Below are 72,089 nucleotides of genomic sequence, written 5' to 3'. Positions count from 1 at the left end.
AACTATTTTTTCTTCGAAGATGTCTGCGCCTTGCACCCACATCGACAAAGCTTCTCGCATATACTACTTTCGTTCGACCAGTTTTAGAATACGCTAACACAGTTTGGTTCCCCCATTCAGTGTCTAATGTAACAAAACTAGAAAAAGTACAGCGTAAAGCATTGCGGTTTATACACAACAAATATAAGCGCACAGATTCACCAACTAACCTCGCGGCTATTTCGGGTTTAGAGACGCTATCATCAAGAGCGCAACAAGCACGACTAAAATTTTTATTTCACCTGATGCACAACTACTACAAGATAGACGTATCAAAATACATATCTTTCTCGCAATCACGCCCGTCGAGGCATAAACACGCAGCCGCGATAACAGAATACTCATGCCATAACGACACGTTCATGTATTCGTACTTTCCCCTCGTGATCAGAGAATGGAATCGCCTTGATCCCTCAATCATAACTGCAACCACATTATCTCAGTTCACGTCACGGATAGAATCATTATCAATTAACCAATAAAGCAGTTTCACTGACATACTCAACCGCCTCTCATCACTTCATTAGATTGTTAATTAATTGTGAAGAAAGTCTTATTTTTTCCGCTGCTGTGTTCCCATGTGCTCTAATTGAATTCCTTATGGCAATGCTCTACCCGACTCCTAGACATGTATTTTTCTTTTTCCTTGCTAATGTTTACCTTTTCTTGTATTTTTCTTGTTCCTTTCTGTTCACGTGTGTTTGATTTGTATTCCAAAGTGCACGGCTCAAATTTTTATCATGTTTGTCATTTTTTTTCGCTCACCTGCTATGGTCCCTGATGGGACTGGCAGTATTGTAAATAAATAAATAAATAAATAAATAAATAAATAAATAAATAAATTTCTGCGAGCTCGAGAAGCCATTCAAAGTTTCTGCAAAGAAACGCCAGTCGACATTTGAGCTGTCAGCTGCCAGAGCGCTTTTCCGCACTGCAAATGTGCAAGGGGATGAAGCATCTAAGGATGACCGGAAAGATTTTGGCTGCTTTTACTATCGACAGACCGGATGTCGTCAAATATTCGCCTGGATAATGTGGATAACCACCCGCAGACATGACAAATGTCTGCGTCGTCACAGCATATTACAACTGTTCACACCATGCAAGTGGCACAAGCACTAGCAGCACCTCTCGCATCACATCATGGCATTCATGCCACACAAGAGCAACTTGAGCACAAGTGGCGCCAGCACTGGGGGCACCTCTCTTTGGTGTACCACCCAGGCCAGTTAGTGCCACTGCTTACATAATATCACAGGCCAGCACACTCACTCACGAGTGCACTCGTATCACATGCATGTGACACAAGTGTGATAACGTGAGTGTGAGTGGGTGTACGCGTGTGTGAGCGAGTGGCTGTCAGTACGAGTGGTTATGAGTGTGAGTGCGATTGAGTGGATGTGAGTGAGAGTATGACAGCTGCCATCCATAACGATGAGGTGTGCATAATATAAGGACGGTTACACGCCTAACTTTTTAAAAGGCCCCAGACCAGGCCTGCACACATAATGAACAGCAACATTTTCAATATGTGGCAGTTTCATGTACTGAGAGTTGAAATGTAAACCTGCACTGAGTTTTCAAATTCCAGAAAGCATACTGAACCTTAACTGTGTCTAATTATCTGCCATTTTCTGAACGTAGCATGCTCATATTAATGAAAAAACAATTCCATGCCTCCAATTACACAAAGCAAATTTAATTTTCAACTGCTGCCTGACCTGACAGCTGTCAAACATATTCCCAGCCTAAGTTTAAATGACAGCTTTGTTTACTGTATTTTTTCCTTTCATATATCAGTGCTGGCCACCAAAAGATGAGCTACCAAACAAATGCCACACTCCACAAGTGTGTATTTTATAGTGTCCTCCCTCCAATAACGCTTTCCTTATCATGCCCACAGCGTGAAGGTCTCTGGTGATCCCCCATAGCTGCTGTACCCTTCTTTTAGATTTCTATGCATTTGCATACTTGTTACACGAAAACAAATAGTCTAAAATTTAGGGGGTGTGCACATAATAGAAAGGTTGAATAGTTAGCGAAGCTGCTGCGGTTTCTCATTGTAATTGTATTCAGGAGAGCTTTACGTAGTCGTGCTCTCTCAGAATGTAGATACTTGGATAATAATTCGCGATGCTGATAGGTGGACCCTGTTGACATTCAAGCTGTTGTCTCACAGGCTCCCCTTGAGAACATGTTCCAGCTAATGTAGAAGCGGTGGCATTGCTGCGTTTGGGCCAATACCTTGACTGCTTTTCTTGACGCTTATTGGCAGGAGGTGGCCTAGGCTGAGGTGGTTCTTCCTCTTTGTTGGCACACCCCCTGACAGCCTGCGCAAGTTTGCCAATGTATTCACGCACCAATGCTCCCACTTTTGGGTCAGTTGATGTTTTTTTACTGAATTTGCGTGTAAGAGCAGCAAGCTCAATGTCAACACCTGCAAGCACATTTGAGTTTTGTGACTGAATCATGTCACCTTGAATGCTCTCAAATAGTGCTGCAGGATCATCCACTGGGAATTAATCATTTGCAGGTGTGTCCTCACTGACTGACTCGTGAACAGGAGGCTCATTCAGTGAGAATGAATGACTACCTGCAGATGCCAAAACAGAAGATGGATTCTCAATGATCGGATCGTGAACAGTTGCATCCCTTCTCCGCAGCTCCCACTGCACAACTCCATGGATATGGTGGCATATTTTCATGCACAGATAAAGATACCTACAGCTGCACTGGAACCTGTGGAAACAAGTGTTACATTCAGGGCAGCTAAGCATGCACCCTTGGCACTGTGTGTCCTTCCTGACAACAGTTGTGAGGACGTTCTTCAGATCGCGACTGCACAGACCACTTTCCATCAGAAAGTCTGGTCACGCCAGACTTGAAGACTTCCACTCCTGCAGCATGCTTCTTGAAGCAGTCTGTTGTGCGATGGTCTGCCCTGCGCTTCACTTGACAGATCAGCTGTTTCATTACTCGGTCAGTGGACAATTTCATCAAAGACACCAGCAGCCTGTCGAACCGCCAGTTCTGAAACCCTCCCAAATAACTTTTCTTGAGCTCGTTATGCATTGACTCAAGATGGCTGTTAGTAGTCAATTCAGTGTCCTGCCTGTAGAAAAGAGCCCACTGTTCTGGGCGCTTAGCATATACTCTCTGAAAGTACTCAACAAATTTAACGCACTCATCAAACTCCTTTAAAGTACGTAACTCTGACAGCTCCTAGTCAAAGTCCTCTTCGCTTCTGCTGGTCCACAATGCATTTAACTTCTCCTGCACCGCTTCTCGGCTTTGGCTGTCAGTTACCTTGGTCATGTTGCACTTCCAGTTCCGTCTGACGTGCCACACACACAACAGGCGTTTCACAGGGTTCCCCATGACCCTCGCCCATGCATTTGCATATACTGGTGCAACATCTGACATGAATGCACCACAGCTAACTCGTTTGCCAAGCCTGTCCCTGATAGCAGCAAAAAATCTTACCATGACATCCTCAGTCACACTACAAGAGAGGAGGAAGGCACACGGAATGCCTGACCCATCATTTCCTCTCACCACCACAGTTGTAAGTTGGTGCTTATAGCGATTTGTGCCATGAGTTGAATCAACACACACTGCTCTTTGACTATGCTTTTGCAGCATGTCACCCTGGGTAGTGTTCATCATTGCCATCACAAACTCACCAATGCCTTCTGTCAGTTTGTCTGCCTCTGCATACAGCAAAGCACCATGATCCTCTAGCTCGACGATCCACTTCTGTGTACTGACATAGTCATCACGATCTTTCTCCACTTCACTGCCAATATTAAACTTCATCTTTATGTTTTGAAGCTCTGATGAGGTCAAAAGGTGAAGCCTGTCCAGTGGAGTTCTGGCAGGCAAACGTGCATCTGAAAGAATAATCGTACGAGGGACCTGCAGCTTCAGCTTGCACGCAATGTCTTTTGGGTCAGCAATTGACAAGGGCTGGCACCGTAGCTCTTTCTCATGGCCGCAGTGTTCAGCTTGATAGTCTACTACCATATTTCCATTTTTTTCAATGACATCCATTGTCGCCAAGCAGTTCCTCTCACATTTCACACTACCAGAACCTTTGATTGGTCTAACATATAACCCTGAGCGATGACAAACCAGATACTTCTTTGTCCCTCCAGCTGCCAGATGCTTTGTGCCCCCTGACAGAACAAAGTGCACAAGCTCAGTCTTTTCCTCATGATCCTTCCAGCTTTCAAAATCTGCAAAAAAAGGAACAGGCATCAATATGAGTTAAGCTACAGCAAGCAATGCCCAGAACTGCAAGTAAATTACTGCAAATTCATTGCAGCAATGTTACCTCCTGGCACTGAATGATGCTTCATTTTTTTCATATGTATGCATTCCTTATTCTGGAAGGCTTAATCTCAACTGACACATATCGCGAATAATGCAGACAGGTTTTTCTTGTTGCCATATTTATTTCCAGCCACCTCAATGTGCTCCCATACCTATCTCGATTCATTTCGCAACTGTTTAATGATATAAGCCATGTATATGCACACCTGATAACATGCCACAGCGTAAAACAAAGTGCGCGTAATCTGGCCCGAACTGCTACACAAAAAGGGTGAAGTGGTTCAAAAGGCTGTTGTGCCACGATCCAACATTAATTCCATTGAGGCGAAATTCTAGAGGCTCGTGTGCTGTGTAATGTCAATGCACATGAAAGAATCCCTGGTGGTCGAAATTTCCAGAGCCTTTCACTACGGCGTATCTGATAGCCTGAGTCGCTTTGGGACGTTAAACAACATAAACTTAACTAAACTTATAAGCAGGCTATTTCATTACGGTAATGTTTCGATTCTGGTTTATTGCAGACAGAAGGCTTTCATGCACTGGCATCAAAAAACGAAATAAGGTGCCTGAAGTTACGGAACACGGAATGAGATGACTGCTGCTACAGTTCTGTTAAAACTCAGAAATTCAGCATTGCAGTTTCATCCATTACAGACCCTGCATTCCTTTATGAAGCTACCCCTGGCATAAAATTTTTCCATCATGTTTTAATCGCAATAACACCTGTAAAAACTAGTGTAATTTGAAAGTTATCGCACCTGTTCCACCTTACACGAACCAATAAATTTTTCCGGTCATGATGGGCACTTGATGCGCAACAAAAGTGATTACAGTATATAGAAAAATTGCAGTGCACACTTAGGCTCCGCCTTAACATTGTGACGCAATAGCTGTAATGTGTACCATTTGTGCGGAATTCATCATTCTTGACTTCACATTCAACCGTGGACTTCATACCACACCTGGCACAGTGGTGCAGCAGTTAAGCGATGTGCCACTGACCTGCGATGGCAGGTGCTGTCACAGGTGAGGTGGCGGGCCTTGTGCACCGGTGGGGGCTGCCCTTCCTGAGCAACTTCTCACAACAATAATTTACTCGCCACAGAAGCGAGATTTTCTGCTGAACGGGAGCCTTAACAGTGTTGCACTAAATGCTTTGGGTATCTACGTTCGTATCGTGGTTGCAACCTTCTTTCGAATAAAAATATCGTATTAGGTCGGTTAATCCAAGCTGATAAAGCCTAAACAGATCAGCTTCAAATCGCAGTAGGCTGTACATATAATATCACAGCACGTACTGTCGGGGCCAAAATTGCCCAGGAGACGCGATTGTTATCAAAAGCATATAGCTTTGTCATCAGCCAGTGATTGGAAATCACGCTTGTGGAGATGAAACTAGGCCTTGGAATGTATAATGTGTGTTAGTGAAATAAGGCAAACAATAGCACACTTCACACCTATAAGCCGAAATCATCAGTCGCGCGTCCTGAAAAATTTTGTCCACAACAGTACAACAGTATATTGGTGAGTAGTTTGTTTTGAAGCACTTTGCATGTAAAGCAGTTAGGCTTGTTTTAATTAGTTTACGTGAGCGTGAGCAACACCCTTGTGGCGGCGGAGAGCGGCAATTATGGAAGGAGGGTTCAGACTGCCGGGAGCGGAGCGAAAAGTGGCACGAACAGCCAGCTCAGTAGCGGGAGAACCCACCGCGGTGAGCCGAAGACCAACGGCTGCGGCAATGTCGCGAGATATGTCCAACGCAAGTGTAGTAAAAGCAGATGGGTCCATCGTACGGCTGTACTTCATACCGCCGGATTACGGTAACGCGACGTGGACTAGTAAGTGCGGCGGAAAGCGAGAGGGCGGGGGGGGGGGAGGGGGCGATGGTGGACGCCTGGGCGGCCAATGGAACACATCGGCTGATAAAGATTCAAGTTGGCCAGTTCCTGCCTCACGACGGCCTGAATAAGCGACACGACGGTCAGCGTCAAATCAGGGGCGTGTGGTGGGGATATCACAAGTGCAAGAGCCTCCAGTTCACGTCGGACGATCCGCGTGACCGAATCGGTGACGGGAGGAGCATCCGAGGGTGCGCGGGATGGAGATCACTGGTCCTCACAGGAAGATGTCGTGGCTGTGTAATGATTGGACAAAAAATATGAAAAGTTGCTTAGCCTTGGGCTGAAGTTCTCAGTTGATCCAGGACTGAGCGTGCCAGAAAAATAGCTCTTACGAGAACTGTCTCTCGGCAAGTGAATGAAGAAGATCGGTTCCGGAGCGCCGGCGACTGTGTCGATGCAATAGACACTTCGAAGAAATATAAAAGGCATTGACCTATTTCAAAGGTCGTGGAACACTTGCTAGCCAATAACCTTCGAGCAATACTGGCTGACAAAGAAGGCAAGTTTATTATTTTACCTGATAGCTTATTTGGTGAAAACGCAGAGGCAGCAGTTAGCCTAACAAACACTTCAAGCGTGTGCAAATTAGCCCGAAGATTTGCAAAAGACAAGCAGTCGCCTTGCCCGAAGAGCTAAACTTAGAGGGTATTCAAAAACTATACATAGTGCAAAAGGCTTTCAGCTCTAAATGTTTGTCTCTGCCAAAAGCAAAAAAGTGAATGTCCCATTGAGAGCGAACACTGAACATGGCAGTACTTGGTACCAGGATTCCTGAAAAGGCACATATCTTCTTTGAACGTAAAGGACCCGTTCCTGGTAGAAAATTCTGTCATAGTTGCCAAGACGTTATTGAATACAGAACTGGCTATTGTATCCGCGTTCAGCTGCGACATAGATCTTTATTACTCGCTTCCACATCCGATTCTCATGAAACATGTCAAGGAATGTTTCATTGGAGACAACAACCAGAGTTTTTTGTGATGGAATGCGGAATTTCAGTAAAATTATTCCTAGAGCTAATACGCGTGTATCTGCAGAGAACGTTGGTGGCTAGGGGAAGTGGCACATACGTCCAGAGGTCCGGCATATGCATCGGCTCAAGCGTAGCACCTGTTCTGAGCAGTATAGATTTAAGCGCAGTAGACAGGGCATTAGAAAAGGAAGTCAAGGATTGTACTTCGAGCATCCTTAGATATTTGGGTGACTACCTTGTGGCACTACTGACGGAAGCCAGCGCTAAAGTAGTGAATGACATCATGATAGTATTTTCAAGCACGGCACCTGAACTGAGGTTCACTCATGAGATGCCTTCTGAAGACCGCCTGCAGTTTTTGGATTTGAACTTCAAATTTTAAATGAACTATGTTTGTTGGCGCTACTCACCGAAAACGCAAATGCCACTTCTTGATTTTGACTGCAATCATTCCAAGCTGGTAAAAACGGGACCGCCATGGCGTGCCTGGCAGCGGCTATAAGAAGTCATGCTTGCATGAAGCTGGTTCAAGTTTGACGTACAATGGTCTCGTTGCAGAGCGGCAGGTTTTTCCAAAAAAATGTACTAGTGTCTACGTGCAACAGGCTACTCCTGAAAAGAAAAACAAAGAAGGAAAAAATAGTAGCTGAAGATGGCACTGGTAGTAGGAAGAACCAAGGGGCGTAATTCCCATGTGTTCATCGGCTATCAAACAGATGGAAGAAGATAGCGGAGAAGTTTGGTGTCAAGGTCCTGTTTTCTACACCAAATAAATTGAGCAAGGTGCCGGCGTCAGTGAAACGCAAGAAAGAAACTGGTAACGCCACAGAAGCGTGTAGAGTTCGTCACGGCACTCAATTTTTGCAGTGCAGAGTTGGAGTGGTGCAGAGGATTCCGTTCTCGTGTGGTCGTTTCTACGTGGGCCAAACAGGCAGGTGCCTCAATGAAAGCCTGTGGGAACACGCTAATTTTTTGGAAGACAATTGTTCGTCAAAGTTCGTTGCACATTGCAAATCCTGCTTGTGCACTCCGTACTTTAAAAATATTGTTGTGCTGTATCGTCATAAAGAGCAACTAGTCCGAGAAGTAGTAGAGGTTTTTCATATCTTGACAGAAGTTGACTCGTGTGTGAGCAGCACTTCGATGGCCTTGTCTAAGCGCGAGATATGGCTGTTGGAACAACGTGGGAGCCTTTAGGTGCTTACTATTCAGCTATTATTATTTTCCTTGCTTTTTAGGCTAGAACGTTTGCGATGATGACGTGAGGCTGTGAGGCAGCGATTAGAGATGATTTATATGTGGCTTTTCGATTAAAATAATCAGTTGTAAGTCAGCGCGTGTCCGTGTATCTCTTTTTGTGGTCCTTCGTTTTAGTTGCGCTGTTTTGTTCTTATAAGTTGCAATACTAACTCCCCCACTATGGTATGTTGCTACAAGTTGTGTAATTAAGGTGGGTAAACGGCTGGGGAATGCGGCGTTATCTATAAAAGTGCGCTGCTGCTTCGAATAAAGGGATTTTTTGCGTTGCTTCCACAGAAGCGTCTGTCTGTTACTTAGAAAAGAACATGAGGCAACGAGGATGGGATCAGGCGCGCAGTAACACGCCACCAGCCAGCAAGAGTCACGAGGCTGAACCGCCTACTGTGCAAGGCGACATGTAGCCCCTGCAGCCACGATTTCATCGACGGCTGGGAGCAGCGGAAGAACGTAGCGAGGATGCAAGGCGTCACGGAACCTTTGCATGGACTTCAGCGGCTGGCTGGATTAAGCGAACAAGAACCGGCAATACGGACAAATCAAATTGAGGAAATAAACTGGGCAGATAAAAAGCAAAATATAGATGAAGCTAAGAGGCGCTATATTGAAAAACTCGGCTGTAAAATAAAACGGAATGCTAGGGCGTTCTGGCAACATATTAAATGGTGCAGAGCAGAGCCAGCTGGCATCACCGAAGTTGTCTTTGATAATAAGTCGTTTATTAGACGACACTGAGAAGGCTGCCAGTGTAAATAACTACTTTCGTTGAATATATTTACCAAAACAAAGCTATAGTTCATTATCATTCGTGAGTTCATAACAATAATAATAATAATTGGTTTTTAGGGGAAGGAAATGACGCAGTATCTGTCTCATATATCGTTGGACACCTGAACCGCGCCGTGAGGAAAGGGATAAAGGAGGGAGTGAAAGAAGAAAGGAAGAAAGAGGTGTCGTAGTGAAGGGTTCCGGAATAATTTCGACCACTTGCCACTTGCCACCGCTGACATCGAAAAGCACACAGGCGCCTTAGCGTTTTCCCCCATAAAAAAACTGGTGATGGTAAGGCAGTTGGACCTGACGGAATTTCCCCTAGAATTCTTGAGAGATATGCTGAACCGATTCCCCATTATCTCTATGTAATCTTCACCAGGTATCTCTCTTTCGGTACCCTTCCAGACGACTGGAAATGTGCACACATTGTTCCCATTCATAAAGGCGAATCAAAAAAGGTATAGTTAACTCTATAGACCAATTTCGCTTACGTCCATACCGTGTAAAATAACCGTGTGTTTGGCGCATCATACCCTCAGTTGCTTCTGCGCCACTAAAATCAATATATCTAACTAACATACCGCGTAAAATCTTGGAACACATTCTATAAAAAGAGATAATGACACACTTAGTAACAAACAACTTGTTGGCTTCTCAACAGCATAGTTTCCGTGAGGGTTTATCTTGCACAACACAACTGATTGAATTTTATCATGACCTCGCATCTGGTATGGACAACGGCGGACAAATTGATTGCCTTTTCCTGGACTTTCACAAAGCGTTTGATACTGTTTTCCACTCTTTGCTTTTCAGTAAAATTGTCGCACTATATACTGACCCTACAGTTCTTGCCTGGATCGAAACCTATCTATCGTTTCGCCGACAGTGCGTGTTATTGAATGGTAAGCAATCCTATTTTTTAGACGTTACATCGGGTGTCCCACAGGGCTTAGCTCTGGGGCCACTTCTGTTTCTAGTTTACATTAATGACATCTGTTCAGGGATCGGTTCTAAGATACGGTTGTTTGCCGATTATTGTGTTTTATACAGAAGAATTAGAAATGAATGTGATGTCGCTCAGTTACAAAGTGATTTATCATGTGTTCTTGATGGTGCTCCAGATGGAGAAAGAAGCTAAACGGCAAGAAGGGTGTTCATGTTACCTTCACACGTAAAAAGCTTAGTTAACATCTGAGTACACCATCAACAACAATACAGTGGCGCAAAAATCAGAGTATAAATATTTCGGTGTGACTTCTCGGCCGATTGTTCTTAGAATACTCATATTGAAACGGTGATTAAGAAGGCTGCAAAGACTCTAAACAGTTTAGAACGAAATCTGTGTTACGCGCCGCCTTACCAAAAATCAACTGCTTTTGTAACATACGTTCGACCCATACTCGAATACGCATGTGCGGTGTGCGACCCATGGCAAACAACACCGAGCAAATAGCTTGAAAAACTCCAAACCAGGGCTGCAAGGTTCCTCCTACGTCGATACTCAAAAGTTGGTAGCTGTACTGACATGAAAAACGAATTAGGGTGGGAAAGTGTTTCTGCTCGAAGAAGATAATTATGCCTTAAACTGCTGTATCAAATATTTCATGATCAAACTGGCATTCAAAAGGAAAAATATTTAAACAGGCCTCATTATGTTTCTTCTGGTATTGATCACTGGTTTAAGATTTTGGAATACCCTACCAGGACTAATATGTATGCAAATTCATTATATGTACGCTCTATCAGTGCATGACATCGCCTTTAAGGTCAGCAAGAGTGCTGTATGAATGAAGATTTGTTTTTTTCATCATTGTAACCCCCCCCCCCCTTGCTGTTGCGCCTTCTTTCTAAGCAGGGTAAAAATTGAATAACGAATTAAGAATAAAACGAAATTTTCTCAATATCGCAGTCCCCGGACATAGTCCTTAGCTCGGCATAATGACGGAATGCAACCCGGAAATCGACAACATACGCTCGTTTTTTGAACGCTACGAGAACTACGTTGACATAAATGATGTCACTAGAGCCAGAAAACTGAAGTTGTTTCTAAATGTACACGGCGCGCAAGAATATGAAGAGCTAAAGAAGATAACTGTGCCTCATTTTCCTAATCAGAAGACCTTCGAAGAAATTAAACGGCTTCTAGAGGCTCATTTCAGCCAAGCTCACTCAAATTTAGCAGAGCGTTGTAAATTTAATCGCCGAATGCAGCACGAAAGTGAAACTTTCAGGTTTTGTCACTGCACTGAAGAATCTTGCAAGAGATTGCAATTTCGACAGGTTTTTAAATAATACTTTAAGTGACAGACTGGTAGCTGGTTTGCGTGATGATGAAACGCAACGGACTCTTTTTGCACAGTCTCACATGACGTTCAAGCTGGTGTGCGAAACAGCGCTAGAAAAACAGCTAGCTGCACAACAGGCGAAGCAAATGCATCAGTTTGGCGCAAAACCGTGCAGCACCAAAGCCATTCAGGGTGAACGTCACCGTGATTAGGATAAAAAAATCGACGATGGTTTGCATGGTCAATAGATAAGCGAGAGGAAGTGTGGTGAAGTGCTGGCTGGCACTGCGGAAAGCATCGTGCGGGAGAAAAATGTCGGAACTACACCTGCAGAAATTGTAACAAAAAAAGGGCATTTGCAAGCCGTCTGCAAAAGAGGAGCCAAAGCAAAAGCTGTCAGATACGTCGACATCACGGACGAAGAGTCCGACGACTTAAGTTGTTAAACTGTGTTCTACTCAGACAAGAATTGAAGGGGCTACAGCGTCGACCTGATCGTTGAAGGGAAGTCTGTTTCGCTGATAATTGTCACAGGTGAAGCGGTCAAAATCGTAGCAGAGTAGTTGTATAGGCAGTATTTCCTGCATGTCAAATGTGTGGAATAAAATGTGTCGTTGCGCATACAGACAGGAGAAAAACTGAAAGTGCTTGGAAAAGCAAATGTCTTAGTCGAGCAGGAAGGAAGCGAGATTTCTTTGACCGTAGCGGTAGTGCAGGGAAACGAAAATCCAGTGCCCGCTCTCATGTGCAGAGCCTGGCTCGAAAAACTGCAAATAAACCGGAAAGCAATACACAGTTTTTCTACAGATAGGCCACTGGTGCAGAGGGTAGAAGCTTCAAGGAAGAAGTATAACGAGGTTTTCAAGGGCACTCCGGGATTAGCATATTGCGTAGTTGGGCAAGTTGGTTGATTGCAATAAGAAACATTGGCTGCGCTTTCTAGACAATCACATGTAAGAAGACAGGACAGGCGGAAACTAACTATATAAGTGTTTTTTCTGGAATAAACCTCAGTTGTTAGTTCGCGCCTGTCCTGTCTTCTTACATGTGATTGTCTAGAAAGCGGAACCAATGTTTCCTATGGCACACCTGGTGGCGTAAAAACTTCGAAGCTATAATATTTGTAAAGAAAGGGGCTCTACCAGTCCTCTTAAAAGCACTGCCAATACCCTTTGCTATCGAAGGGGAAGTAGCAAAGGAGTTGGAAAACAGAGCAGAAAGTTGGGCTAGTTGGTTGAAATCCATACTGAAGAAGTTGGCGCGGAAAAACGAGGACAAGCAAGACAAACAAAGACGAGCGCTTGGAAAAGCTCGAGCAAGCCGGAATACTAAAAAGGGTGACGAAAAGTGACTGGACAACGACTCCGGTGGTGGTCGCGAAGAAAGGTGGTGCAGCATTAAGGTTATGCTGCCACTACAAAGTCACAGTTAATCCTGTTCTAAAATCGACCGTTACCCTTTGCCATTGCCGGACGATTTGTATTCTATGCTCACGGGAGGTAAAATTTTTTGCATCCTGTATCTATCACAAGCATATCAGCAAGTGCCGCTTGATGAGGAAAGCAAAGCGTTGCTAACGGTGAACACTCATCTCGGAATATTTCATTTTCAGCACCTTCCATTCGGCATCTCTAGCGCACCCGCTATCTTTCAGTCGTTAATGGACGAAGTCTTAAAAGGGATTCCCAAAGTGGGTTGCTATATCGACGACGTCATCGTCGTAGCCGATAACATAAATTACTGTCAAGACACAGTGGAAAAGGTGATTAAATGACTGACAAAGCACCATATCACCATAAAAGAACAAAAGTGTGAATTTTTCAAGCAGTCCGTCTTTTATATAGGACACAAAGCAGATGGCTTTTTTCCAACCGCAACAAAAATAAAAGCCATCACGGAAGCACCTCAGCCAAGCAACGTAGCTGAACTGCGAGCCTTCTTGGGCCTGGTGAATTTCTACACAAATATCACCAGATTTAGCTGCAGTAGCTGCACCAATGTACGACCTGCTCAAAAAGGACATGAGTTGGGTGTGGATGGACGCATGTTCAAGAACATTCGCGGAAGCCAGGCAGCGCCTCATGGATAGATAAGTTCTGCCCTTTTACGACGTCCGATCCTAAGCCAATTGGTTTAAGCTGCTGCGCGTCAGCCTACGGGTCTTGGGGCCGTAATTTTTCACGTCATGTCCGATGGTTCAGAAAGACCCATCGCATTTGCCTTCAGAACATTAAACGCAGCGGAGTGGCTATGCGCAATGCGAGAAGGATGCCCTGGCCCTAATTTTTGGTCTAAGCAGGTTTCATACATAACTACATGGGCGCACATTGACGCTATATAGAGACCACCAACCGTTCTTGGGGATCTTGGCATCTGATAAACCAATTCTTCCATTGGCTGCACCCAAGATTCACCGTTAGGCTATCATCTTAGCAGCTTATCAGTACACACTGCGCTCCAGAAACGGCAAAACATGGTAGTTGCGGACGCACTTTCAAGGCTTATTTTTCTGGTCAAGCATAAAGACGGCACTGAAGAATGTCTTGCGGTGTTTGACTCAACGCCTTTAAGAGCGAGCCAGGTTGCTGCAGCGTCTAAAAGGGCCCGCTTTCTTTCCAAAGTCATGCAGTTAACCTTATCTGGCTGGCCCGTGCACCGTGATGAAAAATTTCAGCTCTTTTACGTTCGTCGAAAGAAACTATCGTGCGTGCAAGGCGGCATCACGTGGGGCAGCGAGAGATTATTCCGCACGAACTTAGAGAAGTAGCAACAACATTGCTGCATGAAGAGCAACAACATTGCTGCATGAAGAACACTCTGGAATGCAAATAATGAAAATGCTTGCAGAGTCGTTTGTTTGGTGTCCGTTTATTGACAAGACCATTGAAGACACTGTCCATCAATGCACAGTGTGCCAAATGACCATGGCTGCGAAGGCACCAGGTCCATTGCATTCATGGACTTATCCAACTCGTGTTTGGCAGAGAGTCCACATCGATTTCGCCATGAAGGATGGCTCCACCTTCTTCCTTCTAGTAGACACTTACTCAGAGTGGATAGAAGCAAAATGCTTCCGCACTAGAACAACGTCAAAAACAATCGGCTGTCTCAAGGAGATATTTGCAGCGTATTGCTACCCGAATGAACTTATCAACGATAACGGGCATCAGTTTACTGCCCAGGAGTTCCTGAATTTCACCTCTTCTAACGGATTTCACATACGCGTTCGCCAACATACCATGCATCATCGAACGGGGCAGAATAAAGGCGTGTTCAAACGACAAAAGCCATTCTACTCAAGCAAGTGCTTCACGATAACCTAAGAGGCCAAAACAACTCTGCATCCATGACTTATCGAGTTCTTGCTTGTTTACAGGAACACCCCGAATTCTGTAACAGAAGAACGCTTACTGAGCGGTTCCTGAAACGACCAATTCGAGTGAAGCTTTCACTCTTGAAGGCAGGTTTTGTGCAGGACATGCGCAACCGTCAAGACAAAGACACCACCCATCACAACGAGGGCCGAGAAAGAGACCCGCAGATGGAAGCCGGTGATACAGTTCAAGTAAGGACTACGAGAAGAGAAACCTTGTCATGGAAGGAAGCTGTCGTAGCACGCGTGACTCTACGTTTGTAGTCAAAGTCGGTGACCATTCTCGTTTTGTGCGTTCAACCACTTGAGACGAAGCTGGATTTTGGACCCAAAGAGATCATTTCATCCGGACTTCGCAAAATAAGCGCATCCTGGGTACACCCTAAGTGCCCGTATCCAGCCAGACTTTCCATCAACACCCTCGGAAAAATATCCCCCTGCTGACTCCATGATTAGTGGTCCTACTACGGACCAGCTTGAGGATGCTCACTAATACGACACCACTTCAACTGAGGAACTGGCACCGCAACCTTAGGCAAGACACTCAGCAGCGCAGCCTTCAAGAATCGCAGCAGCTTCAACAATGGCATCACCCGAAGAGGCCTATTTGCGAAGACGTAATCGCACAAGGCGTCCTCCTGATCCCTATCAAGCCTCCAATTATGAGCGCGGAAAGAAAGGCGTGTAGTTTTAAGGAGAAAGGAATGTTCAGTGTCGGCCGGTGGGTCTGATAAGAGTGTACCATCGATGACGTATGCCTGACCGGCATGAGCGTTATCTATATAAGTACGCTGCTGCCTTGAATAAAGGGCTTTATTGCGTTGCTGCCACAGAAGCGTCTGTGTGCTGCTTAGAACAAAACACTCTGGAATGCCTTTGAGGACGTGGCCGACCTTGTCTGTGTCACTCATGGCACCTTCGACTTTTTGGCAAAGAGCCAAGATGTCCTGGATGTAGACCACGTAGCTTTCTGTCGAAGATTGGGCTCGAGATGCAAGCTGTTGTTTGGTGGCGACATGCCGGTCGTCAGGCCGACCGAACAGTGTCCTCAGCTTCTTTTTCTAGGTGTCCCAGCTTGTTAGGTCGCCTTCGGAGGTTTCATACACACTTGTGCCGTGCCGTTGATATAAAGTGGCATTTGCAATCATTAACGCAGGCTCCCACCACTTATAGGTGCTGACGCGTTCGTAGGAGCTAAGTCAGTGTTCTACATCTCTCACATCAGTGACGGGATTTCGAGTAAGATCCATGACCGCGAAACGTGCTCTAGGGGGTTCATGACTCGCCGGGTCATGCCACGGTAGTGGGCCCGGCCTGATGATCATTTCAAAGCTCCGTGGTGTGCTGAGCGTAAACTCCGCGCCTCCACCAAAGATGTTACGGGGCCCATGGCGAGGCCGACGCAATAACGACCCGGGCACAGCGCACAAACCGAGAGTACAGGGCCCGTACAGAGCCCAGGGCACCATAGCCCAGAAGGAAGGCCTCAGCCGTTGCGCAGAACACGCGCACTACCTAGACACTTCGTTCACCTCTTCTTCATTAACAATATGCTTTGCAATATGCTAGCAGTAGGATGATGGTTATGGGGGGGGGGGCAGAACGAACGAACGAACGAACGAAGAACAAGCTCGAGGCCGTAAGATTGGTTCAACCAAGCAAAACTGTGGTCCGAAATGGATGCAGCCTTTTCTAGTTTGCTGCAGATTAGCGTTTTGTATTAGAGGAGATTAAGTAAGCTGGTGGCAGAAGAAAAATTGCGAAGATGACCAATCATGCGAATAGCGTTTTTGATTTTGACGTTAATATGAATAGACCGAGTAAAATCAGAAGAGATTTAGATACCAAAATAACGGTAGAAAGTGACGGATTCGAGAGCAATTTTATTGAGGTAACAGAGGCTAGAACTAGAAGAAATTCTAGAGACACGTAAGGCTTTACATTGAAAGGTATTAAGATTAAGGTATCAAGATTAAGTGGGCATGTCAGCTGGCGCGCCGTGAACGCCATGTCAAATCCCTTCCTTCTCTACACGCAGATCCTACTATTCGGCTGGACTCACGCGGCCAATGCACATCAAGATGCAGCTCGCCCCGTCAGCACCGCGTGTCCCTTCTACAGAGACTGCGCGCATGAATCATCACGCCATCTATTCTACTTGACCCCACCTGGAGCGACATCATCCGAGTGTAAAAGGAGCCTACCTGTCCCGAGCATCTTCAGTGGGCATGTCAGCTGGCGCGCCGTGAACGCCATGTCAAATACCTTCCTTCTGTTCATTCAGGTCAGTAACAAACATTCCACTATCAAAAGTAGCAACCGCTGTTTTATCCAGCTGACGTGCCCACGTTGCCTGTCCACTTTTTGTTCATGCGTTTTTGACATTGCCAAGTAATTGCTGTTACTATGCGGGGATAGTGATATGAATCCAGAGCGCACCCACGAAGAAAAAAAAAAGAAGAAACTGCATTTATATATAGGGAGCGTGGATCTACGGTTACTAAATTGGAAAGAACTGTCCTGCAACTCGAATAAAAGCTTGTCGACCTTAAGGACCGAAGTCAGTGGAACGATCTTATCGTCTTCGGTGTGAGGGAAAACAAGGAAGAAACACTGGAATCACTTGCCAGAGATGTCATTGAGAGCGTGTTCCAAAAAACGTTGGGCGTCACAGAGACTTCTGCCGAAAGAATACATAGGATGGTTCGCAAGCAGAGAGACAAACCTCGTCGTGTCATACTGAAGCTAATTGATCATCGCGAAAAAAGTAATGTGCAAAAAACTGCCACAAGTTGAAGGGGGGAAACATTTCAGTATCCGAAGATTTTTCCGTACTCACAAGGCAGATAAGAAAACACCTTTGGGATAGCACGAGTGATGTTAGAAGAACAGGCAGCAAAGTAAGGCTTGTCTATGATAAGATTAAAATTAGCAGCGACCTATTCGAATTGGACAGTACAAAAAAAAGAGTGCCCGTCACGCGCGTGAGGCATGATTCTGAACGTACTGAATGAACCGACAGAGTAGGCAAGCAACTTCGATGCCTGAACATAAACGCTCGCAGCATCGTAAACAAAGCATCTGAAATGGAAAGTATTGTGATAGCGCACAACCCCCATTTATTGATAACGTAAACCTTGTTACATTCCGACATCAGCGACTCCGAAATAACGCCCCTTGGATATAAAAATTTGCGCAAAGATAGAAATTCGCGTGGTGGTGGAGAGGCAATAATGTTTAAAAACTTTCTACGTGCATCGCGCTTACCTGATATAGCGGGAGTTGAATGTGTAATAGCCAAGCTGTTTCTTGAAGATTTAAACATAGTGATTGGGTGATTTTACCGTCCCCCGAACTGTGACAGTGCATTTTGTGACAAAGTCAACGAGTTCTTGTGCGCATACAGGAACCACTCCTGCAGTTTGCTTTTGGCTCTCGATTTTAATATTCGAACTTTAGATTGGAGCTGTGAATTTCCAATCGCTCTTTCTAGTTCCTCTTAACCCTTCGTTGATCTCATTCTACTTACAGGCATGAGCCTGCTAGTAAAAGAGCCCACCCGGTTTCAAAAAGGTTACGGGTCCGCCTTGGACCTCTTTCTCGTTATTAATGCAGTCGTTCGTCGAAACCCGCGCACTGAAGTAGTTGAAGGAATCTCAGACCATAAAATTTTGTGTCTATCACTGTTAATCAAATCTATTCACAAACCCCCTGAAAAAGAGTGACTAGTTCCAGCGTTCACGCGTGCTAGCGATGTTGACATCTTAGACACACTTGAGAGCTCATATTCTTTCTTTTCCTCTGTCTGCGCTTCAAACAAACACACTATTGACAATGCATTGCGTTTCTTTAAGGATCTGGTTCATACGTGGGTTAAGAACTACGTTCCTTATAAACTCAAAAGACAGCGAATGAACACTGCGTGGATGACAAAAGAAATCATACGTTTGAAGAGGAAACAAAAGAAAACTAGAGAAGAGCACAAGCAGAACCCTCACCGTCTATCGCAGTGAAACTTTGTATTATGATGGAGTTACTGAACGGTGAAATTCAGACAGCAAAAAGCTATTACCAAACCGTCTCACTAAAAAACTTTCTTCTATCGTCCCCAGCTAAATTCTGGCGTCACATTGCGCCAGTAAAGAAAACTGCCCTAGCATTTGCATAAATTATGTCGCTGTAACAGACAAAGTGGAAATTGCTGAAGCACTAAACAGCTATTTCTGTTCTGTATTCACCCAATATAATAGTGCAGCGCCCAGCTTTGCTTGTTTCGATGAAATCTCGGCTATCTCAGACTTGAGTGTCAGCGAGGAAGGCGTTCTGTCTTTACTACTTAACTTAGAGATTAAGAAATCGCCAGGAATCGACATTATACCAAGTGCCTTTCTTGTATGCTACGCCGAATGGTGTGCAAAATGCCTTGTCCAAATTTTTTAAAAGTCCCTACAGTATGCACAACTGGCACAGGACTGGAAATACCGTAAAATCATTCCCGTACTGAAAACAGGTAGTAGCTGACTTCCTGAGTCATACAGGCCCATTTCACTACTTTGTACATCTGATAAATTGCTTGAGGACATCATATTCAAACACATTTCAGTTTTTGTCGAAGAAAATCAGATTATTACTGACGCGCAAAACGGTTTCCGTAAAGGACTATCAACTGTAACACAACTGCTAGACACAGTCCATGACCTTGCATCTGCCCCAGATAAGCAAGGTCAAATGGACATCATTTTCCTTGAATTTGAAAAAGCCTTTGATCGCGTATCCCACAAAAGGCTGCTTCTTAAGTTAAAGCCAATCTTTAAGACTGACAAGTCACTTGCGTGGATTCAAGCATATCTTTCTTAGAGATACCAGGCCATCAGCATCGACGATGTGCTATCCAATTTTTCATCAGTTGAGTCTGGCGTCCCGCAGTGCTCAGTTTTGGGGCCGCTCCTGTTTTTGGTCTTCATTAATGACATCACTGCTGACACACCAGTAGAAATTAAGCTTTTTGCAAATGACTGCATAATCTACCATGCAATATCTACTGCTCACGACCAAGAAACCTTAAACTCATCACTCGCTAAATTACAGATTACAGACCTGGTGTTCTACATGGCAAATGACTATTAACACCAAAAAAACTTTTGCATTGGCTGTAACTCAAAAGAAAGAACCGCTAACATTTAAATATCAAAATCGGGAACCATTATCTGGCAGCAGTGTCACGTTTCAAGTACCTGGAAATCATAATCACTCCTGACCTTAGTTGGAACCAGCACATAAACTATATTAAAAATAAAGCAATGCAGCGACTTGGATATCTGAGAAGGACCCTCGGAAAGTCCCCCCCCCCCCCTCGAATAAAACTACTAGCATACAAAAGGTACGTTAGGCCGATTTTGGAACACGCAGCCACCGTATGGGACCCCTTCACAAAAACAAACATAGCGAAATTAGAAAACGTTCAGCGCAAATCCGCGAGGTTTATTTACAACTGCTATTGGCGGTGCATGTCCCCACCTGTTTATTACAGACTGCTAACTTAGTTACACTGGAATCGCGTCGGTACCGTGAAAGATTGAAGTTTTATTTCTTACTGTACAACGACAAAATACGAATAGAAAAAAGCACATACATTCAACCCGCGAATGCGCGTACGACCCGTTCATTCCACAGGAAAAAGGTTATAAGGATTTTTATTTTTCGCTCTCAGCGCCACACGAACGGGACACAAGACGAAGGACTAGCACAAACAGGCGCTGACTATCAACCGGGTTTTTATTGAAGAACGAAAAGCGTATAAATACAAACAGTGAACTACTTATCAATCAACAAAAGTTATCTGGAAGGCACGTGGGAGGTTAGATAGCTCAATTCCCTCTCGGATAACGTTATGGAAGGGCTGCTGATACATTTTGCGCCGTTGTGGTAACTATAAAAAGCTTCCATAACTTCGCGTGTTAATTTATTGTTATATCGGAACAGGATGCGCGTGTTCTTGTAATCGGGAACACATTGGCATTTTTTGCACTGGAAAGACGCCTGGGCAAGGGGGTCCTCTTTAGCTCTCCTTTCTTCATGATCCTTTTCATGGCTGCATTGGCATTGCCTGCTGTGGGAGCCTGTGTGAGACAGGGGGTCATTTTTTCTGGTGTTTTCATGCTCCATCAAGCGTTTGTTCACGCACCTGCCAGTCTGGCAAATGTACATGGCACCGCAAGAGAAGGGGACCTGGTATACCACCCCTACCTCGCAAGGTATAGATGGCGACACATGACGCACTTGACAAGCATCCCTCTTGCTCTTGCCGTAGTGCCTCTGATTCACCTCTTTGCACATTGCGCTAAGTTTTCTAGGTACAGAAAAGACGACATGAACGTCGTATCTACCCGCAACTTTTTTTCAGCCCATGTGACAAGCAGTGTGCATACGGGACCACAGCCGGATTTTTCTTTTTGGCCTCTTTCGGCTGAGCCCCATTCTTGAGCTGCCTAAGACGTTTCTTTGTTGCCGTGGAAATGAGTTGATCTGGGTACCCGTTCACACGTAACCTGCCTGTTTGCGCCAAAATGCTCTCTCGCGTCCTTTCATGGCAAGATTTCCTGAGAGCTGATTGCAGGCAATATGCGGCAATGCCCTCCTTTATGAGCTTAAAATGGCCAGACCGGAAGTTTAGCAATGGTTTGGCAGTCCTCGGGCGATACCACCAACACAAGTGTTTTTCCCCCCACACAGTGCCAAATCCAAAAACTGCAGTTATTTGTTGCTGGGAACTTCAGTTGTGAACTCCGAGAGGGTATTGAGCTATCTAACCTCCCACGTGCCTTCCAGATAACTTTTGTTGATTGATAAGCAGTTCACTGTTTGTATTTATACGCTTTTCGTTCTTCAATAAAAAACCAGTTGATAGTCAGCGCCTGTTTGTGCTAGTCCTTCGTCTTGTGTCCCGTTCGTGTTGCGCTGAGAGCGAAAATGAACACTTACCAACTCGCCCAAATTTCCGCCTTGCTTATAAGGATTTCACATGTAAAACCAACGTGCTCAAGAACTCTTTTTTTCCCAGGACAACACGTGACTGGAATGCACTGGATGCCCAAACTGTTGAATGCTCCACTCTTGATGCCTTCATAGACGGACTCCTGAGTAAAAAACAAAACTTATTGTAATCTGCTCTGAGCCTGTTCTTGTGCCCTGTATTCACCTTTTACTCCCTTGACACATTTTTTTTTCCCGGTCACAATAAAACTTTGTTTAAAGAACCATGCGGATTTTGGAGCTGGAGACCACCTGTTATCTTGAAGTGCGCTTTCTTGTCAGATGTATATATTCTGTATGATCATTGCCACCCACTCCTGCCTAAGACCTTGCATGACGTCGGCAGTACATGTAAAATAAATAAATATGGACTTCGTAAGAACTAGTCGGCGTATGCATATGTGGTGTCGTCGGCGTTGACAGGAGCGAAAAATCCCGGATTGGTTGCCTGGTATGGCAGAGCGGCGAAAATTTGTGTATGGATGGCAGATAGGAGCGTCCCCATTAGTTGTCAGGTCAAAAAGAAAGTGATTGGGCAGAGTGCTAGCGGCCTTGAGCATAAACAAACAGTAAAAAGCTTCGCTCTAATATATCAGTAAAACCTCTGAAATATCATTAGGAACTAATTCTTCCTGTACTAGCGAATTACTAAATTAGGGCTTCGTACGAGTGTATTTCCAGTGTCTATGAAGTAGGCTATGCTGTGAAATCCACAGAAAGGAGGGTGTAAAAATTTTATGTCAAATTACATTCAAATGTCTACTCTCCATGGTATTGCTAATTGGCTAGACAAACCTTTTTTTAATACCGCGCTGTCTTTCTTTGAGATATCAGAAGTTGTAAACGACGCCCAATTTTGATTTACCGACTTGCTGGCGCTTAAAGAATTTTTACCACAAAATATAGAGAACAGTAGCGATATTTCAGGTATGAAGATAACCAACTTTCAATGAAATAGAAACAGGGGAACTCCAATATTTTTTTTCTGACGGCGTTTAGCAATTGGAAATCTCTAGTATAAATTTCTTTCAGCTGAAACAAAATTATTCATGTAATTCAAGAAGGCCTGATTGCTGAGATCATGTATTACTACGCAAGTAAAGTAAATTAAGTTCCTTTTTCGGACAGACACGCACATGTAGGATTTCTATTCTATTCTATAGGATTTTATTTCATGCTTATTGTTTCTAGCAGGATGTTAGTCGTGTGGGGATCTCCAGGCAGAACGTCCGAGTTGGCTGATCTGCTATTCACTTAGGACGAAGAATCCGACGGCATTTCCAAACGTCCCGGGCCTGTACCCCAGAAAATACGGCCCTCTTCTGCTTGAGCTGTTTGCATGAAGACCGCTGAAAATAAATTCAAAAAGGCACCTTGATTCCTGGTTGTTCCTCTGTGCTAAGCTGAATTCATCAAAAGCTTCACCATATTACATATCGGTTAGGAACTTACTGAGCTAGAGATTACACCATTCCAGGGACTTAACCCTAGTATGAACTCAATCATTGCAAATAACTGCTGTAGCAGAGAGCGAAGATGTCTTCCTTGCAGTGATCAACCTGGTTTTCTCACGATTTCTTTATTTCAAAACATCATGCATTCGGAACTATTAATATCAAATTACAATTCATTTTGTTACCATTAAAAAAAAACCGTTTTGCAACCGGTCATTTGGATCGAAGCAAGCAAAATTCAGGAAAGCTCTATTTCGTAGAGAAGACAAAATTGTTTGGCTGAATGTGAAATCGACGCATACTGTCTGTGTTTTCCGCAAAACATGTGCTGACATTCAACGAGGCTTTGCCCAAACAAAAACATCAATTCGAATATACATACGATATTCTTCAGTGGGGTATGCCAAAACACGTTGTATTCCAGATCCGAAATGCGTATGTGTTTTCGGATACAGGTTTCTTAGCCCCGTCAGCTTTGAAATTTGCAATGATCTTTTTTCATAAGCAAATAGGTTTATCACAACAGCTTCTTCTGTGAACGTTATTGATATTAAGCAGACTTCTTGACTTCGAAGTTCCGTAGGTTATTAAGAATCTAGCAGCAGCACCGGACTCGGCAGCACATCCGGCAGCGGCCACCGACAGCGGCGACATCCACGAGCACCAGACTTTGGCGCCCGCATCGTGCTGCTGGCTCGCGCTTGTCTCTTCCGGCTGGCTCAAGGCAGCATATCTTTCCTTGGCCCTACTGGCAATAAATCAGCCATTGTTTTCATTGTAGCAGCATCAGACAGTTGACGTGACAAGAATATCCTAGTTTTTAAGATTTAGACGATTCAACCGCTTTTTGTTCCTTATCCTGGGACGGCTGGATGAATATCCAGGCAGTTTCTCTCCTTGCAGTAGCCATTTATTGCCCTATGGGCTATGATGGTTGAATTTGTTTTTATCCTGCACTGGAAGCGAGACTTATTATGGCACCTGTACTGGACCGAGTTCCATGGCGCGTAACTGTTCGTTTTTCTTTTGAAAAATATAAAACCAAAACATATCCTAAATACATACCTATGAGCAAAGCCGCCTGAATTATGAATCTGCAAAGGTGTGCCATGATAGTCGAGCCCTGCAACAAAAGATCGAAGGTTCGCTTGCCGAAGTTGCCCCTTACATAAACTGTGCTGGAGATAAAAATGTTCCCGATATTCGTTTCCTCATTTGAATGTCTTTAAGAGCAGAGAAATGTTGCCCGAACGCTTGAACCACGAGCAAGTTTATATTCACACAGAGATTTGTTTACTCATACCGGCCTTACTTCATTTCGCCACGGCGCAAAATAATAATCGCAGTTGTCTACTACCTGTTCGGTGAAAAGAAACGGACAACAGTATCTTCATTTCAACAAAAAACAGACAAAGGAAAACGTTACATCTGCCTCGTCGATAGTTTGGGTGTGTGAAAATTGCTTACACAAAATTGCCTCTACGCTATACTGTTCCTGTCTTCGCGATCAGAAGGTGCGAAGCCGAAAGTTATTCGTATTTCGACAGTCTAACATGAAATTCAGAAATAGAATCCTTAGTCGCTTTGGGACGTTAAACACTCATAAACCATAAACCAAACCAAAATTTAGAATCTGTTGGCTGAGTTTCTTCATGAACGTGGGTGGATAGCACAATACTGTTTGTTTTCGGGATACATTCATGTAATGCTCACACACATCCCGAGATATGATTCTTTTTCGTGCATGAATCCCTTAAATATTAGTCGCCCGTTTTATATAAACGCTCGGTACGTTCCTACGACATATCTTTGTAGCCACAACCAGCCGGCAATGACCGAGCCGACAATAGCCTATGAGCAATAAATTTTCTGCTTTTTTAGCGCGCAAGAAAGTAAATAAGCCAGGTTGTGAGACGCAGGGATACTCCTCTCTGTGGTACTTCTTAGCTGGTGAATGTTGCGTACATGGGTACTGAGGGAACTAAATTTAAAAGAAAATAAATTTATGCAGACTAACACGACTCACCCAGCAGCAGTTAGGCGGTGGTGAATGGTTCCACACCAAAGGCGTGCACTTGCCTGCTCCCTCGGTAGCTCGGGTCTTTTATACAAAAAACGTGGGCTGGAACTTTGTAATAAATAAAGAAAGAGCCTTAAAAAAAGACAGTGGTTTCACAGTATAAGTAATGAAGCCGTTTGTAGGACACATTGGAACAGCTGGACCGAGGGAAAGGGGAGGTATTATGAAGGATGCTTTGATCAACTGCCGCTTTAGACAGTCGATATTTTCATGTCATTCTTTGTAAATTAACTGGGATTCACTGACTGGCCATCACTCCACTTGCGAGTGTTTCAAATGAGGTTGGTGGAGTATGTCAGTTTATACAAGATAAGGAATGGACCACCTCTTTGTTTCGGCCGTTGTTTATGGTTATGGGATTCTACAACCTTTGGTGCTTCTACAACCTTTCGTTCAGGCCCGTCTGGCCTATACTGCACTTGCAACAAAAGGGCGGGATTAGAGAAACCATTCAATTTCGCAGTTCACAAACCGCGTAGCCCGCTTGATCCCGCAGGCTGTAAGTTTCCCAGCGTTGTTGACCATGCGGAACATCCTTGAATTTTCTCGGCGCCAAAAAAAAAGAACCCTACGAGCGCCGCACTTTCCGCCACCTTCTTTGGGCTATGGAACAAGTTGGGCATGTCGGGCAGTTACAAAGGACGTCCCTGCGAATCAGACTTTCGCAGCCTGCTGCTTTGCGTCCGTACGGGCAGGGACACTTTATTCTTCATTCTTTTTTGAGTCCCGCAATAACTTTTGTTTTGCCTCCATGCCGGTTATTTTTAAGAAGTCTTCCAGCAACGGAAATTAGTGTGCTATAGTGGAAGTGAGCGCTGCGCAGGCGCAGAACCTTTTCTTGAATACTCATGTTGACCTTTTGCTGACAAGATTTCTGAAGGACGGCACTTAGGCAGTTCAAAGCTATCTGTCTGTTCGCTGTTTGCGAATTCTCCGAATTATAGCTTAGAATTAGCTGTTTAGAGACGTAAATATGCCCAACGGGATGGACGATCACTAAACCTGATGCTGAGATCAAGGTAGTGCAAGCAACCCTCAACCCGATCCTGACAGGTAAATTACAAGCCCTGTGCACACTCTTGAAAACGCCAAATACTATTTTCACAATGCCTTTGCTTCCTCAAGCACGACTCGTCAAGGCACGAAGAAATTTCCTAGTTAGTACTGGATAAAGGCCACTTAAAACAAGTCCAATCCATGAATAAATACGTATACCTCGCTTTTGCATGTAGGACTCTACGTTAAAATCTACAATAACGAACGAAAGCTTAAAGTTACGCACTTTCAAGAAGTTGCCATCTCATAACCCCGAAGAATACTTGAACGCGACCAAATCCTGGTACTCAGTGCGCTATCTGACAACAATACAGAGTTATGCCTGAAGTATTAAGTGGAAAACTTAATCCCCATTAAACGATAAGCCATAAAACATATCGGCAGTGCCTTCGTGATCCCAAAGCAACAAACTAACCTGATTAGAGTTCTTTGCAAGAAAAGAATCATCCAATGCGTACGGATTAAGGCGCTTTTCAAAAACTTCGAGAACACGCACCCTTCCAGTATTCTTGGCCTCAGTGACTAGAGCTTTCACAGGTGTCCCTTCGTAATGGGTCTTGGCAGGAAAAAAATTACGCTTCTCTTTTTTTAGCACACTCACATACCGGCTGAGGCTTTCGATGTTCGTTTCAAGCCACAGAGCCATCAAACACAGTTCCACGTGAGAAAGGTTTTCTCTACGGCTGCGCCCGCTTTTTCCATGATTATTCACCTAGGCATATCTACAGAACCTACTTTTTATCCGAAACAAATTGCTTGAGAGCCTGGTCCTTTCGGTGCTCTATCCTATCTTTTACCGACAATCATAGAGCCGATCTTCGTTGTCTTGAACAGAGACAGGTGAGCGTTTCGGAGACACACGTGCTCTTGTCCTCGCTGCCAGCATGACTCTGCGGCCCTAGGAGAGCCGTCCTTGCGGCTCTGGGATAGCCGCCTAGCTGGCTCCCCTATCTGGGTGCACGCGTGTGCCTTCCAGACATTTCATGTTTTGGAAGGTGGGGTCGGGCAGGTGCATGGTGGCCTGGTGTATTGTGGCGCAAGCATGCTTATATTTTTTTTCCGGCACTATATGTATGCAATAAAGAAAGAAAGTTGGTGTGATAGCACAGTGATCTGTTGCAGTGGCCGCGAAGCAGATCAGTTCGCAACGCGGCGGGTTCAAAGACCTTGTCGCGGCAATATTTATTTTATTTTTGCAGGTTTCTCAGAAGCATAACACAAATTTCGTCTTTTTCTGGATTGCTAACGAAATGCTCTCGCGCTAAAAATTTCCAAGCTGAGACTGCGTTAACGAGGAAGCGGGAAAAAAAAGCTAGAGAATTTAGGCAAGGCATATTTTATCATTATAGTAGAGCACGAACAGAAAAGCAGCCTGCATTCACCTTAACGATTTTTTAAACAAAATTAGTCTTGCTTTCTAACCTTTTGACAATTTAGGAGGATTTTTCTTTCGTTTCCGCAGGGAAAATTATTTCAACTGCAAGCTACATGTGAGTAAACTGCGACGTTGTGGCGCTCCTCACTATTTAAGGGAAAACATTTACTTCATTTTCGGCTCGGAAGATCTGCATTTGAATTCATGCTATCTATAGCGACCGATGCTCAAGGGAAAAGCAGTGATTACCAATACGCGTGAAGGAGACGTGAAAAATATCAGGAGAAAATCAAGGAGGACAGGTTCCGGGAAGAGGTTTCCAATTTGGCAGACGCCCTCCTCTGTAGGAAAAAACGACGGAGCGATAATGGAATTAACATCAAGTTGCTGTGGAATCTGAGCTGAGCCCTTTTTGGCAGTAGCAAAATATGCTACTTGGGGGGGGGGGGGGGGAGGGGGGGTGCACGGCGTTCTGATGATGGAGCAAGCTGTATTACAGCCGCACTTTAGGCTGGATGGTGAATGATTTTTAAGAAACCCGGTGAGCCAAAGCATGAAACAAAGAAACAGAAAGGGATAACCCAGAAAACTGGTAACAACTCAGTACACTTCCAGAAATAAAGAATATCTCAACGCTTGGTCACTAGTGAAGAAATACAAAAAAAACAGCAGTTGTAATCTTCCAAAAAATAGAAATTTAACAAACTCGCGGGCTCAGTAACTTATACATATGCTGTGCAGAGATAAAGAGATAACGCTAATAACGATTGTTGCCAATTTCTTTATCTAATGGCAGTCACGTGTGTGCAGCTTTACTTCTGCATAGAATCGACGTGTTTTAAAAACTCAGTGTACAGTTCCGCCAAGCTATAATGTTCTCTAGAAGTGTGTGATGAGAGGCTAGTTGGTAAGATATTCTGAAGACATAAAACTACGCAGGAGACAGGACAAAGAAAAGATGCAGACAGGACGAGCGTAGAATAACAACTGATTTATTGGACGAAAAACACAAGCTTCCTTCAAGAGCAACGCATGCGCAACCAAACTTAACGCCCAAAGCAAAAGTACACAATCTGATCAACCCAAAAAGTCAGGTTCCTTCTGATACAGGTGAATTGATGCTTCACTAACACATTTTTCCCCTCCGTATCTAGCAATTTTCCAGGCTTCAAAAATCTCGTGTGCCTTCCGGTCCTTCGCGCAGCCTATAATCTTCGTTTGCTTGAAAAGCGGCGTACAAAACACTTTTTTTCATCTTGTCATTGATCTTACAAGACTGGCAGTGCCTTGCTAAATGCTGCCCACCGTGTTGGCTCAAAGAGTTATTGTGCTCCTGAAGGCGTTCATTAATGCAGCGCCCCGTCTGCCCAACATAAACGGAACCACAGCTGAATGGGATCTCGTAGATAATTCCCATCTTAGACGCTACAAACTTAGGTCTGTGGTTGACTCTGCACCCTACTTTCTTTTGCAGGTTATTGTTAGTTAATCGGCATAAACGAGACAGTTTACATGGGGAGGAAAAGAACACGTTGACACCAAATTTCCCTCCCACCTTCTTCAAACCGTGCGAAGTCTTGTGCACATAAGGAAAGACTTCAAACTTCCTCCTCTCGCTTTCAGTGAGTTCTTGTTGGTTTTGTTTCAACCATAGGGTTTTCAGCAAAGATTCCGCAACAGCTTTCAGAAGAGCAAAAGGAAAACCAGCAGAGTAAAGCCGGTCTACCTGACTGGTAAAACTACATTTCACCATGTGTGGACATGACTTGACAAGCGAGGATCTTAAACACGAGGTTGCGATTCCCTTTTTTACGAGCTTTGAGTGGCACGAATCATAAGGTAGAAGAGCCTTCTTAGGTCTTGGTAAATAGGCCCAGCATAAATGGCCCTCTGTACGAAAAAACAATTTCAAGTCTAAAAACTGTAAACAAGAGCTTTCCGGGAGCTCAAAAGTAAAATTCAGAATAGTGGCTACGGATTTGAAGGTCGCCAAAATTTCATTCTCAATCATTCACAAGTGCGCCACTAAAAGAGTCAGCACTTTTTAGACTCAACTGCAATCGACACCAGCATCGCATAACGACCGACGGCGAATTTAGTGATGCCTTGTTTGACTCAATACGGACGACGAGCAAGAGCCTGTGAGAGTAAAATTTTTCAAACACGATAGGAGATTCAAAGAGAACAAAAAACTAGCTTACGGCAGCGAACAGAAAACCGCGAGGCCTGTCTCATTAACATTTGTTTTTCAATATTTTCCTACTACAAAGTGGACATTCAATCACGGCGAAGCTGACGTGACTTATCGCACGTATTATAACATGAGTGGCACTACTTACAGAGGTTAATTGTTATTCTTCATATTTTAAATTTAGTCCCTGTCAACCATGACGTCCTTTGTCCGATTATTGCGCTCCTACTCATCTCATTCCTGTCCTTCAGCAAAAAAAAAATCACTTTGGTGCTATGCTGCACGCTCCTTTTCTTATTTTGATCATCTGAACTGCGTGAAGAGTGAGCAGTTTTTGCGGTGACATTTTTTTCAGAATCAAAATATTTTAATATTGCTCATTAGCAAATAGTTATAGTAAACACAGATATAAGCAAATACAGTAAACAAAGGGGGATAAAGAGAGGTACGCAGTGGAGGCGCTTTTAAAAAATGTACGAAATTGAGCAAATACGCCGAGAGCGTAAAAATGAGGTAATACTATATTTCATTGAAAATTACAGAATATTCATAAAATTCATATTCAAGTTTTCATCAAAATTGTTTCCTTGAGACGAAATTAAATGTATTCTACTTATAGAGGAATAATACTGCAGTGTGCTTTCCAAATTTTTAGCACATTAGGATCCCGAAGTGGCTGAAATTCTTCCGGAGCAGTTGCCAAGGCTTTATCATTTTCGTGCGCAGAGCTTCTTTTCGTTACCCCCACCAAGCGCCGCAAAACATACAAAGCAACACAGCGACCGCCATCATCTAATAAGGCTTTTGAATATCAGGTGCAGCAGGAAAATAATGTGCTATTTTGCCGAAAAATTTACTCGGTACGCGGTTTGCTCAAGAGTAGGAGGAATCTCAAAACTCTCATGAAAACCTATGAACAAAACAGAAATAGTTGCATAACAGTGCGGTGCGGGTGCCGTCTGCATTTAGGCAATTAAAAACGAAAAGAAAATGTGGGCCGAGAATCATTCCTCTGAGATTAGTTTGCCACGGGCGTTACAACCACATGTCCCGAATAAACAAGCCCATAATATTTTTCAGCTTATTTCGGGGCCTTGAATATCTGCCATGATGGCTCTCTTTGGTAGAATAGTTTAGCTCTATTCCAAAACTGAAGTACTCTCATATTCAATTTCATTTTGAAGTGTGTTCGGACACTCGATTGTTTAGTGCGAGAATACTAATCCTGAGGTTCATAGTCCAGCAAAATCGTCTAGCTTTTGTTTTCTATGAGGAACCTGGATCGCACAAATTCCACCGGCGACAGTGCCTGCCGTGCCAGGGCAGTGGCACACCGCTCAGCCACTGCACCACTGCGCCAGGAGTGCTACGGGTACTACCAGGGATCTACGAATGTAAGGTGGAGAGACGTATTCTGGAGATACGGATAAGCCATGCTTTCGAACAGCATACAAATGTTATAAAACTTTTTTATATTCCTTTATTCGGTCTTTGGTATTATAATTTCACACATGTACAGCACAGCTAGAAGTTGAATGACGGGCAAGGTACAGTATTGATATGCTGGAGCCCCCTTAAAGATCTAATATTCTTGTTAATTCGTACATTTTATTTCAGAAAGTCCTTTTGTTCATAGATTAGGGCGAGAAATCCCCCTAACACAATGCATTATGCTTCCACATTGTATTGGAGACGGATTAAAATCGTACTAAAAGTGGCACATGGATGGGAACAGATACTGTACCACACGTAAGCTTTAAAACATGCGGCTGCAGAATGCTGTCACCTCGAAGGAAACACCTAAATGATTGAAAGCTACGGTTGAAATTTTGGCACGCATGCATCAGAAGTTGCAAACTTCACGATGAAGGCTATATTCATCACGCACTGAAATCGTCAATCCAGCACTGTACTAATTTGTCTCTGCTGAAGCCAAGGAAAATGCGTATAAGTCCATTAATATCCTTTGCGCGTACACTTGGAGCAGATGCAACTGGGCTAACACCATAGATTTTACGAAAAACGATGCTCGCAAATGCTGAGTTAACTGAATGGGTTATACGTTAATGTCCAATAGGCTGGCGCCGATATTTTATACAGACCATTTCAGCAGTGAAGCCTACCGAGTGTAGCATGGCTGAAGTTGACACTACGACGAATATACGAAATGCTCCGTGAGAATGAACCCAACGCATAGGCTTGCGGCTTTGAGATCAGTAGTCTACGTTGTACGTCTTTTTGGTTACAGGCGCGAAAACAGACACAACACAAGGTAGAAAAACGGGACGGAGCGCTCCGTCCCCTCTTTCTACCTTGTGCTGTGTGTATTTTTGCGCCTGTAACCAAAGAGATGTACAGTTACCAACTTGCCCAGCAACACGTCGTTTTAAGTGTGCGTGCGTTGTAGGCAGACAGGCAGGCAGGCAGGCAGGCAGGCAGGCAGAGGCAGAGGCAGAGGCAGAGGCAGAGGCAGAGGCAGAGGCAGAGGCAGAGGCACGTGCAGAGACAGGCGCAGAGGTAGGCAGAGGCAGGCAGGCAGGCTTATTCGGCGTCATGCGTACACAATTGCTGGAGCATGGGTAGAAAGCCGAAGGAGCGGGCATGACGAGGCCTATGTTATCTCTAAGTGCATGCTACTGAATGTGTTGAGATCTCTTAACGAAATGATTTGGCATTAAAAGAATGAACACACATTATATAGAGAACACATAAAATCACAGGTCACGATTCAAATTAACAGAGTAAAATGAGATAGGAATACGAAACATAAAATGTTCACCGAAAATCATAAAAATAACCAGAATACAGAGCAAGAAGCGAACAAGTTTTAACATGAAGATTTACCGTATAAACTCGTGTATAAGCCGCACTTTCTTCATGAAATTTTCTAAGGTGCGGGTTATGCACGAATCAGGCCTATAGCTACACATTAGCACACTGTGGTGCCAACGCGATGGCAGTGCCAGATAAATAAAAAGCTGGTGACAAATTTGAACATTTTATTCCAGCATTCATAGCCGCTTTCGCGCTAATCGCCGTCGGACGAGCTCAGCTTATCGCTGTCCGACGAGCTCGTTATATTAGCATGCTTCCAAATCTGGCCGTCCTCTGTGCCGTCCTTGTTCTTTCACAGTCCAGTTACTCTAAAACTGTTCGAGACGGTGTCCGCCGACAACGAAGGCCACGCGTGCAGAACCCAAGCGCGCACTCGAAGGAAGGGCGCTCGGTTCAGTCGCCCTGTCGGAATAGTTCCGCCGTTGCCATCCACTCGTTACTGCATCCACTCAGTGTAGCGCCACGGAAATTCCGTCTTGAATGGCTTCTTAACACAAACATCGAGCGGCTACAGCACGTTGGTCAGGCCATAAGAAATTACAGCCAAGTGCATTCGGCGGTCTGCACGCTGAGTCTACACTCGGTCTGTTAGGTGCCCTCAAAGCTATCGAGTACAAGAAGGGCTTGGAACGTTGTAGGCCTCTTAGTTGGTGTCGGTTCTGCCATACTTTTTTCATCCAGTCTATGACCAATTCGCCGGATATCCAACCTTTTTTCTTGCACCCTGACTACAATACCCTGAGGGAACTTCTCTCTTAGCAGAGTCTTTCTCTTAAAGACAAAGGAGGGTGGAAGCTTCCTTCCATCAGCGGTGGTGCAAAGCATCTCTGTGCACCTTTCCCGGTAGGCGCCAGTAGTGCGCACGGAGGCCCTTTTTGCCCCCTTTGGCTTCCACCGTTCAATATTCAGGGGCATCGAACCAGACAGAAGTCTGATCAGCATTGCCTACCTGTGAGATGTCGTACTCATGCTCCCTCCGAAGTGCGTTGACGAAGTGTAGAAACTTCATTATTTGGTCCTCGTATTGAGCTGGAAGCCTCTGGCGCAATGTCGTTCAACGGCGGATGTTCGTGCGCTGAGCGATAGCGATTGATTTCATGCTGATAATTTTTGGTAGACTCGGCGAAGCCGCTGCTCCCAGTAGTGCGAGCGTACTCGTCGAGCTACTCTTGAAGTTTCGGGAACTTGCACTCTTTCTCATGAAATCCTTGCAGGTTCGAGTAGTATCGACCAAGCTTTGCATTTGCACACATGAGCAGCGAACACACTTTTCGTCGACGTCACAGTTGCGCCCGGCCTCCCATTTACCGTGTTCCTCAGCCTATTTTGCCACTTGAAGTTTGAAGCCGGCAGCGTAGGACCGTCTGCCCTTGCATCCTGCTCTTTGTTCAAAACCACGCAGCCTGCCACACGACGGCGGACGCAACGCAGCAGATTCCGCAAATAGTCCACACACTTCCGAAAGAAGCTCCGGAAAACAAAGACGAAATGGCGCTGATCGAGCCACAGTCATAACCGGAAACAAAAAGCCGCGGAGCGACGTGTTGTGCCATGATGATGATAATGAATGCGATATGGGAAAAAAAATAAGCGGCGTCATCATGTAGCAATGGGGGGGACCATGCGCCTTTTTTGGCACGTTTGTTTCTTTCATAATTTTGCCGCCAGAAGTGGGAGGGTGCATGCTATACACGAGGGCGGCTTATACTCGAGTATATACGGTAGATGCTCATAACTACCAGATCAGATTAACATCGTCCAATGAGTTGAGTAAAGGTTGTCTTCTGTAGCTTAGTGACTGGTTTCCGTGTTAGTTCGTGTTTTCGGTACGTACTAAATTTCTTGCCTTGTGTGGTAAACGTTAGTATTTCTTAAGAGGATAGACAGATCTTGCATAAAATAGTTGCCCTGTTTTTCGCTCCCTAGGTACTGCTGCATTAGTAAATTATTGCAAATCAACTTCATGGTGGTTATGCGAAGGCTGCTAAAATGTGGTTCTTTTGTGAGCTAGGCTCGGCGCGTTAGCAATTGCACGAACAGCCTTCTTTTGTAATATTAACAGCTCAGTGATGTTAGCTGTGGCACTACCCGAAACCACGTGGCAATGTTGAATATCGATAAAAATTGTCATCATCATCAGCGTGACTACGCCCACTGCAGGGCAAAGGCCTCTCCCATGTCTCTCCAATTAACACTCTCCTTTGCCAGCTTCGGCCTCAGTATCCGGGCAACTTCTTAATGTCCTAGTAAAATAGTAAATTGTATACTAGCACCTTAACCGGATGTTGCAAAAAAACTTGTTAGTATGCCAAAACGTATGGCACCGTTTTATGAAAGGAATCTCACATGATTATTTGATGTTAAGTGTTCGTCAAATATAACTCTAAGGCTCCTTGGCAAGGAACAAGTTCGACTTTTGATGTACCAATGACGAGGTCGGCAGTAAGTTTGGCAATATTATTTTTTTTCTTGAGATAACATGGCCATAGTTGTAGTGCTACTAGTGGTAAGTGCGTTGAATGTGCACCATTTATGTTTTCGTTTAGGACGTGATAGCATCGTGGTAACAGCTCAATATTAGAAAGCGGAAAAAACAGGATAACTTTATCAGTACCAACAATGAACTTACCACCATGGTCAGTGCTAATGATGTCATTAATTAATATAAAGATGTATTAGTAAGGACCCATGCATACTTCCTTGCGGAATCCGAGAATAAATTTTTACGATGTTAGAGATATGGGCATTGATCATAACCCTTTGGCGGCGATATTGTAGATACGTTTAAGGTAAATACAGAAATATTCTTCTCAACCGAAAAAGTTTATTTATTTATTTAGCGTTCATGATTAGATTTGCTGAATGTTGTAGGAATTGAACGAATATGCCTAGGGTTAAAATCTTGTTTTCTATTTTTTTCTGAGAATTAGTTCTTTTTGTGTTAAAAGAGCCAACTATGCTGAGCGAACTTTACGGAATCCAAATCGAGAATATGTGAGTATGCTATGTTTCTCACAAAAAGTAGTCATTCTGAAAACATCTAAAGTACACATATTCGTAGATAGCTTAACATGTCCTTGTTCTAGCTAACTTTTAAGAGGACACTCTCCGGCCCTAGTTGCATTCTTCCAGGAAATTTCTCATCTGCAAGTACAGGCCAGACATAAGACATATTTTGTCTTCTTGGGGGAGTGGGAGGTGTTATATACTGAGAGAAAAAAAAAGAAATGGTGCAAATGAAACGGGGGGTATGTAAAGGAAGGAATCAGGTCTATAACCAAGGTCGAGTTGAGACGGCACAGGCGCTTGTGTCACCCTTACTTTTATTGCTGTTTTCCGACAGATAACTATATATATAATAACTAGCCCGTCCTAACGTTATCCACTAATGTCCATTCATTGCGCTAATGGAAAGTAAAAAGTCATCTATGTAGATCGAACGACTTGCTGCCCCTCCTAAACAGCGACCTGTATGTGACATGCGGCGCCGCTTAACAGTGTGCTGCGTCGCGATTTTTTTTTTCGCTTATCCACCGCCGATATTGTTGCTGTGGTAGAAAGGAAGGCTCAGATGGAAAAATGGCCCAAGTAAAACCTATTAGAATCGGCTTAGTTATTAGCGCCAGGTGGCTCTCCCAAATCATATTGTTACTTTTTTACAAGTGACCAGAGAAGCATTAACCTCCCACCAGAGCGATTTATCTCATGGGGAAATGAAGTCGTATGTGACGTGCGTCCAGTTCGTCGCATTGCAGCAGCGCACAGAATGCTACGATGCTATCTCATCTCTCAAATTTGAAAGTTGGCATTCTATTATGGCAAAGTTGATGTCAGATCTTTAGCGGGTTGTTTCACGAGCGCACGTGTTTCCAGACATTATATGAATGCATTTAGTCCCCGTCAACGATGGCGTTTGAGTCCAATGTTAGTAGTCCCTCCATTTATCTCATTCTTAGTTCTGTTCTGCGTTCCGTTCTTTCTTTTATGATTTATGTGATTGGGACTGTGCAGGAAATGAACACTCGGCACACGTAACATTTTTTTTTCGCAATCCCAACAGTTTAACAGTGGATATGAGTTAATATGTATGCAGATATAGTAAATGCAGGACGAGATAAATCCAAAGAGTTGGAGGGCACAAGAATGCAAAAGTGGGCGAGTTAGAGTACTTGCATGCTGGAAAAACAGCGGAAACGAGACAACGACGAAAACTTGCTACGTCATTCACGATCTGCATGCTAATCTTGATTGTAATCTACAGACTGACATCGTATTTTTAGATTTTTCAAAAGCTTTTGATAAGGTACCCCATAAACGCCTCCTGATAAAGCTTTCCCAATTAAATTTGCACCCCCATATTTTGAACTGGATTGAAGAGTTTTTAACTAATCGTACGCAGTTTGTCTCTGTTAACAATAAGAACTCTAACTCACTCCTAGTAACGTCGGGCGTCCCACAGGGATCTGTGCTTGGCCCACTACAGTTTCTCGTGTACATTAATGATCTGCCTTCTAACGTAACATCTAACATACGCATGTTCGCTGACGACTGTGTACTTTATCGTGCTATCCTCTCCACCGCTGACCAATGTTCTCTTCAAAATGATCTCAATGCTGTTCAGGAGTGGTGTAATAAGTGACTAATGGATCTTAACCCACGTAAATGTAATCTTTTGTCCATCAGCCGCCGCCGTAATCCTCTAATTTTCTCTTACGAATATTAGAAGTTCCGTACAACTAGTTCAGTCATACAAGTACCTAGGCATAACAATTTCTAGCGATCTTTCTTGGAGCACGTTACTAACATAATACCTTCAGCAAACAAGACGCTAGGTTTCCTCAAGCGCCATCTCAACCATGCTCCAAAACATGTCAAGTTGTTAGCTTACAAATCATTCATCAGGTCCAAACTAGAATTTGCATCGCCCATTTGGAATCCTCATCAAGCTTACCTCATCAATGCCCTCGAATCTGTTCAAAATCGCGCTGCTCGCTTCATTCATTCATCGTACTCTTATGACATCAGCGTTTCCTCCTTAAAAACAGCATCCGGAGTATCACCCTTATCGCTCCGCCGTCGCATTGCCAGCTTGTCTTTATGTCACAAATTCTTCCACAGCTTTATGCACGTCGCACCTTATATTCTTCCCCAGCACGCATATCTCATCGCACCAGCCATCACCTACAAGTTGCCCGTCCACGCTCACTCACCGTCACTTTTTCTAATTCCCCTTCTTTCCTCCTGCAGCCGCAGACTGGAACGGCCTTCCAAACAACGTTGCCATCATCACTTGCCCAAGTCTTTTCGCTGAAATGTAAAAACTTTCCTGTTATTGTGAATCTGTGCTTTTAATTGTTGCCACCCCTTATGTAACACCCCTCTTTTGGGGCCTTTAAAGTAATAAAACGAAATGAAATGAAATGAAACCTCTTGTTGGAAATATGCTACTAATGCGTCGCAGATCTCCGCCTTCTCACGATTATGCGCTGCAGTCTATTCAAACATGCCGTTTTCTTTTACGAGGTTCCACACCAAGATTGTATTATCACTCAGTGATGCTACATACTGCGAAAGTAGTTAACAACGCCCATCATTCTGCGCACCGACTTCCTATCTGCCGGCGCCGGCAGCGGAAGGGCACTTTCAACTAGGTTGCGACTCGGACGCATATGATATCACCGATTATATCATCCAAGAACTAAATTTACTTCAAACCAAACATCTGCAGGTTAAACGTCAGATTTGCTTGTTCTGCCCGCGTCAGCATGCTATGCAGCCGTTCGTTATGCTCCTGCTCACTGTCACCCCACATAACATATAATCAATGTGTATGCGGACGCGTGACAATTCCCGAGATTTCCGCTGAGTTTTTCTTGAGAACTTCGCTCGCTGTGGAAGTTAGAAAGGGAAGACGCGATAACTAGTAGCGCCCCGAACGGTGCCGCAAAAGCGCACACTCGCGATGTAGCCTCGACCAGTGGAGTTTAATTAAAGTCTGCATTGGCACGTAGCCGGGGAAAAACTGCACCCCACAGCTCTGCCTCAATCTCTTTCCTTCTTGGCACTGGGCAGTGCTCGCGCTTGATATCTTGTTGATTTCCTCGGATCCATGCAGACACGAAGTGGTCCATCTTTCTCACAGGCTATACCCAGAAGGCTTACTCATTTTGTGGGTTCATCCACCATCTTTATAATGGAAGCCTTTTCCATGCACTCCAGTTGTTGATGAGGAGGCTCCATGAGGGCCGAATTGTAATCTTTCTGCTGGATGCATGACTAGACCAGCATCCGTTCGCCAGACTATCCGGTGTAGCCTTCCGGCCAAACCAGCACCCTGGAACAAACCACACAGAGTCCAAATTGCTGTCATGCCTGGAGCCCTAGTTTAGCTTGGCAACCTTTCTTGACTACGAAGAAAGTCAGGGCTCGTTCCGCACCGTTCAGAAATGGTACTTATCGATCCATTCCGATATACTTCATTGCAGTGTCATTGTACGCTTTTAGAAGTACAGTGCTAAGCCACCGCGGTGTCTCAGCGCTTATGGCTCTCGGCGGTTGACCCGAAAGACGCGGGATCGCGGCGGTCGCATTTCGATGGAGGCGAAATGGTAGACGCCCGAGTACTCGCCCAGGTGCTCGTACTCGCCCAGGTACTCGTCCAGGTAGACGCCCAGGTGCTCGAAATATGCAAAGCCCTTAACTACGGCGTCTATCATAGCCGGAGTCGCTTTGGGACATTAAAGCCCCATATTCCAAACTAACCCAAGCTTTTGTGCAGCCTCAGGAAAAATTAGTAAATGAGAACCGTGCAAACAGTATAACTTACCCAGAATCGTGAAGTTCACTTAAAGCCCTTCACTCTACAAATGCAATCACTCCGCTCCTCGATTACATCATACACAACATAACAACAGCCATATCTGAAGGGCAAAACATAAAACTCTCTGCTGGGCATCAAGTCATATCGGAATTAAAGGCTATGAGGGAGCGGACTTGTGCTTTGCTGAAGTCCGTGGCAAGCAAATAAAGTAAATATACCACGCAAAGTATGAATGAACTTAGTACAGTGTAAAGTAAGAAAATAAGGGCAGTTTCCGTGGAACAACGAAGTAAAAAAACGTTTGATTAAGCCAGTTTTAGATGAATTGAAGACTTACACTCACCCGAAACGCTTTAAGGAAGGAATTCCCTGTCGGCTGCGTACAGGGCCATACACTTTACTCATAACTTCATACTGACAAAACAAGAGAAACCTCTTTGTGAAAAAATGTGGAGGTTAACTAGCGATAAATCACCCTTTTCTTTCATGCCTGGAAGTCGAAAAACGACTGAAAAAGTATTTCACTCAGTTTTATAATGACAAGATTCCTCTACACTCAATGTTACTTCTGGGTGAAGATGCAATTGTTTACATGTCTTGTGTGATTCGTTTTTTAACAGCAGCAGGTTCTCTAGCCAAATTTTTTTTATTCAGTGTTTCGCTTCATTTTTTGATTCACCTAAGCCACTTTCTTATTCCTGAGAAGAGGGCTGAGGTCTTTAATTGATTGGTTGTTGTTATAACTGGGGACAGGGTGAAAGAGCAGCACAAAGGGCAAACGCAGGACAGCTTTCTTTCGCAGACAACGAACTATATAATGGCTGTCTGCCTGGTGACATCACAGAAAAGAGCCAATTACGACAGGCACGTGCCAGCCTAGCGCGTCATGTAATTTCTCCTTTTCTTCTAAAGCTGCAGTCTTTTCCCCGGCCTCCGTCGCCGTGTAGACCTCCGCAAAAATGGCGGTGTTGTTGCAATCAGTCATAATATAACTGCGTGAAGAAGAGAGGACAAAAGAAGAGGCACGAACAGGAACACACAAAGCGACCTGTTATTTTCTGCGCAGTGTTCCAAAGAAAATAATCGGTCAAGCTTCTGAAGAACCTGAAAATTGATGCTGTCTCAACCTCAGTCTTAAAAGCGGACAGAGACCCTCTGAAAATTTCCTTTTCGGAAAAAACTGACAAGCTGAACTGCGAAAGAGAGAGAAAGCTGGAAGCGTGTTTTAGGTTCGTTTTTAAAAATCGACCTGAACCAAATAATGGGACAAGAAACTTACGACATCCGCAGTTCTATAGACCTAGTGGAGGTTCTGGAAAAAGGAATGTTCTCTGCCGCCACGGCCTTCTCCGTTGACGTAGAAGATCTTCATATTCATTCCGCGCGAGTGTCCGTTTAAGGCTATCAGAGAATACAGTGATGAACATGGTGAATTAGCCTTTCAATATACAGCTGGCATTAGTACGGATTATTTTGTGGAGCTATTGCAATTTTACCTGAGATCCACAGCCACCTTTCGCGACGGGAAGTTTTTGTTCAGAAATACGTAATTTGTATTGGTTCTTCTGTCGGTCCGGCACTGCGTGATATTTTCATAGCCAGCAGAAGGGTTGAAATGCGGGCCAGTTGATTCATAGTAATTTGAAAAAAAAACAGTCACAAAAGACAAGGGACAGTGATTCTTGGTAGAGGCAAGGGAAAGCAAGAACGAGAAATCTTGGAAGCATACCACGTCAGTTTGTCAGGCCAAGATTGCATTAGCACAACCTCGGTGCGCTTGCTCGAGAAGGAATTCGCTTTTTTAGGCCGGCAACGGAAGGTGTGTATCTTGTGTACCCTATGCGCTGTGAGTTGTGATGCGGCTGTTGCGCATGCTCTGCTGGCCTTGCTGGGACTATGTTTTGTCTAATAAATTTCAGCTGACAGTCCAGTCGTTGTGGCGTGAGCACTCCTTCTCTTGTCCCTTGTCTTTTGTGACTAGTTTTTTTTCTTCAAGTTTAAAAGCCTCTTTGGATAGACACTTAGCTGAAGAGCTGTCTAAGCTTCGAGTGTTGCGTGTGTTCCACTAAGTTGAAGACTTTTTATTGATTTTAAATAAGCCAGGAAAACCTTAGACTTTAAGCAGCCAAATGATCAGGCAGGCTTTCGTAAAGAAGATTTCACAATAGATCACATTCACACTATCAATCAGGTGTCAGAGAGATTTGCAGATTATGACAAACCCCTATATATAGTCTTCATTGACTATGAGAAAGCATTAAACTCAGTGGAAACCTGAGCATTCATACATGCATTGCGGAATCAGGGTATAGTTGAACCTTATGTCAAAATACTGAAATATATATATATATATATATATATATATATATATATATATATATATATATATATATATATATATATATATATATATTTATTATATATATATATATATATAGTTGAAAACACTTCATTTAGCCATAGATTTATTTTGATTCGACGTTTCGGACAGCGCCTGTCCTTTCTCAAGACTGAGGTTACAGGGGTCTTCTTCCTCTTCTTAAGGAGTTGGCACTGGCACACATGTACGACACATGAACAAAAGAAACAAACGGAGGCAAAGAATACTAGAAAAGATACATATAGAAAGGGAAGAAAGGGAAACAAATAAAAAAGAAAAACGTGTTGTCCCCCGCCGCCCACCCCGCAGCCGCGGGGAGCCGACCCCGGACGAGGAGAGAAAAAAAAGGAAAACACGGAGCGGGAGGGGATAATGGCTACCCATCAAGGCAACAGAGCAGCGGCGTGCAAGGTGCACAGGAGCAGACGATGGCGGGATCGCCCTACACACAAAAGTTAAAGACGCGTGCACTCGCGTGCCCTGACCATAAAGAGTAAACAAATAAACAGAATAAAATGCAGAAAAGGCAGGAGCTTCCGTCATCTGGAACCACTTCGGCAGCCAGAGCCAAGGCCGAATTAGCGGCGCCGTGAGCTTAACTAGACACACGTGCACTGTGCATAAAAACACCCAGGCACACAACAGTAAAACATCCGAGCTCATGCCAGTGTCGTGTGGCGGCTAAATGACAATGGCGGGAGCATTTAAGCGAGTAAGGTGTACAGAAACAGACGGTGGCGTAATTGTCCAACATATATAAATTGGAGATGCTTGCACTCGCGTGACCTGGCCAGAAAAAGTAAACAAATAAATAGAATAAAATGCAGACAGGACAGGAGACTTCCGTCATCTGGAACCATCTCGGCAGCTTGAGTCAAGGTAGAATCAGCGGGGCCGTGAGCTTAACTACACACACGTGCACTGTGCCTGAAAACACCCACAAAAGAAAAAAAAGTAGAAAAACATCCGAGTTCGGGCAAGTGTGGTGTGGGATTTAAATGTGAATGGCGTGAGCACTTAGGCAAGGGTTCTTCAATTGCACCCCGTCGCAAGGTAATCGAACAGGGAAGATAGGGGCGGAATGGGGTAGAGAATGAAGAAATTTGTGTGAGCTTGAAAAAGATGTCGCTGGCAAGACACGGCCGAGGTATGTCAAGCTTGCTCTCGTAATGTCAGCAACGGCCCTTCAAGGGGCGGATGGAGGACAATACACCTGGACTTTCATTAATGCCGTGAGGAATTGTTTCAAATTTGTAAATGAAGTACTACTCGCGTTTTTCCCTTTCCCGGTGTTATGGAACCCACCCTGTAGGACTGTTAACTTAATTGCATCAAATGAGTGGTTTCGCTCATTAATGTGTTTTGACAAGGGAAGGTTGGGTAGGGATAAGATATGCGCGGTGGTTATTAAAGCGAATTCGTAGAGGGTTGACGGTCTGTCCAATGTACTGCATACTGCACAAACTGCATTCTAGGAGGTATATTACATTGCAGGAATCAAAATCAAAGTTGCCATTAATTTCCCATTTGAAGCCTGAAGCTGTGCATACTGCACAGCTTCCAAAGCTGCACTTCCTTCCTGCACTACCGTCAACCCTCTACGAATTCGCTTTAATAACCATCACGCGCATATCTTATCAATACCCAACCTTCCCTTGTCAGAACACATTAATGAGCGAAACCACCCAATTTATGCAATTAAGATAACAGTCCTACAGGGAGGGTTCCATAACACCCGGGAAAGAGAACAACGCGAGTCGTACTTCATTTCCAAATTTGAAACAATTCCTCACGGCATTAATGAAAGTCCAGGTGTATTGTCCTCCATTCGCCCCTTGAAGGGCCGTTGCTGACATTACGAGAGCCAGCTTGACATACCTCGGTCGTGTCTTGCCAGCGACATCTTTTTCAAGCTCACACAAATTTCTTCATTCCCTACCCCATTCCGCCCCTATCTTCCCAGTTCGATTACCTTGCGACGGGGTGCAATTGAAGAACCCTTGCCTAAGTGCTCACGCCATTCACATTTACCTCCCACACCACACTTGCCCGAACTCGGATGTTTTTCTACTTTTTTTTTTGCGGGTGTTTTCATTCACAGTGCACGTGTGTGTAGTTAAGCTCACGGCGCCGCTGATTCTACCTTGACTCGGGCTGCCGAAATGGTTCCAGATGACGGAAGTCTCCTGCCCTGTCTGCATTTTATTCTGTTTATTCGTTTACTTTTTCTCGCTAGGTCACGCGAGTGCAAGCATCTCCAATTTATATATGTTGGAAAATTCCGCCACCGTCTGTTTCTGTACACCTTACTCGCTTAAATGCTCCCGCCATTGTCATTTAGCCGCCACACGACACTGGCATGAGCTCGGATGTTTTACTGTTGTGTGTCTGGGTGTTTTCATGCACAGTGCACGTGTGTCTAGTTAAGCTCACGGCGCCGCTGATTCGGCCTTGGCTCTAGCTGCCGAAGTGGTTCCAAATGACGGAAACTCCGGCCTTGTCTGCATTTTATTCTGTTTATTTGTTTACTCTTTATGGTCGGGGCACGCGAGTGCACGCGTCTTTAACTTTTGTGTGTAGGGCGATCCTGCCACCGTCTGCTCCTGTGCACCTTACACGCCGCCGCTCTGTTGCCTTGATGGGTAGCCATTATCCCCTCCCGCTCCGTGTTTTCCTTTCTTTTTCTCTCCTGGTCCGGGGTCGGCTCCCCGCGGCTGCGGGGTGGGCGCCGGGGGACAACACGTTTTCCTTTTTTATTTGTTTCCCTTTCTTCCCTTTCTATATGTATCTTTTCTAGTATTCTTTGCCTCCGTTTGTTTCTTTTGTTCATGTGTCGTACATGTGTGCCAGTGCCAACTCCTTAAGAAGAGGAAGAAGACCCCTGTAACCTCAGTCTTGAGAAAGGACAGGCTCTGTCCGAAACGTCGACTCAAAATAAATTTATGGCGAAATGAAGCGTTTCCGAATTCGAATTTTTGCCTCTAGCAACCAAATATGTTTATCTTTCTATACTATATATATATATATATATATATATATATATATATATATATATATATATATATATATATATATATATATATATATATATATATATATATATATTTATTTATATATATATATATATATATATATATATATATATATACATATATATATATATATATATATATATATATATATATATATATATATATATATATATATATATATATATATTGATACGGGAATAAAAGAAGAGGCGGAGAGCGAGCGCGAGCGGCGAGCGCGCGGCTCTAGCACGAGGGAGATAGAACGAGAAAGCTCGGCCGCCGCCGGTCGTGCTTCGCCGGCTCTCCTCCGTACTGCTGCTATATTTCTCTGGGCGGGCCCGTGGCCACCCCGTGGCATCCCACACCGTAAAATTTTGGTGGCAGCGGTGGGATCATGCCGCTCACCCGCTCCCAGAATCAAGCACCCGACGTGCCAGACGACAGGAGTCCACCACCAGCCGATAGCGCCGACGACGCGGCGGCCGGCGCCGCTAGACCTAGGCGCTCGGAGAGGCTCGGCTCTTCGCAGCAGCCGGACGCCGGTGTTGAGCGCCTCCTGGATACAGTCACCCAACGGATGGACGCATGGGAGGCCCGTCTGACTGCCCAGGCTGGGGAGATGGAAGCTCTCCGGCGCGAACTCCGTCGCCTGATGCCAGCCGAGCCGAGCACAGGTCAGGTGCCTTTGGGCGTCCCCGCCGCCGCTGTTTACGGCTCTGCCGTCGCTGGGCCTGCGGTCGTGGCCGCCAATGGCGTGCTCGGCGCGGGTGCGTCCTCGCCGCAGTGTTCGTTGGACGTTGTGGAATTGCCCACATTTGACGGCACCATCTCGTGGGATGCTTACCGCATCCAGCTGGACGGTATTGCGGCGGCGAGAGGCTGGGACGAGCAAATGAAGGCATGGATGCTCGTTGCAAAACTGAGGGGCCGCGCCACCGAGCTGCTGCAGAACGTGCCGCCCGACCAGCTGGGCTCTTACACTGTTCTGGCGGGCCTCCTCGCCGACCACTATGGTGCCTCAGGTCAACCCCGTGTGCAGTACCACCGCCTGCGAGCCCGCCGTCAAGAGCCCGGGGAGACGTACCAGGACCTCGCCGCCGCCATTGAGCGCCTGGCTCTGCAGTCGCTGCCGGGAGCGCCTCAGAACGCCGTGGCCCTGGTCGGCACCGAGGCGTTTGTCGACGCCATCCGACTCCCCGAGGTGCAGCGCTTGGTCCGCTCTGGCCGTCCTGATTCCGTCCGCGCCGCCATGGCGCTCGCCATCGAGGCGGAATTGACTTTGCTGGCCACGCGGGGGTCGCCACCGTCTGCCGAGCGCAGCGTCCGGGTGCAGGCTCCTCGGTCCGCAGCCCCAACTGCGGCCTCTATCCGACGCCTGCGTAACGACGTCCGCATGGCCTGCTTCCGCTGCGGCCTGCGGGGACACTACGCGAGGGACTGTGCCGGCCCTCCAACGTCGGGAAACGATTTGGCGGAACTCCGGGGGCACCGTTCCGCCAAGTCCGTCCCCACACTCCTTCGTTCTCCGCGTCCCCTCCTTTCGTCGGCTCCAATTACCACTGATGCTCCTTACGTGCTCGTCGACGTCGCCCTGCTTGACCGGCACGTAAAGGCCTTGGTTGACACTGGAGCGGCTGTCAATGTACTGCACAAATCGTTTGTTGCTAACGCGCCCCACCTGCTTCTGCCAGCTGCCAAAATCCGGCTCTTAGCTTTTAACGGCACCCCTGTGGAGCAAGTCGGACGTGTCGTCGTCAACCTGACAGCACTCGGAAATACCATCTCCACCGAGTTTGTTGTCGCAGACAGCCCTATTTGGCCAGTGGTCCTCGGGGGCGGGTGGTGCCAGCAAGCCGGAGTCGTCGTCAATTTTACTAGAACCAAACCACGGGCGAGCCGAACTCTCTGTGGGCCGGGCTGGCTTAGCCGGGTTTCCAGCCTCGGTGTCGCCCTGTGGCAGTCCCTGGTGTCGGCGACCAAGCGTGCCTCAGCATCTCTGCGTGACCTCGCGACGAAGTGGCCGTGTCGAGTCAAGCCGTTCGACGTCACTACCGTGACTGTGGCGTCCGCCGTGACCCTGCCACCGGGTGCGGCAACGTGGGTGTATGCCAAGCTTGACAGTCCGGTCACAGCAGACGTGCTGTTCGAACCCATCCGGTGTTCAGCTCCAGCCCGTCAGATGACCTCCCCTCGAAGCCTTCTGCCTGTGCTCAAAGGAGAGGCCCACGTATTTATTCTCAACATCAGCAGCGTACCTCTCGCGCTGACTCCCGGCACGCAATTGGGTACAGCCTCAGTTTTGGACCCCGGGTCACCAGTGGCGTCTCTGCAACCTGAAGCCCCGCCTCGCCACCCTCCAGCGCCGGCGATCCTATCATGGGAAGAATTTAACTTTGGACCCAGCCTGACCTGCGCGGAGCTCGCCTCTCTGAAGACCTTGCTGCTCGAGCATCGCAGTTGCCTTGCTCTCAGCGCCGGTGAACTCGGGTGCACTTCCTGGGCTCAACACCGGATCAACACCGAAAACTGCGGGCCCGTTCATCACCAACCTCGCCGTGTAGCGCCAGCCGAACGGAGAGTCATCCAGCAGCACGTGTGCGACATGCTTGACCAGGGAATCATTGCCCCTTCTTGTAGCCCTTGGTCCTCCCCTGTCGTCCTTGTGCGCAAGAAGGATGGAACACTCCGCTTCTGCGTTGACTATCGGAAGTATATGCTATTACTATTTGCGACGTGTACCCGCTGCCTCGCCTCGACGATGCGCTTGACCGCCTGAAGGGGGCCCGTTATTTTTCCACGCTAGATCTGCTCTCGGGCTACTGGCAGGTGCCTGTTCACCCCGATGATGCGGAAAAGACGGCTTTCGTGACTCCCGACGGCCTTTACCAGTTCAACCGTATGCCCTTCGGTCTCTCGAACGCTCCAGCCACCTTCCAGCGTCTCATGGACCAAGTCTTAGGCCATTTGAAGTGGACTATGGCGTTGGTCTACCTGGATGACGTAATTGTCTACGCGGCTACATTTGAAGAACACCAGAGACGCCTCAAACTCGTCCTCGAAGCCCTTACCTCTGCTGGGCTTCGCTTAAAACCAAAAAAATGTTTCTTCGGTTTCGCGGAGGTGACGTACTTGGGTCACGTTGTGAGCCGGCATGGCATCCGTCCCGACCCTGAAAAGCTAAAAGCGCTTACAGCTTACGAAGCTCCCACCACCGCCAAGGAGCTCAAAAGTTTCCTTGGATTTGCTTCGTATTTCCGTCGTTTCATTCCTGACTTTGCCAAGCGCAGCGCTCCATTGACCGCCCTGCTGAAGAAGAATGCACCGTGGAGTTGGACGCAGGCCCAACAGCTCGCGTTTCTTGACGTCAAGCACGCCCTCCTCGAGCCTCCTACATTGGCCCATTACGACGAATTGGCCCCCATCGTCCTCCACACGGATGCCAGCCAAGATGGGCTCGGCGCTGTCCTCCTGCAAGAAGACGAGTCTGGTGACCACAAAGTCCTAGCTTATGCCAGCCGCCAGCTTTCCGACGTTGAGCGCCGCCGCCACTCTTCAGAACTCGAGTGCCTCGCCGTTGTCTGGGCCGTCGAGAAGTTCCGTCCCTACCTGTACGGCCGTCACTTCACCATAGTCACGGACAATAGCGCTCTCACTTGGCTGCAGTCCGCCAAACATTTGAATGCCAAGATTGCACGCTGGTCCCTGCAACTTCAAGAGTACAATTTCACAATAGTGCATCGGCGCGGCTCTGCCCATCAAGATGCCGATTTCCTTTCTCGCCACCCTTGTTCCGTGACGGCTTTGACGGACCTGAGGACTGCACAAACGCAAGATCCCGCCATTGCTGCCATAATCCACTCCCTTGGCACCGCCGCCGGCGCAGGCCTCCGCCAACTACGCCGGGTCTATCGAATGAAGGACGACCTCTTGTGTCATGTGAAGCGGCTCCGTGGTCGACCACCCGTCTGGTTGCCAGTTGTGCCGGCAACACTGCGGTCGCAAATCTTGCGCGGCTTACACGACGCTCCCACGGTTGGTTACCTTGGTCGCGGCAAGACCTACGCACGAGTGTCGGAGCGGTTTTGGTGGCCTAATATGTCCAGAGATGTCAAGGAACACGTGGCGTCCTGCCAGACATGCCAGTACAGAAAACCGTCCACAGGTGTAACCAAGCCACCCCCGCAGGCTTTTTCGCCACCAAGTTCACCTTTCGAGCTGGTTGGACTGGATCATTTGGGCCCGTTTCCGAAGACGCGTGCCGGCAACCGGTATGTTCTGGTTGCGATCGACTACTTCTCCAAGTGGGTCGAAGCACTGCCCGTTCCAGACACGTCGTCCGCTCATGCCGTCGCGTTTGTGGAACAGCATCTCGTTCTTCGGCACGGTGTTCCCCGACGCCTCATCACGGACCGTGGGAGCTGCTTTATGTCTCATGAATTCGAGTGAGCCCTCCGCTCCTTCGGCATTGCGCATTCCACTACATCCGTCAATCATCCGCAGTGCAATGGCCTCGTGGAGCGTGTTAACCGTACCCTCACGGATATACTCGCATCCTACGTCGCTCCGTCCCACACAAACTGGGATCGTTTTGTTTCTGCTGCAGCTTTTGCAGTCAACACTGCAGCGCAAGAAACAACGCATGTGACGCCGTTCTCAGTCGTCTATGGCAGAACGCCCTCCATCCCTCTCGACGCGCAGTTGGGCCTTTCCGATCCTACTGCGTCACCAACTGAATCTGCTCAACGACTTCATTCCTCCCGCCTCGACGCCCAGCGCAACCTCCTCACGGCTCACGCGCGTGTGCAAGCGGCCAACGCGGCAGCACCACCACATCCCCCTTCCGGCCCGGTGACTTGGTCCTCGTTCGCCGCACCATCCCTGCGACTGGCCGTGCCGCAAAGCTCTTGCCCCGATACCGCGGCCCTTACCGTGTCGTTGCCCGACTCGGCCCCGTGACATACCGCCTCGAAGACCTGCCAGAGCATCGACCATGCGGTGTGCACCACATTTTCCCAGAGCATGTTTCAAACATGAAGCGATATGTCTACGGCGCCTGCGGTGACTCCGACTTAGCTACCGGGTCCTCATCAGTGCCGTCGTCGCCTGCTGGCTCCATGCCTTCCCCACGCAATGCAGTCCCATAAACGGATCGCCGCTCAATATGCATAAAACTCCCTGAAGTTAGCCTAACCGGTGTGGGACCTTCTTCGGCGACTGCAGACACCTTCGCCCAGCTCACACACTTCGCATTCAACGAAGAGTGTGACCGTTTCCTATCTGCGAGCCCACATTGCATCGCCCCAGGAAACACTGCATCAAAGCACGGCCTGACTTCTCCGCCCCCCCTTCCCCCCCCCCCCCCCCGGTGGAAAGGTGATACGGGAATAAAAGAAGAGGCGGAGAGCGAGCGCGAGCGGCGAGCGCGCGGCTCTAGCACGAGGGAGATAGAACGAGAAAGCTTGGCCGCCGCCGGTCGTGCTTCGCCGGCTCTCCTCCGTACTGCTGCTATATTTCTCTGGGCGGGCCCGTGGCCACCCCGTGGCATCCCACACCGTAACAATATATATATATATATACATATATATATATATATATATATATATATATATATATATATATATATATATATATATATATATATATATATATAATGTAAGGTGGGGTTTATTCTGAGAAGCTTCCTAACGGGAGCAGGGCCAACAGCGGGTCAGCTAGTCCAGCCGAGAGTGTGTGCCAGGCGATGACTACGCAGCTCACGCATATTCTCGTCTTCTTTACAATGGAGCCAGGAGCATGCACCAGGCGATGACAATGCGGCTTGCGCACATGCTCGTCGTCTTCTTTACAATGGCCCCCGGACGGAAGAGGAGCCATCCTGGCGACTTAAGGGGCGGACAAGACAGCGGGGTCGTAGTATCTCTTGAGGCGCTGGACATGTACAGTCTCACGGCCGCGGCGTCTGAGATCGGGTGACGGCGTGAGGGGCTCAACAATATAGTTCAATGGAGATGTTTGTTCCAGGACACGATATGGCCCTTTATATTTAGCCTGCAATTTCCGGGAGAGGCCCGGAGTACTGGAAGGTATCCATATTCAGACAAGAGAGCCGGGAGAGAAATGTTGGGGACGTTGATCTTCATCGTGTCGCGTTTTTTGATGGGACTGGGTAGCTGTCGTGAGCGACCGGGCGATCTGGCGGCAGTCTTAGGCATGCCTGGCGGCTTCGGAGACGGTGGTGCACTCAGATGCGTCAGGGTGGTAGGGGAGAACAGTATCAGTGGGAACGGAGGGATGGCGGCCATAAAGGAGGAAGAAAGGAGAAAATCCTGTCGTAGATTGCGTAGCAGTATTGTACGCGAACGTAATATACGGGAGAAAAAGGTCCCAGGTCGTGTGGTTCGAACCGACGTACATAGCCAGCATGTCCCCCAGAGTGCGGTTAAAGCGTTCAGTGAGGCCGTTGGTCTGAGGGTGGTAAGCGGTGGAAGTCCGATGGATGACGTCGCACTCACGGAGCAGAGATTTGATGACATCAGATAGGAAGACACCGCCTCTGTCGTTCAGGAGTTCTCGAGGGGCACCGTGTCGAAGGATGAACCGTCGCAGAAGAAAGCGTGCCACATCCTGTGCCATGGCAACAGAGAGCGTGGCGGTTTCAGCATACCGCGTGATGTGATCGACGGCAACAATGATCTATCGTTTGCCAGAAGCAGTATAGGGGAGGGGCCCGATTAAATCAATGCCAACGCGGTCGAAAGGGCTAGGCGGACAAGATAGCGGCTGCAACTCACCAGCAGTATGGGTAGTGGGTGTCTTGCGGCGTTTGCACTCGAGGCACGAGCGTACGTATTTCAAAACGAAATTGTACATGCCAGGCCAGTAGTAGCGGAGGCGGAGGCGCGTGTAAATCTTGAAAAGGCCTGCGTGACCGCATTGCAAGTAAGTGTGAAAACATGAGCAGATATAGGACCGTAGGTGGCGAGGAATGACGAGGAGCCATTTTCGTCCATCAGAATGATAATTATGGCGATAAAGCAGGTTGTCTCGGATATCAAATTGGGAAGCTTGACGGCGCAGCGCACGGGATGGATTAACTGCCGATGGGTCGGAGAGAAAGTCCAGAAGAGCACGAATCCATGGATCCTTGCGCTGTTCAGAAGGCATGTCACTGACGGTGGGAGATTGCTCAGGGGTTCCGATTTCGCAGAGGCTGGCAAGTTCAGCGGGGAGCGGGGAGCGAGACAAGGCGTCGGCGTCCTGATGTTTGCGGCCCGACCGGTACACGACTCGGATGTTGTATTCTTAAAGACGCAGCGCCCAGTGGGCCAGGCGGCTGGAAGGATCTTTCAGAGAGGACAGCCAACAAAGGGTGTGATGATCCGTAACGACGTCGAAAGGACGGCCGAACACCTAAGGGCGAAACTTGCCTAAGGCCCACACAATGGCGAGGCACTCTTTTTCAGTCACAGAGTAGTGAGACTCAGCCTTTGTAAGTGTGCGGCTGGCATAGGCAACGACAGATTCGTCGTATCCATATTTGCGCTGAGCGAGCACTGCACCGAGACCAATACCACTGGCATCCGTGTGAACTTCAGTCGGGGCCGCCGGGTCGAAATGACGCAAGATGGGAGGTGCCGTGAGGAGACGAAGTAAGTTGTTGTAGGCGTCGTCGCAGGAGGGTAACCAAGCCGAAAAATCGACATTGGCGCTGAGGAGCTCAGTCAAAGGGGCAGCATTTGAGGCAAAGCTGCGAATGGAACGCCTAAAATAAGAGCAGAGCCCTAGGAAGCTGCGAAGTTCCTTAGTGGTGGAAGGTTTAGGAAAGTCAGTCACGGCACGAAGTTTCGCTGGGTCAGGGCGTACACCGTCTTTCGACACAACGTGACCTAAAATTGTCAGTTCACGGGCTGCAAAGGTGCATTTTTTTAAAGTTTAGCTGCAGGCCTGCGTTTTTGAGGCTTGTCAAGACGTCCCGCAGGCGAGATAGATGCGTTTGGAACTTAGGTGAAAAGATAACGATATCGTCCAGGTAGCACAGGCACGTCTTCCACTTGAGGCCACGCAAAACGGTATCCATCATTCGCTCGAATGTAGCAGGACCTTTACACAGGCCGAAAGGCATGACGGTAAACTCGTAGAGGCCGTCAGGGGTCCCGAACGCGGTTTAGGCACGATTTGCAGCTGCCATTGAGACATGTCGGCGTAGTCGTCCGTCGGTTTCTCGGTTGATGTGGCCACAGGCAACAGGCTTCGATGAGTAGAAGGTAAGCAGGTGTCCACTACAGATATGACACATTCGGCAGCCGGGCAGAGCGTGGCGAGTGAGATGCCTTGCAGAGACGGTTGGATAGACGAGCCAAAGTTCAGAACCGGAAGGTACGCTCGGTTGGCCGACATTGTACAGACAGTGTATGCTCCCAGCACCGATTTCGTCATCATCCATGTTTTCCACAGAGCTCTGTCTGTTTCATCCTTTTTCTGAACCGATAATTGCTGATTTGCCCCCTACTGCTGTACAGATATATTTACCTGACAATTTTCTAGCTCGCTTTCTCCATTTCCTGTCAACATTCCTTATGTACAGGTATCTGAAAACTTTCCTACCCCACCACTTTTCTCCCATTTTTCTCAATCACTCCTCAAATGCTATCTTACTGCGAGCTTCTCTGCTCCCGAACGACGCCCATCCCATATCAGCCGGTACCCCCTGATTTGGTGTATTGCCTTGTGTTCCCAAAGCTAGCCTCCCTACGCCGCGTTGTTTGATTTCGAACCTTGTTGAACATCTGGCCTCATGTTAGGACAGCATTACCGAAATTCAGACTAGGAACCATCACCCCTTTCCAGATCCCTCTTACCACTTCATGCCTGTTTTAATTCCACAGTTGCCTACTTTTCATCACAGCTTCATTCCTACTAGCTTTATTAATTACATATTTTTCACGAACTGTCATATACTCATCATCGTTATTTATCCACACACCAAGATACTGGTACTCATTTACTATTTCTAGCGTGAACTCCTCTATTCTATGCTCGTCGCCCTCATCATTAAATATCATAACTGCAGATTTTTCCTTACTACACTTGAAACCTAATCTATCTCCCTCTGCACCACAAATGTCTATCAACTTCCGCAAATCTTCCTTGTTTTCAGCCATTGGCACTATATCATCCCAGTAGATTAGTGCTGGTAAATACCGTTTAATCCATTTTCCTTGCTTTAAAAAAGAAAGGTTGAAGCCTAATCCGCTCCTCTCTAATTTGGTCTCTAACCCTTGCAGGTACAACATGAACAACAAAGGAGACAGAGAACATCCTTGCCTAAGCCCTGTGGGAAGCCTGCTAGATTCCCGCCGTGGCGTCTGCGCGGCATCCCGCGTCGCTCTCTTCCCCTTTCTCCCGCCTCGGGCGGCGGAGAGACGGCTTCGGCCGCAGCTCCGCCCCCGGCTTCACAAGGGCCTTTGCCATTGGTGACTTTTGGCGGGAATTCGGGACCCGTTCGGGGTGGTCGCGCGGCGCGCGACCATCCGAGCGGGCCCAGAGATAGAGACCCCTCCGAGACAGCGTAAGGTGCGTACGTTACTGTTCGTCCGGGCCGGCCTCTGCCGTTCGGACCAGTTCATACTCGAGCTCGCCAGCGTGGGTCCTCGATCCGCCGCGGCTCGAGCCTGTACAGGGGTCCAACGACCTCTGACAGGCGCACCTTGCGTTGACTGCCCACTCTCTCTCGCAAACGGCCCAACGGCCGACACGAGAGAGATCACAGCACTGCCGCGGGGAAAATCTCCTGCAGCGGCGTTCTAGCGGCGCGCATTTCTCTTGTTGCCCCGAGCGCGCACCGGAGCCTTGCTCTGAGCGCGCCCCGGGACGGGGTGACTGTTGAGTGTGTGTATGTACCGCTGGAGGACGGCGTCAATAAACGTCTCCTTTGTGAACTCGGAGGCCTGTTTCTTGCGGCGAGCCGCTCTCCTCTCTGCAGAGGTTGAACGCCGCCGCAGCGGTACTCCAGGGTGCGTGTGGTGACGGCTGATCGGGGCCCTTGGCTCGCGCGAAGCTCGAACCCGCGGTGGGTAGTGGCCTGTGCCTACTGATAAACCCACAACTGGCGCCCAACGTGCTAAGCCACTGGCTGTTAGCCTTTGATAGCACATTTGCCGAGCAGGTCGCCTTGATGATCACGCTTGCGCACCATGTCTGCCACCCCCATCGGGGCACTCGGCAGCTACGTGTCGGCTCCCTTAGGAGTCGTAGCGTCCTTTGATCCGTTGGCGGCTGTTTCTTCAAATAGCCAAACACCGCTGTTGGCCGCGGCCCCCATTGGGGCATACGGCGGTACAACCCTCAACGTCGATCACGCAGCTCCCATTGAAGCTGTATCGGGAGCACCCTGCGGTGCACCCGTCAATCACATGCCTCCGCTGTGCGTGCTTTGCACCCAGTGCGAAAGCGGTGCGTGCGACGCTGCCGCAACCGGCCGTCCTGCACAGCAGCAGCCGTGCCCCGCGAGCAGTCAATTCTGCTCTGGGAACGGTGAGGCGCTGGCCCGGCTCCCTGTGGAAACCGCGTCGCTCATCGAGCTGGGCGCCTTGCCTCATGCGTTCGTGCAGCCAGCCCAAGCCTCCTCTGAGGCCGGGGCGCAGTCGCTGCTAAGAAGTGCTGCCCAGATGATTCAGTCGCTGTCAGTGGCGGTTGAGACGCTTTTGGCCGCGACGAAGGTGTCTCACCCCGCGGTCAAGTTGCCCATGAAAACCTACCGCGGGTATGATGACCTCCTCAGTGCCCGGGATTTCCTTGAGTCCCTCACCCATTACCAGAGAGCTATGGGTCTCACTGATCAGGTTGTGCTTGCACACATCATCCCCGCAGCACTGACTGACACCGCAGCTAGGTGGCATCGGCTTTCCGGCCACCGGGCAGCGACTCTCGAGGAGTTCCGTGCAGCATTCTTGCGCGAATTCCTGCCCGCTGACTATGAGCGTAGGATGCGGCGAGAGTTGGAGCTCCGTACACAGGCTCCGGATGAGTCACTCCTGGAGTACGTACGTGCGATGGAGGACCTTTTCTCAATCGCCGAGCCCAGAGCCTCGAACGAGGAACGTGTGGAAAGGACGATCAGGCAGGCACATCCGACTTTTTCGGCATACCTGCGCGGAGGCCGGTTCCGAGATTTTGAGGAGCTGGCCACCGAGGCAAAGCGCATTCAAGGCGACATTCTCGCCGCGCCTGCCTATCGTCCGCCACCGCCGGCAAGCGAGGCCCTCGAGCCACACTGTGCATGGAGAGGGGCCATGCCCCGACCCAACCGGCGACCACCCGCACACGCTGCCTCTGCAGCCGTTAGCGGGCAAAACGAAGTATGGGAGTTGAGCGATAGAGCTCTCGATCCCTACTCCTACAGGAGACGGACAGCCTGGGCTGCACCGTTTTCTGGACCGCCTGCCCAGGGTTGCACAGCGGAGGGGGAAACCCGAATCAGCCGGCCCTTTGGCCGTGCAACGGGCGGAACCAGGCAGGGAGAGGCGCCTATGTTCCGCGACCAAGCTCGCGGCGGTGTGCGCTGTTTCCGCTGTCAAGAGACGGGGCACTTAGCGAGAGAATGCCCCGGAACCAGGCCTCCTTTGAGGCAGGGAAATGGCGGCGCGGGTCGGTCGTAAAGGGACGACCGGCCCAAGCCTCGCTAATCCCCTCTGTGTACAGAGCAAGCTGCCTTGCTAATGCGCACGCGCCGTTTATTCCGGTCACCATTGCTGGCCGCGAATTTTTGGCGTTACTGGATACGGGAGCCACTGCCTCCTTGTTCGGTGAAGCGGTGTTGTCCCACTTGCAAAAGCACTCGGTGCGCTTGCGGGACTGCCGTACGACATTCAACCTTGCGAAAGGCGTAGCTCATTCGGCTGGCGCCGCGAGGCTGACTGTCAGGTGGGGAGAGCGGACGAAACGCACGCGTTTCATCCACCTCCCAGGGCTCAGTGTGCCCGTGATTCTCGGAAGGAACTTTCTCCTGAAAACCGGGATCGCGGTGGACATTGCGAATGGCGGCTATCGCGACGGACCATTTTCCCAGCTGAAGCCGTTCATCTGCCCACCGGCGTCAATAACTGCCTGCGCAATGAAGGCGCTCGGAGAGTGCCACGCTCAGCGACCAGGGCCAAGCCCTTGTGTCGAGCGTTCCGTCGTTCACGCTCCCCTTTGGGACCGAGCGGCGCGGCACGACCAGGCACCACATCCGCTGGCCGCCTTTGCGGTAACGTTGAATGACACTCAGAAGGCTCGTTTGACAGCACTGTTGCGTCAGTACGATGAGCTCTTCACGGATCAACCTGGCTGTACTAATTTAGTGAGCCACAAGATCCACACCGGAGATGCGCTTCCTTTGAAGTGCAACCCCAGACCCGTCAGCCTTGTGAAAAGGCAGGTGATCGATGGGTTGCTGGATGAGATGCTGTCGGCGGACATTATCCGTCGCTCGTCCAGCGCTTGGGCGTCTCCGGTTGTGTTGGTGCCTAAGAAAGATGGCAGCCACCGGTTGTGTGTGGATTATCGCCGTCTGAATGCGCTGACTCGAAAGGATGCCTATCCGCTCCCGACGATCAGCTCAATCGTAGGAAACCTGGGCAGTGCGCGGTACTTTTCCACGCTAGATGCCTCCAGACGTTACCTACAGGTCCAGATGGTGGACGCTGACCGGTCTAAGAGCGCGTTCACGTGCCACAGAGGGCTGTTTGAGTTCACGCGCATGCCCTTTGGTCTCTGCAATGGTCCTGCGACTTTTCAGAGGCTCATGGACCGCGTCCTAGGGGAAGCGAAATGGTCTCATGCCATGTGCTACCTGGACGATATCGTGATTTATTCACGAACCTTCGATGAGCACTTAGGCCACATTGCCGACGTGCTCGCGAGGGTACGGGCTGCTGGGATGACTTTGAATCCTGCGAAAGCCCAAATAGCGCGGACCCGAGTTCAGTTGCTAGGGTTCACGCTGGGCGAGGGCTCCATTGAGCCCGATGCGGACAAACTCCGAGCCATACTCGAGTTTCCCGTGCCCAAGGACGTACGCGGCCTCCGCCGTTTTCTGAGAATGGTCAATTTCTATCGGTCGTTCATCCCGTCCTGTGCCCGCGTGCAGGCACCCTTGACCAATCTCTTGGGAAAGACTGCCGCGTGGCGATGGGGGCCCGAGCAAGAGCGATCCTTTCGCCTCCTCTCTAGTGCCATTGCCGAGACAGCGCAGCTCAGGCTACCCGACCTGACCAGACAGTTCGTAGTCCAGACTGACGCGAGCGATCTGGGTTTAGGAGCAGTTCTCCTGCAGGATTTCGATGGCGTGCTGCAGCCGCTGGCCTTTGCCAGCCGCTCCTTGCTGCCCTCGGAGAGGAATTATTCCGTGACCGAGAAAGAGTGCCTCGCCATCGTGTTTGCACTGCGGAAATTCGACGTCTACCTTGACGGGACGCAATTCGTGGTGCAGACAGACCGCAGTGCGCTCAGTTGGCTGATGCGGCTCCGCGAGCCTGCGGGTCGGCTGGCGCGCTGGGCTCTCCTGATACAGCATTACGACTTTTCGGTGCAGTATCGAAAGGGGAGCACGAACGTGGTAGCTGACGCGCTATCCCGTGCCCCACTCGCCAGCGGCGCCTTGACGCCAGCAGGTAGAGCGGGCGAAAAAGCGGACGAGCCGCCGGGCGGCAAGGAGGGGGAGCCCGCAAACGGGCTAACCCATTCCGCTAACCAGGCAGGCAGCGCTTCGCAAAGCGGGCGAGAGGCAGAGCTCCGCGTGAGCGCCTCGGAGACGCCGTCGTGAGCGGAGATTTTGGCTGCAAACCTGAAGGGGGACGAGACCTGGCCCCTCTATGGGGTAACTGGAATCGTTTTCAGCCGGAAAGAGCTGCTGAAAGCCCAGCAAAATGACTCCATGTGTCGCGAGATGAGCGACGGTCTCAGGGAGACGGAGCGCCGGTACGCTACTTGTATTGTAGCGGGCGCAGGGGGTAAAAGCCAGCGTGTGTCGCGGCGAGCTCCGGGGATTCATATTTGCTGGACCATGACGGGCTCGTGTTGAAATACATAGCCACCGATGATGAGTCCATTGACCCGTTCAAGGTGGTTATCCCCAAAAGTCTGAGAGGCGCACTGTTGCGATTTTCTCATGACGAACCACTGGCCGGTCACCTGAGTGGCTCCAAAGTTTTTGGAAAACTGAGTCAATCGGTGACGTGGCCCGGCATGAAGCGTGACATTTTCCGCTATTGCCGTTCCTGCCATGTCTGTCAAGCGGTGAAGTCAAGGGGCGGCAAGCCCCCCGGAATGATGAAACCAATTGACAGTGTGCGTCCGTGGCAGATGGCCACCTGCGATCTGATGGGGCCTTTGCCCAGGAGTAAGCAGGGGTTCATTCACCTGATGGTAGTAGCTGACCATTTTTCCAAATGGGTCGAGTTGTACCCGCTTCGGAGAGTGTCAGCACGAGCGGTGCTGGAAATAGGACAATGCGTCCTATTTCACCGCTCAGGTGTTCGGTAACACGTGCCGTTCCCTCGGAATTGAGCACTACACCACTTCACACTACTATCCCCAGTCCAACTTGACCGAGCGAATCAACCGAACGCTCAAGCCTATGCTGGCGGCCTTTGCCGAGTGTCAAAAGGACTGGGCAGACCATTTGAGCGAATTTGCGTTCGCCATTCGAACAGCTGAGAATCGCTCAACTGGTTTCTCTCCCGCCTTCCTCAATTTTGGGAGGAAGCTGGCGAATCCGATGTCAAACGTCGTGCAGAGCCAGCTCGGGGATGAGCAGACGTGGGCAGACTGCTCTGCTTATGTGTCGACGCTTCGGGACCGGCTTGGTCGGGCCCTCAACAGAGCAAGGCAGAGTTTGGCGGCAGCCAGAGCCCAACAGAAGGCTCAGTATGACCGCAAGCACCGCAGCCTGACTTTTCAGGCGGGTAATCTTGTACTGAAGCGCAACCACGTTCTTAGCGATGCGAGCAAGGGGTTCTCAGCCTCGCTCGCTCCTAAGTGGCTTGGTCCGTACCGAGTGGTCAGAGTCTGGTCGCCGCTCGCGTACCTGTTGGAGGATCCCCTTACGGGGAAAAACAGCCGTGCCCACATCGCAGACCTGAAGGCCTATGCGTCACGGTCTGACGAGTTTGCGTCGGTACCCATTGGTATCACAAGCAAACGCAAAGGCACAACTGGTGCTGCGGAACGCAACCGTACCGAGCACCGGTACAATCTGAGGCGACGGTCACCGATGTGATTGATGCCGGATGGCGGACTCTTCCGCAACCGAAGGCACGCAGCCTCAGCTAGCTGGCGAGCTTTCTCATCGGGCCCTACCCCAGGTGAAGCACGGCGGTTTCTTTTTTTTGTTTGCCGCATGCTCAGTTCCAGCCTTGTGCAGTTATTTAGTCGTTTGTTTGTTTTAGTCAGTCTGTAGCATATTTTTGTTTCCAGTTTATTCGTTGTTTCTTCTAACGTTCTGAGATCTGTACATATGTAATATACGTGCGTTGGCGTTCAGTTTTTTTAAACCAGACTTGTACATATGTAAAGTTCAGCCTACTCGCGATTTCACTTTTCTTGTAGCGCAGAGATGGCCTTCTTTTGTACAGCGCGCCTTCTTTTCATTTATGTTCTGACCCCACGGGTGCGGCCTTCCTCGCGAACACGGGACCGGCTGGTTCGCGGAGGGATCGGGGAAAGTCTCCCCTTCCGGCTGGGGAGTGGTTTGCTCGTTAAGGAGCGAGTGTCTCGCGGCATGGTTTTTGTGTGGCTATGGGGAGCGTGAAGAGTGCGTCTGTGTGTCCTTTGACCCCTGGCACGGCGCCTCGGGACGATTCCGACAAGCGGGTCGTTGTCACTGATGAATGTCCGCTTCTGTGCCGGTGCGTGCCTGGGGTTATGTGCGTGTTCCCAAGATCAAAGGCAACGCCGAGAGGGGACAGGAAGGACAGCACCCTTTCCCGTGCGGGTCGACCCCTCTTCGGGATCGTCGAGCGTCGTCGACGTCCTCATGCTCAACTTTGATGACCTTGTGGAGGACATGGGACCGCCGTCAATAAATCGTCCACCGGGACCATGAAGGCAGCAAAAGCGTGAGTTGGCCGCCGACAGGCCCAATGGGCCGCGCCATCGAATATTATGAGGCTGCAGGCCACCTGTCAGCTGGCCTTGTGTACAGTGTACAGTGTAGTTAGTTTTGTCTCCTTGAAACGTATGCAAGTGTTGTTTGTTTTCTGTTCTTGTTTGTTCGTCTTTTCAGTTTATGGCTGGAAGTGAAGTGTGGTAGTTTTATATGGATTTTTTTTTATTATTTTGCTGCACGCTTCCGCCGATGGGTAGGAGGGCATTTAAGGAGAGGAGGATGTGGGAAGCCTGCTAGATTCCCGCCGTGGCGTCTGCGCGGCATCCCGCGTCGCTCTCTTCCCCTTTATCCCGCCTCGGGAGGCGGAGAGACGGCTTCGGCCGCAGCTCCGCCCCCGGCTTCACAAGGGCCTTTGCCATTGGTGACTTTTGGCGGGAATTCGGGACCCGTTCGGGGTGGTCGCGCGGCGCGCGACCGTCCGAGCGGGCCCAGAGATAGAGACCCCTCCGAGACAGCGTAAGGTGCGTACGTTACCGTTCGTCCGGGCCGGCCTCTGCCCTTCGGACCAGTTCATACTCGAGCTCGCCAGCGTGGGTCCTCGATCCGCCGCGGCTCGAGCCTGTCCAGGGGTCCAACGACCTCTGACAGGCGCACCTTACGTTGACTGCCCACTCTCTCTCGCAAACGGCCCAACGGCCGACACGAGAGAGATCACAGCACTGCCGCGGGGACAATCTCCTGCGGCGGCGTGCTAGCGGCGCGCATTTCTCTTGTTGCCCCGAGCGCGCACCGGAGCCTTGCTCTGAGCGCTCCCCGGGACGGGGTGACTGTTGAGTGTGTGTGGGGGGGAAATCCGACTGTGCGGCCTGCCCGTGGCCCCCCCTGCCACCGGATACGGGCCGGTGTAGTTTCGGCTACTAGGCTTTGTTCCGGTGCAACGCACAGCAGTGGGGATGGGCTGGCCGGGGCCCGTCCTCTGGGGATGCAAAACCCCATGGGAGTGGCAGCGACTCCCAAGCGACTGAGTGGGCCAGTCGCGCACGTGAGGTCCGATGCCTGTGCGGAGGCAGGCCTGGTTTCATAATCAGGTTGGACTCACGGAATTGGACTCAAAAACTGCTCGAAAATCAAAAAGCCTCTGCACGCGGGGGCGTGCGTGGCTACCGGCTGGCGCGTCGGTTTCTGGCCACGGAGAGGCCAGGTCCGCGCGGGGGTTTCCAGCAGAAGGGCTCCTTGGGAGCGATGTCCTCGGGGAAGCAGCCAGGGATGGCTGACCGCGGGGCCGTGAGGCTAGAGCGCGGGACGCCGAGGTAAGGGGGACCTTAGTAGGACCGATGCAAAAACCGTCGATGTTGCGGAGTAGTGGTGGAGTAGGCCCGGGTTATCTCACCCTCGGCCAGGTTCTTGGTTTGTGGCCCGGTCAGCCCGGCCTTGAACACTCCCTCCTCAGTAGGTGTGGAGCAAGCCAGGGGAGGAAATAAGTGCATGGTTGGTTGGTTGGAAGCACAGGTGGGTCCCTGGGATCCACCACACATACTTCCGGAGTCTGAAAAGCCGCGAAAAACACTCGACGGTTAGTAGCTGGGAGCGTAATGCAAGTCCGAACCGGACCCCTGAAAGTCGTGGAGGAGCCCGAGGCAGCTGCCCCGGGTTAGGATTCCCTGTCTCCGAGTCGGAGCTTGCGTCGTTGGGTGGTCGGGCATCCCGTGAGTGGAGCCGCACCATTGGAGAACATCGACGCCCTCCCTGTCCTGGCCAGACAGGAGTCGAGCGATGATAAAATGAGGGTCAATATCTCGCTGTCCCCATTCCCATCACATTACCCATAACCCTTCCCTCAGTCCCATTCCCACAACCTATGTCCCACCCCCTCCGCTACGTCCCAGGGGAGATCAGGGGAGTCTCCCCGGGCCCGCTCCCCCGGCTGTGGGTCGCTTAGTAGCATTACCCCATTTTTTTATTTTCCCACCTTCGGGTGGCAAAAGCACAACATTGCCTTCGGGCCTTTTCATTTATATTACGATTGGGTTAAGCCTGCGATACTTTAGTGGTACAGGCAGGAGCTCATTGGTTTACGTTTTTTTTATGGCAGCTGCACCATACTCTTTGTCTTTGTTGAGTGTGTGTATGTACCGCTGGAGGACGGCGTCAATAAACGTCTCCTTTGTGAACTTGGAGGCGTGTTTCTTGCGGCAAGCCGCTCTCCTCTCTGCAGAGGTTGAACGCCGCCGCAGCGGTGCCCCAGGGTGCGTGTGGTGACGGCTGATCGGGGCCCTTGGCTCGCGCGAAGCTCGAACCCGCGGTGGGTAGTGGCCTGTGCCTACTGAGAAACCCACTGCCCCCGCTGTATCTCTATAGGCCCTGATACATGTTTTATCATTTTATAAGCACTCTGTTACCTTTATATATATATTTTAAAAGATTGTGTACGCCATCTTGCACATTCACTCTACCCCATATGTCTCACAAATCCTCTTGAATAACGTTGTAGTAGGCTCCCCTAATATCCAGAAATGCTAGCCATAGGGGCCTGTGTTCCTTTTCAGCAATCTCTATACACTGCGTCAATGAAAACAGATTTTCCACCAACCTCCTTTGTTTGCGGAACCCATTTTGTGGCTCCTCTAGCACGCCCTCGTTCTCCGCCCAAGCCTTCAGTCGGTCCTTTATAATCTCGATCACCACCCTGTAAACCACATATGTCACTGTTATGGTACGGTAGTTAGGTCAGCTTTGTCCCCCTTTCTGTTATATATCATGTTCCTTTTACTTAATCACCATTCATCGGGAGCTATTCATCCACTATCATTTTATTCACTACCTCTATTAATGTTTGCTTGGATATTTGTCGTAGCTTCTTTATTAATATAATTGGAAGCAGCGATGGGAGAAGCAGCGATGGGGCCGCAGCAGAAGCAGCGATGGGAGTGCCACCTCGAATGTTACGCGGAACTCTGTAGCCGGAGAGAGTCTCTTCGGCATCCGGACAGCGTCGCGAGCGGTTGCAGCCGCACACGGCACCTTGCGCGGCAGGCACACGGAGATCCGTCGTGCCTTGCCGCTGGACTTCTGGTTCCAGGCAGTTAAGTGAGCGCACCAAACATGCGCTCTTGGCACCTTCCCCAGGAAATGCTCGGGGATGGCTTTGCCCTAAGAACGCGCCGCGCACGGGAAGATGCGGCCGCCATTGTCGGCGCATGCAAACATTCGCCGCCGATACCTCCGAAGTCTCGCCCCTGCCCCAGATGATAATTCGGCAGCCCTTCCTACGTAGCCGTCACTTTCCCAGGAATGCCTCGATGATGTTCTGTAGTTAGCTGGCCCGCTCTGTGTATTATTTGCAAGCCTAATAAATAACATATGAGAGTTCACGCTTTCTCGTTCCTCCCTTTGTTCCCTCGAGTACAAATCCCTCTGCGGCCAGCGAGGGGAAACGCTGCATCCGCGGAGTAGGAGTGCAGGGTGGAGGGCTGTCCCTCATATTTACCCAAGAGCTGATGCTTCTCTTTGAGTCTTTGATTACTGCCTTCGCAGTGAACATAAATTCGCTGCAATATGGCTAGTGTTCAACCTCACGGAACCATACTGAATCTAAAAACCACCAAAAAGCGCCGTTTGTATTGCCAGGTAATTTTGCTGGGATTCTAAGTCGACCAGCTGAAATGAATCTAAAGAAAGCAGTGTGCCAATATTGGCCCTCTCGGAAACTGACTTGCCAAGCTGGAGATCTTTGAAAACAGCAGAATGAATTCTTTTCCAGCAGGAAGTGCCGCACTTTACATACGCCGGCAGATTTATCTTTGAACGTCAGTGATCTTTGGACGGATGAAATTAAGGTAGTGGCAGTGAGGATACAGCCTGGCACTCGAACTTTTCCCCATGCATTCGTGTACGTGCCTTCAGGGAAGAAGGCTTCATTGGATTTGTCTCTTCAGCAGCTTTGAGATTGCTGCCGAGCTGGTCGATTTATCTGCCGTGACTTCATCGCTCATCATTCCGTCTGGGGTCACACGAACGCGGAATCCCGCCGACGCAAACTCATCTACCTCATTGGAACTTCGAACCTCTGTGTTGCGAATGATGAAAGCCCCACTTTCATCTGACCCCGATTCTCAGCCACATCTACAGACTTGACTTTGCACTCACCTGACGTCCGGGTGAAGCGGTCAACAGCTCCTGAACACATGGGAAGTTATCTTTATCCGATCTTTGTTTTTGCTGCCGACTTACGCATTCGCGTTTCTAGAATCTGCCATGTTGTCAACTGGGGCAATTACAGAGGGCACCTTGCTTTTGTATCCGGCGATGTTAATAACAAAATGATTTCTAGTAAGATAGCAGCTACTTCGGCGCCTAAGTTATATGGCCATTTTCCGGCCCCGGATTTAAAACGAAAGAACCATTGCGCAGCGCGCAGAAGAGCGGAGCAACAACTGATGCGGAAAAAGGACGACAGACCCTTGGAGACTGCCTTCAATACGCTGAATTCTGCCATTCGACGGCACACTAACAAGGTATGCGGGCCGCAATTAGCCTTCTCCTGTGCTAGCTTCACTGTATTCGCACCGATGACGAGAATATGGCGAGTCATTGGCAGTCTTGATGGAGAATATCGCGCTCAGAAGCCTGTTGAAGCTCTTTCAATACTGAAGCGGAAATTTCTTTCAGCTTTGCAGAGGAATTTGCAGGTGCGTTTGCACGTGTAAATTCTGGAATTGACCACTGTCTTCCACCTGCTTCCTGCACGTCTGTCATGGATGCCCTGTGCACGCTTAGAGGACTCCAGACAAAGGGCCTCGCCGTTTGTTGACGTTCTACGACACACTTGTGGTATTACAGGACGTTCTACGTCCACCGCTATGGACAAGGGTGGCGCTGGTGAACACTCTCAAGGTTCGCTTACACGCAAAACATAAATACCCACGAAAGAAGATTGGACAGCCGTCGCCGTAGCTCAGTTGGTAAGAGCACCGGACGCGATATTCGGAGGTCGAGGGTTCGGATCCCACCGGCGGCATGGTTGCTTTTTCTGCTGGTTTATAAGTAATTTCCTTTAAACAAGTTGATTGGCATTAGAAATTAAAAAAAATAGAAAACATTCCCCTATGCACCTTGGTTTCTGTGACGTTTGGCTTTCTTAATATGTTCGCGAAACGAGCCCTTCATTTCATTTGCCTTGTCTGCTATATATATATATATAAATATATATATATATATATATATATATATATATATATATATATATATATATATATATATATATATATATATATATATATATATTGTAAAGAAGACGAGGAGCATATGCGCAAGCCGAGTGGTCATCGCATGGTGCATGCTCCTGGCTCCATTGTAAAGAAGACGACGAGCATATGTGCGAGCTGCATGGTTATCGCCTGGCACACGCACTCGGCTGGACTAGCTGACCCGCTGTTGGCCCTGCTCCCGTTAGGAAGCTTCTGAGAATAAACCCCACCTTACATTTGGTGAAGGTGCCGGGTAACATCCTCTCGCCCTGGAACTCCGCAACTGAACGCTACCCCCTACCGCGATGCCTAACCACCAAGCCGTCCAAGTGAGCCCGGCCGCCGTCATCTGTGCTGGTTCTCTCCGCCAGCGAGACCTCGCTATCTTCAGTGGCACGGACGACGATGATGTTGAGGATTGGCTCGCGTCGTATGAGCGGGTGAGCGCATACAACAAGTGGGACGCGGGAACAAAACTGAACAATGTGATTTTCTATCTTACGGGCGTTGCGAATCTGTGGTATCGGAACCACGAGGCGGACATTACATCATGGTCTGTTTTCAAATCTAACTTCTCAGAGGTATTCGGCCGCCCGGCAGTCAGAAAACTCCGTGCCGAACAGCGCTTGCGTGAGCGGTCACCGCAGGTTGGCGAGAAATTCACGAGTTACATCGAGGATGTCGTCGATCTGTGCAAGAAGGTGAACGCTCAGATGCCCGAAGCCGACAAGATCAGGCATATTCTCAAGGACATTGATTAGGACGCCTTTCAGATGTTGTTGGCGCGAGACCTGCTGCACCATCGCGGAAGTCGTCACCCTGTTTCAGAGCTTCGACGAACTACGCAAGCAGAGGGCTCTGACACGCGAACACACCACGAACATCGACTCGCTTGCTGGCCTGAACGACGCATGAGCCCAGTCATCGCTCCTACCGCACATCAAGAGCTCCATCCGAGAAGAAGTTGCTCGCCAGCTCTCGCTTATTTTCAGCCATCAAGAGCCATCACCACACATAACTCCGAATTTGCGGCACATCATTCAAGAAGAGGTCGCTGAAGCTCTCCCGCAGGCCCCTCAGGCCACTCCTCTTGCGGCCCCGCTGACATATGCGGACGTTGTTGCGCGACCTCGTCCAACTACCTATGCTCCGCCTCCTGGTCCCGTTCGAGAGCCCGCTGCTTTTATTTCGCCATCTGCTCATCTACGAGCCTGCTGGAGCACGCCTGATAATAATCGACCGCCTGCTCAACTGGGAAACTCCTGGCGCACGCCTGTCAACCGCCCGATCTGCTACTTCTGCGGCTTGCCAGGTCATGAGGCGCGGCTTTGCCGTCGACGCATGAACATCTCACGAACACCTCCTGAAGTTTCCGGATATGAAGATCTTCTACGTCAACGGAGAAGGCCGTGGCGGCCGAAGGCATTCGTTTTTCCAGAATCTCCACTAGGTCTATAGAACTGCGGATGTGGTAAGGGTCTTGTCCCATTATTTGGTTCACGTGGATTTTTAAAAACGAACCCAAAACACGCTTCCAGCTGTCTCTCTCTTTCGCAGTTCAGCTTGTCAGTTTTTTCCGTAAAGAAAATTTTCAGAGGATCTCTGTCCGCTTTTAAGACTGAGGTTGAGACAGTATCAATTTTCAGGTTCATCGGAAGCTTGACCGATTATTTTCTTTGGAACACGGCGCCGAAAATAACAGGTCGCTTTGTGTGTTCCTGTTCGTGCCTCATCTTTTTGTCCTCTCTTCTTCACGCAGTTTTATTATGACTGATTGCAACAACACCGCCATTTTTGCGGAGGTCTACACGGCGACGGAGGCCGGGGAAAAGACTGCAGCTTTAGAAGAAAAGGAGAAATTACATGACGCGCCCGTCGTAATTGGCTCTTTTCTGTGATGTCACCAGGCAGACAGCCTTTATATAGTTCGTTGTCTGCGAAACAAAGCTGTCCTGCGTTTGCCCTCTGTGCTGCTCTGTCACCCTGTCCCCCGCTATAACAACAACCAATCAATTAAAGACCTCAGCCCTCTTCTCAGGAATGAGAAAGTGGCTTAGGTGAATCAAAAAATGAAGCGAAACACTGAATAAAAGAAAATTTGGCTAGAGAACCTGCTGCTCTTAAAAAAACGAATCACACAAAACATGTAAACAATTGCATCTTCACCCAGAAGTAACATTGAGTGTAGAGGAACCTTGTCATTATAAAACTGAGTGAAATACTTTTTCAGTCGTTTTTCGACTTCCAGGCATGAAAGAAAAGGGTGATTTATCGCTAGTTAACCTCCACATTTTTTCACAAAGAGGTTTCTCTTGTTTTGTCAGTATGAAGTTATGAGTAAAGTGTATGGCCCTGTACGCAGCCGACAGGGAATTCCTTCCTTAAAGCGTTTCGGGTGAGTGTAAGTCTTCAATTCACCTAAAACTGGCTTAATCAAATGTAGTTTTTTTTACTTCGTTGTTCCACGGGAACTGCCATTATTTTCTTACTTTACACTGTACTAAGTTCATTCATACTTTGCGCGGTATATTTACTTTATTTGCTTGCCACGGACTTCAGCAAAGCACAAGTCCGCTCCCTCAAAGCCTTTAATTCCGATATGACTTGATACCCAGCAGAGAGTTTTATGTTTTGCCCTTCAGATATGGCTGTTGTTATGTTGTGCATGACGTAATCAAGGAGCGGAGTGATTGCATTTGTAGAGTGAAGGGCTTTAAGTAAACTTCACGATTCTGTGTCAGTTATACTGTTTGCACGGTTCTCATTTACTAATTTTTCCTGAGGCTACACAAATGCTTGGGTTAGTTTGGAGTATGGGGCTTTAATGTCCCAAATCGACTCCGGCTATGAGGGACGCCGTAATGAAGGGCTTTGCAAATTTCGAGCACCTGGGGTTCTTTAACATGCACTGCCATCGCACAGTACACGGGCGTCTACCATTTCGCCTCCATCGAAATGCGGCCGCTGCGATCCCGCGTCTTTCGGGTCAACCGCCGAGAGCCATAACCGCTGAGACACCGCGGCGGCTTAGCACTGTACTTCTAAAAGCGTACAATGGCACTGCAATGAAGTATATCGGAATGGATAGATAAGTACTATTTCTGAACGGTGCGGAACGAGCCGTGACTTTCTTCGTAGTCAAGAAAGGTTGCCAAGCTAAACTAGGGCTCCAGGTATGTCAGCAATTTGGACTCTGTGTGGTTTGTTCCAGGGTGCAGGTTTGGCCGGAAGGCTACACCGGATAGTCTGGCGAACGGACGCTGGTCCAGTCGTGCATCCAGCAGGAAGATTACACTTGGCCCTCATGGAGCCTTCTCATCAACAACTGGAGTGCATGGAAAAGGCTTCCTTTATCAAGATGGTGGATGAACCCACAAAATGAGTAAGCCTTCTGGGTATAGCCTGTGAGAAAGATGGACCACTTCGTGTCTGTATGGATCCGAGGGAAATCAACAAGAACATCAAGCGCGAGCACTGCCCAGTGCCAAGAAGGAAAGAGATTGAGGCAGAGCTGTGGGGTGCAGTTTTTCCCCGGCTACGTGCCAATGCAGACTTTAATTAAACTCCACTGGTCGAGGCTACATCGCGAGTGTGCGCTTTTGCGGCACCGTTCGGGCGCTACTAGTTATCGCGTCTTCCCTTTCTAACTTCCACAGCGAGCGAAGTTCTCAAGAAAAACTCAGCGGAAATCTCGGGAATTGTCACGCGTCCGCATGCACGTTGATGATATGTTATGTGGGGTGACTGTGAGCAGGAGCATAACGAACGGCTGCATAGCATGCTGACGCGGGCAGAACAAGCAAATCTGACGTTTAACCTGCAGATGTTTGGTTTGAAGTAAATTTAGTTCTTTAATGATATAATCGGTGATATCATATGCGTCCGAGTCGCAACCTAGTTGAAAGTGCCCTTCCGCTGCCGGCGCCGACAGATAGGAAGTCGGTGCGCAGAATGATGGGCGTTGTTAACTACTTTCGCAAGTATGTAGCATCACTGAGTGATAATACAATCTTGGTGTGGAACCTCGTAAAAGAAAACGGCATGTTTGAATAGACTGCAGCGCATAAGCGGGAGAAGGCGGAGATCTGCGACGCATTTAGTAGCATTCCCTTACTTGCGTTCTTTAATGAACTGAAGGAAACTTAGACTACTGCGGATGCCTCGGGGACTGGTCTAGGCGCTGCACTACTGGAGCGACATGGCAGCGACTTGCGCCCGGTGACGTGCGCATCAAGGACCCGAACATACTGCGAAGCCCGTTATTCGCAAACCGAAAAGGAAACACTTCGGATGGTGCTCGCATGCAAGAAGTTTATGGCCGAAAAGTGCTGACCGAAACTGGCCATTGAACCGTGCTCGCCATTTCTCAAAAGAGCATTGGAGACATGCGACCGCGATTGTAGCGGCTTTTCATGAGGATCCTACAATATGACTATACCTTGAAGCTCGTGCTGGGCAATTACTTGCTTTTGGGGGACTTTTCGCGAGCGGCGGTGCCATCTCAGTCGTGGAGCGCGTCATCGGAAAGAGACGGTGACATCCATGCAGTTCAGATACTCTCCTGCGTCGTAACAACGCCAATGAAAGTGCGTCCGGAAAAGGAAAGCAGGAATAAGCTGTACTTGAGCAGGATGAGACATCGAATATCACATGGTACCACCATCGGCGGTGAAGTGAAGCCCTTTGCCGAAGAGCTGTTTGAGGTAAAAGGGGTACTGCTAAAGGGCAGTAATGTGGTCATATCTAAAGCTATGAGCGCAGAAGTTCTTCAACGAATTCATCTAGGACCTTCGATTGAATAAAGCAAGGCCAGAGCACGGAGACTGGCATTCTGCCCTGGGCTCAGCAGTGCCTCTGGTGATTTCGTTCGGGGATGCAATACTTGTCAAAATCATGCATTTTGCCTGCAAAGTGCACTTTTTTCCACGCAGCCCTCTCGGACAGGCCATGACACAGCATACGAATTGACCTCTTCCAGTTTGCGAGTGTCTCCTATGTCATAGTATACGATGCTCACTCCAACTTCCCCGATGTAAAAGGGCATAGCGGCCAGGGGTGTCATAGCCAAAATATCAGCTATTTTCTAAGGTAGGCCTCCCGGTTCATATATGTATTGACAACGGGCGACAATTTGCATCGAAAGAGCTTCGGGTGTTTCGAAAAAAGTATGACTCTCAGCACATCACGTCAAATCCGAAATTTCCGATGTCAGATGGGCTGGCAGAAAGGGGGGTTTAAATCAGAATCAGAATCATGTTTATTGAACATCATGACGATTTTGGGTGCGACGACAAAAAGCCATTGGGAAGGCTTGACGAGGCCGACGCACCCCACAAAGGCATTGCAGTGGTACACACCATAACGCTTCCAGAAAAAGATGAACAAAGAAGAACAAAAAATAACAAATTTGCCATTAGCTGTACGTTAATTTGGACTCTTTATTTAATTGATGTGGGTGAGTGTAGCTCAACATTTGATAACCATAATTTGTTCGAATCCTAGGCACATACCATTTGCGTGTCGCTCGTGTAGAGTACTTTGGCTCTTTGCATTGTAATCCTGATAGC

The 72,089-nt window shown here is 48.2% G+C and overlaps 1 long non-coding RNA gene across 1 annotated transcript; it reads right to left on the bottom strand.

Annotated features, from left to right (window-relative positions):
* Positions 1 to 23,116: 23,116 nt before the first annotated feature.
* On the bottom strand, positions 23,117 to 25,501 carry LOC144119087 (uncharacterized). The gene is made up of 3 exons (XR_013312259.1): positions 25,447 to 25,501; positions 24,486 to 24,543; positions 23,117 to 23,315 (listed from the first exon to the last, which is right to left on the bottom strand). It is a non-coding gene; the product is annotated as an uncharacterized LOC144119087 (long non-coding RNA).
* Between the last annotated feature and the right edge of the window lie 46,588 nt (positions 25,502 to 72,089).

This window comes from Amblyomma americanum, chromosome 2 (assembly GCF_052857255.1).
Source record: "Amblyomma americanum isolate KBUSLIRL-KWMA chromosome 2, ASM5285725v1, whole genome shotgun sequence".
Taxonomy (NCBI): Eukaryota; Metazoa; Arthropoda; class Arachnida; order Ixodida; family Ixodidae; genus Amblyomma; species Amblyomma americanum.
The sequence above is the reverse complement of the archived record's forward strand: the minus strand, read 5'-3'. Positions and strand labels throughout refer to the sequence as shown.